This window comes from Pseudoliparis swirei, chromosome 13, assembly GCF_029220125.1.
Source record: "Pseudoliparis swirei isolate HS2019 ecotype Mariana Trench chromosome 13, NWPU_hadal_v1, whole genome shotgun sequence".
Taxonomy (NCBI): Eukaryota; Metazoa; Chordata; class Actinopteri; order Perciformes; family Liparidae; genus Pseudoliparis; species Pseudoliparis swirei.
This window is the reverse complement of record NC_079400.1, coordinates 21019059-21080006: the sequence shown is the minus strand read 5'-3', so window position 1 is coordinate 21080006 and position 60948 is coordinate 21019059. Positions and strand designations below refer to the sequence as shown.

The following is a 60948-nucleotide window of genomic DNA, read 5'->3' as shown; positions in this document are numbered from 1 at the left end:
CTACCGACCGGTGGCCCTCACCTCGGTGGTCATGAAATGCTTTGAGAGGCTGATAAAGGACTACATCTGCGCCTTCCTCCTTCCTCCATGGACCCGCTGCAGTTTGCTTATCGCCCAAACAGATCCACGGATGATGCTGTCTCCCAGGTACTGCACACCACACTCTCTCATCTGGACAGCCAGAGGGGGGCTATGTGAGACTGCTGTTCATTGATTATAGTTCAGCTTTCAACACCATAGTCCCCTCCAGACTGGCCGGCAAGCTGATTGAGCTGGGACTGAACACCCCCTGTGTGCTTGGATCCTGGACTTCCTGACCGCCAGGCCACAGGTGGTCAGGGTGGGCAGACACACCTCCAACCCCCTCACCCTGAACACAGGATCCCCCCAGGGTTGCGCCCTCAGCCCCCTACTGTACTCCCTGTACACACATGACTGTGTGGCCAGGTTCAGCTCCAACACCATCATCAAGTTGCGGATGACACAGTGGTGGTGGGCCTGATCTCCGACAACGACGAGAAGGCCTACCTGGAGGAAGTTGCTGATCTGTCACTCTGGTGCCAGGACAACAGTCTCATCATGAATGTCACCAAAACTAAGGAGCTGATTGTGGACTTTAGGAGGGTACAACAACAGAGGACGTACTCACCACTGGGGATTAACGGGACTACTGTGGAGAAGGTGAGCAGGTATAAATACCTGGGAGTCCACATCACCGAGGATCTGACATGGTCAACGAACACAGACACTCTGGTGAGAAAGGCAAGGCAGCGCCTCTACCACCTCAGGCAGCTGAGGAAATTTAAAGTTTCCCAGAGGATCCTTCAGTCCTTCTACTCTGGAGCTGTAGAGAGCGCCCTGACAGGAAGCATCACAGCCTGGTTTGGCAACTGCTCCGCTCAGGACAGGAAGGCTCTGCAGAGAGTAGTGCGTTCGGCTGAACGCACTATTGAACTACACTCCCACCCTGCAGGACTTGTACACCAGGAGGTGCAGAACCAGAGCCGGCAGGATCATGAAGGATCCTCACCACCCCAACAACAGACTGTTTCAGCTGCTGCGGTCAGGCAGGCGCCCGTAGTCACGCTGCAAGAACAGAGAGACTGAGACGGAGTTTCTTTCCTCAGGCCATCAGGACTGTGAACTCCGACCTCACCAGGACCCCCACATAGACCCACACAACTGCCCCTCTTAGGCACACACACACACACACTTAGTGTAAATATTGTACTGTAAATATTGTGTTGTTTTTTATTGTAAATAGTGTGTACTTGTTGCCCTTGCACATTCCTGCTGAGCATTGCCACTTTCATTTCACTGCACACCCTGTGTGTGTATGTGACAAATAAAGACATCTTGAATCTTGAATCAACACGTCCTGGGTCTCCAGCTGAGTGGTGTCGGCTCCCAGGGAAGAGGAGGAGATGGAGGAGGAGCTGGAGAAGGAGGAGCTGCAGGAGGAGAAGGATATGTATGAGCAGGAGGAGCAGAATGAGAAGGAGGAGGATAAGAAGGAGGAGGAGGAGGAGGAGGATAGGTCGGAAGAGGAAGAGAAGGATAGTTATGAGTAGGAGGAGCAGAAGGAGATGAAGGAGGAGAAGGATAGGAAAGAGGAGAAGGAGATGGAAGAGGAGGAACTGGAGGAGATGCTGGGTTCTCCAGAACCTCCTTGAGGCCAACCGAAGGTCCTCCTCCATGGCCTCCCCAAACTCCTCCTATGCCTGAGTTTTTGCATACGCGACCACCGCAGCTGCTTCAGGAGACCACAAACTAGGCCCAGGGGTCTCCTGAAGCAGCTGCGGTGGTGAGAAGTTCATCCGGAGGTGGGAGTTGAAGTTCTCCCGGACCGGGTCCTCCTGGACCGGGTCCTCCACCAGACGTTCCCACTCCATGTTTGGTCTTGCCAGGTCTTTCTAGCCGACTCCCATCTGATCCAACTCACCACCAGGTCACATGATACCATCACAAAGTCCATCATTGATCTCCGGCCTCAGGTGTTCTGGTACCAGGTCCACTGATGAGCCCCCTTGGGTTGGAACATGGTGTTGGTTCTGGACAAGCCGTGGCTAGCACAGAAGTCCAGTACCAGAAAACTGCTCGGTTCAGATCAGAAGCCGTTCCTCCCAATCACCCTCCAGGTTCCTCTGTCGTTGCCCAGGTGAGCGTTGAAGTGTCCCAGTAGAGCTGTGGAGTCGGCAGGCGGTCCCTCTCCAGGACCCCTCCTACCGAGTCCAAGAAGGCCGGATACCCTGAATGCTGTTTGGTGCATAAGCACAAACCACAGTCAGAGCCTTGCTCCCCAACCCGGAGGCTCAGGGAGGCGACCCTCTGGTTCTCCGGGGAAAACACAGCAGCGCTCAGCCGGGGGCTGGTGAGTATCCCCACTCCTAGAGCTCGTCTATGCTGCCGGAGATCGGCTCGCCCAGGCCTCCCGCCCGGCCCGCCACCCGGTCGACATAGCACCCGCCCCCGATGCTGGTCCACAGGGTGGTGGGTCCACAGGGTGGCTGCTCAATGTTACTTCTTCGGGCTGAGCCTGACCGGACCCCAGAGGCGGCGTCTGCCACCAGACGCTCGCCGGCGAGCTCCCCTCCTGGGTCTGGCTCCGGGAGGGTGCCCCGGTTCCCCTTGTCTGGGCGAGGTAGCTGAAGTCCGTGGGATGCTACATCAGGGTTTTTGAACCGCTCTTAGTCTGGACTCTCACCAGAGACCTGTTTGCCTTGGAGACCCGACCAGGGGCCGATGCCCCCAACAACTCAGCTCCCGGGATCACGGAGCCTCTCAAACTCCTCCACCAAGTTAAGGTGGCGATTCTTCTCCATCAAATCTTTTCCAAGTACCTGCCAGTAAGTTTAAAGTTCCAGAAGATTATTTCTAGAGAATTATACAAAACAATTGGATCTATAAAGTAAAGTGTCATGTGACTAGATGAACAATAGATGTCATGTGACCAGATGAACAATAGATGTCATGTGACCAGATGAACAATAGATGTGATGTGACCAGAAGAACAATAGATGTCATGTGACCAGATGAACAATAGATGGCATGTGACCAGATGAACAAGAGATGTCATGAGACCAGATGAACAATAGATGTCATGTGACCAGATGAACAATAGATGTCATGAGACCAGATGAACAATAGATGTGATGTGACCAGATGAACAATAGATGTCATGTGACCAGATGAACAATAGATGTCATGTGACTAGATGAACAATAGATGTCATGTGACCAGATGATCAATAGATGTCATGTGTACAGAAGGAATCATTACAGAGTAACAACACATTCAATGAATATGACAGAGTGTATGAATAGTTGGTAGTCGGCATGGACCACGATCCAGACCTCCATGATCCATCAGGTGGAGCTAGAGAGGAGGAGTGGGCGGGGCTTCAGCAGCGCCATGACATCAGACCCAGCAGGTCCAATGGACCCTATGAGACGTGAAGTCACAAGGACTATGGGGAGGAAGCAGAGTTAATAATGTGTGATGGAGAGATGAAGATTCATCCATAAGGAGAGAGAGAAGAGGAGATAGGAGCTCAGTGTATCCTAAACATCCATAAGGAGAGAGAAGAGAGGTGCTCAGTGTATCCTAAACATCCATAAGGAGAGAGGAGAGAGGTGCTCAGTGTATCCTAAATGTCCATAAGGAGAGAGGAGAGGAGAGAGGTGCTCAGTGTATCCTAAGCGTCCATAAGGAGAGAGGAGAGAGGTGCTCAGTGTCTCCTCAACGTCCATAAGGAGAGAGGAGCTCAGTGTATCCTAAACGTCCATAAGGAGAGAGGAGAGAGGTGCTCAGTGTATCCTAAACATCCATAAGGAGATAGGAGAGAGGTGCTCAGTGTATCCTAAATGTCCATAAGGAGAGAGGAGAGAGTTGCTCAGTGTATCCTAAACATCCATAAGGAGAGAGGAGAGGAGAGAGGTGCTCAGTGTATCCTAAGCGTCCATAAGGAGAGAGGAGCTCAGTGTATCCTAAATGTCCATAAGGAGAGAGGAGAGAGGAGCTCAGTGTATCCTAAACGTCCATAAGGAGAGAGGAGAGGAGAGAGGTGCTCAGTGTATCCTAAGCGTCCATAAGAAGAGAGGAGAGGAGACAGGTGCTCAGTGTATCCTAAACATCCATAAGGAGAGAGGAGAGGAGAGAGGAGCTCAGTGTATCCTAAATGTCCATAAGGAGAGAGGAGAGGAGAGGGGCTCAGTGTATCCTAAATGTCCATAAGGAGAGAGGAGAGGAGAGAGGAGCTCAGTGTATCCTAAACGTCCATAAGGAGAGAGGAGAGGAGAGAGGAGCTCAGTGTATCCTAAGTGTCCCCCAGCAGCCTCTCAGCCGAGAGCAGCATCTCTATGGCTGTGTCTACTACCGGACACTTGAGCACTTGGAGCTTGTCTTTCAGGCTTAGGGCGCCACACTGACAAAACCAGCAGAATTCAGTGCACTGAAAGGACCCGCATGGCGCCCTGCAAACGGGCAAAACATGCAGTGTAAACGATGGACACTACTCGCCCTAAACGGGCGCCATCTTGGCTACGTAGCGGAAGAGGAGGAGCCCTTTCGCCAGCTTTTCATTTTATTTCTAAAACAATGGCGGACGAGATGGCGACGGGAGCACAAGCGGGAGACCACGATTGTGGAGGTATCGCAGTTTCCACATGGGGTGGAGAAAGGTAAACAAGGGACACAAAGAGGGCAAGAAGTGCATTCATTTTGTCAGTTTAAGTTTCGCGGGTATCGCAAGCAGATTTGCGTACGTCACTCCCGGCTTAATTTCACGGGTGCCGTGAACAGATTTGCGTCTGTCACTTCCGCCAAGTGGTTAACGTAAGTGTTCCATTTGATACAGCACTTATCAGACGGAGTGCACGGCAGATGTCAGTGCACTGTATTGCAGTGTACTTCGTAAAGTGTCCGGTAGTAGACACAGCCTAGGTCTGGACCAGGTGAACCTGGTTCAGCCCTAACTATAAGCTCTGTCAAAGAGGAAAGTCTTCAGTCTCCATGAGGTTATGGTGTCTGCCTCCAGGACTGAAGGTGGAGCTGGTTCATAAAAGAGGAGGAGCTTGATACCTGAAGGCTCTGGCTCCATCCTACTTTTAAACTCTGGGAACCACAAGTAGCCCCGCATTTAGTGAGGCAGCTCTCTAGTGGGGTAACATGGTACTACAAGCTCTCTAGTGGGGTAATATGGTACTACAAGCTCTCTAGTGGGGCAATATGGTACTACAAGCTCTCTTGTGGGGTAATATGGTACTACAAGCTCTCTAGTGGGGTAATATGGTACTACAAGCTCTCTTGTGGGGTAATATGGTACTACAAGCTCTCTAGTGGGGTAATATGGTACTACAAGCTTTCTAGTGGGGTAATATGGTACTACAAGCTCTCTAGTGGGGCAATATGGTACTACAAGCTCTCTAGTGGGGCAACATGGTACTACAAGCTCTCTAGTGGGGTAACATGGTACTACAAGCTCTCTAGTGGGGCAATATGGTACTACAAGGTCTCTCGTGGGGCAACATGGTACTACAAGCTCTCTAGTGGGGCAATATGGTACTACAAGCTCCTTAATACATGATGGAGCATCACCAATTAAGGCTTTGTAGGTTAATCATTTTAAAAGTGATTCTTGATTTTACGGGGAGCCAGTGCAGAGCAGCTAGTGCAGGAGTGATGTGATCTCTGTTCTTAGTTTAGTGAGAACACGAGCTGCAGCATTCTGGATCAACTGGACTCTATTACTGACTCTACCACTACTGACTGTATTACTGACTCTACCACTGACACTACTACTGACTCTACAACTGATTCTATTACTGCCTCTACCACCACTGACTCTACTTCTAACTCTACTACCACTGACTCTACCACCGACTCTAGCACTGACTCTACCACGACTAACTCTACTACAACTGACTCTAATACTGCTAACTCTCTTACTACTGACTCTACTACTACTGACTCTACAACCTCTACTACTGACTCTACTACTGACTACTACTAACTCTACTACTATTGCATGTAGGATGTGCATGTGGTGGTTGATGATGATTGCCTTAGTGCTGCATTGATCTCATTATTAGAAGTGATTGACTTGTCAGAGAGCTCAGAAACCGACTCACTGCTTTAACCCTCGACCTTGTTCTAGCATCTGGCATTAACATAGAACATGAAATAGTCTCTCTGCAGAACCCTCTGTTATCAGACCATACCTCAGAGAACACTGACGCCACTTCATGTCCCGTCATTTGTACTCTGTGTTTATGAATGATGGTCAGGAGATAATATGTCTCTTATTTAATACTGTGGTCATGTACCTCACATTCCACACAGATTCACGTTCTACCATTGTTTACCCTTTTGTTTAGAGTTTCACAACCTGATGATGATCTCTCACACTCTTCTCTACTCTTCCTCAGTCTCATCTGTCTGTTTAAGAGTTTCCTTCCAAAACCACACACCAGTCAAATTCATTAATAAGTGTAAAGGCTTCAGTAAAAAGATCAGGGCTCAGGCCGACATTAGAGTGTATGTTGTTTATCTAATGACACCAAACACACACCAATACACAGTAAGCAGGACTAGAGTCACAACTTTAGATTGTTACATTACTAGAAAAACAGAATACACACACATTATATATATATGTAGCGGCGTTCCATCGGTGTAGTTTTCATTAAGCCACTTAAGAGCTGCAGACACAGTGAGTTCCCTTGCATGAGCATGACAGGAGACCGTTCATCTTCTTTTCTTTGGATTTTATTTTGAACAGAAAAAAACGCTGACAAAGTACAAAATGAATAAACGTTCAAAACGATCACACGGTCATTTGGTAAAAAAAGATTTGCTCTCTTGTCTAATGCGGCTCTTTCCTTACACCTGCTGCCGTCATGACGTCATTAAATCACCTGACTCGAGCATCAGTCATTAACATAAACATCTTTCAATATATTTCACCTATAGTTCCTACACCGTGAGCATATTTCTGAATATTAAATTATAAACAATTCTGAAATTTCAATTTACTAAAAACACACTTGTGGCTCTTACAATATATATCGCTAAAATGAAAAAGGCCAAAGCTGGCTCACATGTAGCCGCATCAAGCCGGACCACAGCAGTCAGCCGACACTCAGCCATAACAGGGCCGAGTTCACATGTAGATTTAAAAACATTACAAAGAATTATGCATTTTAAATAAAGATATATTCTTAGTTTTTTGTTTCCTCCATCATAGACAAACAATATGTTGTCATTGTTATTTAAAAGATTCATCAGCTGTTGAACAAACACTTTGCCCTCCATCTCATTCAGAAACAAATTTCATTTGAAACATTTACATTTATTTCAAATGTTCTCTCCTGTGTGGACTCTCATGTGTATCTTGACACCTCCCTGTTGTGTGAATCTTTTCCCACAAACATCACAAATGAATGGTTTCTCTCCTGTGTGGACTCTCATGTGTCTCTTCAGATCTCCCCGTTCTGTAAATCTGCTCCCACAAATATCACAACTGAATGGTTTCTCTCCTGTGTGGATTATCATGTGTCTCTTCAGATGTCCCCGTTCTGTAAATATTTTCCCACAAACATCACAACTGAATGGTTTCTCTCCTGTGTGGACTCTCATATGTGACTTCACGCACCCCTGTTGTGTAAATCTTTTCCCACAAACATCACAACTAAATGGTTTCTCTCTTGTGTGGACTCTCATGTGTGTCTTCACACGTCCCTGTATTGTAAATCTTTTCCCACAAACATCACAACTGAATGGTTTCTCTCCTGTGTGGACTCTCTTGTGTGTCTTCACACTTCCCTGTCGTGTAAATCTTTTCTCACAAATATCACAACTGAATGGTTTCTCTCCTGTGTGGACTATCATGTGTCTCTTCAGAGCTCCCCGTTCTGTAAATCTTTTCCCACAAACATCACAACTGAATGGTTTCTCTCCTGTGTGGACTATCATGTGTCTCTTCAGAGCTCCCCGTTCTGTAAATCTTTTCCCACAAACATCACAACTGAATGGTTTCTCTACTGTACGACCTCTTGCCTGTGATTCTTTCTTTGGCTTCTCTCTAAAACATTTCTTTTGATCCAAATAGTTGGAGGATATTTTTCCAAAATGACACCTCATGTGTTTCTGCAGAAACCCCTTGTGGTAAAACCGTTTACTACACTTGAAGAAGCTGAAGGATTCCCTGGTCTCCTTCCAGATATCATCCCCGTCTTCACTTTCAGGTCCAGAATCTGACAACGGTTCTTGCCAATCACCATGAATGACTTCAGTGTCAGAAGATCCTGAAGCCTTTTCATCAGCATTTGGATGTGAAAGACGAAGTGGATTTAGGTTCCTGGCTGGTCCTGATCCCACACAGTCCTCTCCATCAGTTTCTGTTTGTATCGGTGTAGCTGAGCTGCCGACAGGAGGCTCCGCCTCTCTGTCGTCCTCCGTCTGGCTTTGATGAAGCTGTGAGGTCTGAGGTTCGTCATCTTCACTCTTCAAAGTAACAACAATGGATGAGAACGTGGTGATATCGGCCTCCTGCAGCACAATGAGCTGATCTCCCTCTAGATGGGTCCAGAGATCCTGCAGGTCTTTCACGTGGAGGGGCTCCGGCTCCTCTTTTACGTGGAGGAGCTCCGGCTCCTCTTTTATGTGGAGGGGCTCCGGCTCCTCTTTTACGTGGAGGAGCTCCGGCTCCTCTTTCATGTGGAGGGGCTCCGGCTCCTCTTTCATGTGGAGGGGCTCCGGCTCCTCTTTTATGTGAAGGAGCTCCGGGTCCACCGGGTCCTGGTCCTCAGGGGGGACATCTGCAAGGAGCACATGATGAACAACGGTGACTACAGACTGATATCAACTTTCATTACTGGAGACATTCAAGGAATTTGGAATCTGGCGGCAGGTGAAAGGAATGAACCAAGCAGGAGAGGCTGGGGGCAGGTGAAGGGAATGAACCAATCAGGAGAGGCTGGGGGAAGGTGAAGGGAATGAACCAATCAGGAGAGGCTGGGGCAGGTGAAGAGAATGAACCAATTAGGAGTGACTGGGGCAGGTGAAGGGACTGAACCGACCAGGAGAGGCTAGAGGCAGGTGAAGGAATGAACCAATCAAGAGAGTCTGGGGGCAGGTGAAGGGAATGAACCAATCAGGAGAGGATGGGTAAGGTGAAGGGAATGAACCAATCTCTGGGTAAACGGACACAACATTAACAAGGTGTTACAGGCTCAGCTAAAATGGCTTTAATTTAAAGTGAAGTAACAACACAAGTTATTCAAACTAAATTACATCACGTCATTTAGCTGATGCTTTTATCCAGAGAGACTTACAATCAGTGAATTCAACTATGAGTCCTGACTACTGAGTGAGTCAGTGTAGCTGCGAAATCTATGTTCTGTATTTTAAGTGTTGAGGAGTCCACTAAAATAAAAAGAACCGCTGGTCCTGACTGCTGGGTGAGTCAGTGTAGATTAGAAATCCATGTTCTGTATTTTAAGTGTCGAGGAGACCGCTTAAATAAACAGAACCACTGGTCCAGACTACTGAGTGAGTCAGTGTAGTAGCGAAAACCACTGTACACCGAGTGTCGAGGAGTCCGCTCAGTACATTCAATTCAATTCAATTCAGTTTATTTGTATAGCCCAATTTTACAAATTACAAATTTGTCTCGGAGTGCTTTACAATCTGTACACATAGACATCCCTGCCCCAAAACCTCACATCGGACCAGGAAAAACTCCCAAATAACCCTTCAGGGGAAAAAGGAAGAAACCTGGAGGAGAGCAACAGAGGAGGATCCCTCTCCAGGATGGACAGATGCAATAGATGTCATGTGACCAGAAGGACAGATTAGAGTTAAAATACATTCAATGAATATGACAGAGTGTATGAATAATTCATAGTAGGCATATTCCACGATGGAGACCTCCACGATCCATCAGGCAGATGGCGGTGGGGAGGAGGAGTGGGCGGAGTCTCAACAGTAGGCGGAGTCTCAACAGGACAGTAGGCGTAGTCAGGAGCAGGAATTCCACGACCCAGACCTCAATGATCCATCAGGCAGATAGGATCTATGCCGTCTCATAGGGTCCGATGACCCCATGAGACGTGAAGTCAAAAGGACTCCGGGGAGAAAGCAGAGTTAGTAACGTGTGATTGAGAGATGAAAATTCATTCTTAAGGAGAGAAAAAAAAGAGGAGATAGGTACTCAGTGCATCCTAAAACGTCCCCCGGCAGCTATAAGCCTATAGCAGCATATCAAGGGGCTGGACCAGGTGAACCTGATTCAGCCCTAACTATAAGCTCTGTCAAAGAGGAAGGTCTTAAGTCTACTCTTAAACGAGGTGACTGTGTCTGCCTCCCGGACTGAAATTGGAAGCTGGTTCCATAAAAGAGGAGCTTGATAACTAAAGGCTCTGGCTCCCATTCTACTTTTTAAGACTCTAGGAACTACAAGTAGTCCCGCATTTAGTGAGCGTAGCTCTCTAGTGGGGCAATATGGTACTACAAGCTCCTTAAGATATGATGGAGCATCACCAATCAAGGCTTTGTAGGTTAAGAGAAGAATTTTAAAAGTGATTCTTGATTTTACTGGGAGCCAGTGCAGAGCAGCTAGTGCAGGAGTGATGTGATCTCTTTTCTCGTCTGTGTTAAAAGAGGCAGTGTGGTGATGAATTAGGGTGAGTCCGTGTTAAAACGTTGATAATTCCGTTTAATGCGTTGTACGCCACTGGATGTAGTCACCTAGTGATAGGGGAAATTAGAGAATACAGTTCATCTAGTGTGTATTCTGCGAGATGCGATGGATACAGGGAGAGATTTTTTGTTTTCAATAAACTGTGTGGGGGGTTTGCTGTAGCTCGTGGCGATTTTAACGAGACCTGAACACCGAGCGTATCGGGACACGTAAGTGCCCTGAGAATTCCTCGGAAGAAGGTACTCGGCCAGACTACGTCTCTGTGGGGCATTGAAGAGGGGTAAAACGGGAAATTCATTGACGAAGGTACTAAGAAGTGAAGGAGAAATAAAACAATATTTGTGAACTGGTGTTATCAAATCCTAGCGGACGAGCGCAGTATCCTTATGATACAGTAGAAGCTTCTCGCCTGAGTTCATAGTATTGGTTATTGCAGCTTTTCTCCTAGCTTCAAAGGATACGTGTAAAAATCAAATTTTTGCTTGTTTGGAAGACAACTGGAGAGCGGATCATTCTGTGTGTGTGTGTGGGTGTATGTGTGTGTGTGACTTGCTGTGACCTTGGGGTGCTCGCACTCCTCTCGAGAAAAAGGGAAAAACTATTTTTTAACAAACAAGATATTGATACATATATGACGGTAAAACCAACATAATTGATAAAGTATATAGAGTTTAAAATCTTGAGCTCAAGTAGTAGGTACATAAAAAGATATACTGCAATATAAGTAACGCATGATAAAGATTAGAGAGTGTGTGAGAAAAGCTCCTGTTATGTTGAAGCTGTGAAACGTGTGTTTTTCTTTAAATCCCAGCTGTGCTTGATGAACTGCGTGCTTATTGAAATGAAGTTGTCGTGAGTTATGGCCATTAACTCACGTTCACCCTGACCTGTGTATGTTGCTTTAACGTGTTATAGCTTGATAGATAAATAACTGAATATATGACTTTAGGGGACCCCAAACTCAGATTAGTGACCTGGTTTAAGATAAAGACTAAAGACGTTTCACAGACCCCTGACGAGGGTCTGCGGCGGTTTGGCGGTTGACAACAAGAGGCCTCATAAACAACAGGTGTGCAGACGACCTTTTGTCTTAAGACTGTCTGTGATTGGAGAAACTAAATGTTGTTGTCAACAGTTAAATAAGCCTCTACCCATAGTTTAGAAATAGCTTATAAAATAAACGGGGACCGATTGATTAGAATTGTATCATATAAAAGACAGAACTGTGTCACAAGCTGCAGACAGGAACCTTGGGGAAGCCAAGAGAGTGTGTGTGAGGGTGTGTGTGTGTGTGTGTGTGTGTGCGTCTGAGTCTGAGCGCGCTCTTGGAGCGTGTGTCATTTGTTGTGAACTTGGATGTGTTGCTTTAACTATTTCGAGAAAAAGGGAAAGCGATGATTAACAAGGGGGAGATTTATAAAACTGGGAACGCTACCTACATTATTAATACATTAAAACGATGTGAATCTGAAGCTGAAGAGATGGAATTAAAAGGAATAAAAGTTCTGCTGGGGAACTATTCAATATCATTATATATAAACCAATGAGCATTTTGTGAATGTTCTGTTGATGCGCTACACGATAAACATAATACACACGCACTTCTTAGCTGATAAGACAGGAGCGAAGGGACAGATAGCATTAAGGCACGAGGGCTAGCCTTCAGCTAACCCCCCAAGGACGAGGCAGGACATAGGGAAAGATCAGACAAGAGTGCCTCAAGGTACAGGATAGAAGGGAGACACAGTGGTCAGGGGTGGTACTGCACCCACAATACGAGATAGGGCCTCTAGAGGTAGGGAGACTCATACCCCAGTGGGCAGATAGGCTACTGCAGGGAAGTAACCCATGGACACCATCGTGTTGCCAAAGTTAGGTATATAAAATAAAGATTAATGTACACACACATACTTCATTAACCAACCAAGGCCATAAAGTGGAAGAGAGTAGGTGAGAAAGCATTAGACAAAATAAATAGAGCAGTTACGTGCAGGAAAAGCTAGAAAAATTGAAAATAATGAAACTAAAAACTGAAAAAGTGCTCAGCTGCACACTCTGCTGCACGCCCCCACAAAAGCGCTGCCTTCACAGGACGGAGAGCGGCCCCTCCCCTACCCACTTCGCTGCGTGCGCCGCACTCACAAGTCAGAGAGCAGCCCCGCCTCCATCCAAACTTGAGCTCTCCGCCGTGCGCGCTGTCGCTGTGCGCACCACAGTTACAGTACAGGAGAGCCAGAACAGTGACTGAAGACATCGTTTGACGATAATTATTAATTGGGAGAGTGCACGGCCATATGTTTCTTTTTTTACAATTTTTTTTAGGGACATGAATTGTTAGTTAAAAGATATTTTTATTATCATTTTTTCCTGACTCTCTTAATGATTTGACCCTTTTCAATCATAACTGCAGTTTTTGTTCAGCCACAAGGCACCTCCCTAAGCAGTTAAGTTATGGAGACAACTAAGAAAATGGTTGATGTTTCTAAGCTAATGACGATGCCACCACTGGATGGTGAGGGAGGAGCAGCCTATTTAGGTAGAATCAGAGAGTTGTGCAACAACAAACTAGGGGAAGATTTTCTTGAGGATAGCATGACTGAACTGTTATTCCGGATGTCAATTGAATCATATGTGACTGTGACCATAAAGACTGAGCTGAAAGAGACAGTAGGACTAATGGACATTGTAAGAGCCAAATGCATGATTTCATTTGTAATAATAATTTAGTTTTAAAAGATTTAAAAAGGTAACTGAATATAAATCCTTTTCATTATGATTTGAAAGAATGTTTAGTTTAACATATATAATTTAGTCTTGTATTTGAAAGCTTCATAATTTGTCTGAATGTGAGCTTCCAATCAGATGATGTCACGTCAGTATAACAGCTGTGTTGGACTGTCAGTTGTGTGAGTTCAGAGTTGTTGGAAGCGACATAGTTTTTTGACCGTGTGACCGTGTACTATACGATTTTTAAGTAAACATAATTTTGTATGAAACTACTTGTGTCACTCGCGTGTCAATTAATAGCTTTTTAAAGACTGATCTCAATAGTGTGGTACAGAAGAACCAGAACTAGACGGAGTGCCACTACAATTTAGTCAAAAAATTTAGCTTAGCCGAGTTTCGCTGGATTACCTGGACAGGTGGGGAACGCAGCCAGCTGCCGCTCGAGTGGAGCGGGCTGGAGGCTCGCGGTGGAACGGGTGATCCATGGAGGCTACGAGAGCGCAGCCAGTCTGCCGCTCGTGTAAACGGACTGGAAGCTAACGTCGGACCTGTGAATCCATTGAAGTATTCTACGAGATCAGGTATCGAAAAACTCCTTTTTATCTTTGAGTATTATGAAGATACGAAGATATACGGAGGATTGGAGGGAAACGAACATTAATCTGTAACTGCTCAATGCTGAAAATAGCAACGTGATGCACCGTTGTGAGAACCTACAGTGATACGCCTATATTCAGTCAATGCGGAGGTTTTGGCGATTTTTGAGAAGCTGTTTTTGCACTCGTTTGTAAAAAGAAAAGTTCCGTGAAAGAAAAGAGCTTTTGAACGGAGGCATACAGCTTGAGCACGCACTCGGCAACGTGTACGATGGCTGATGGGGAAGAGAGAGGTGTGGAGGATGTGACGGCGCAGGGAAGATCACGTAAGCCAACGGAGAAGGCATTAGAAAACCAGTTGCAGAAATACATTGCATTGAGGAGACGCAAATTAGGAACTCTGACGAGCAAAATAAGGCAGTTGGAGATACTAATGAGTGATGCTGGAAACATCCAAAATGTGCAAGATGCGATGGAAAAACGATTTTGCAGAGTTGGTAGGAGAGTTCAGAAGTCTCAACAGTGAAGTTGCAAATCTTTTAGATGAGGATGAACGAACATTTGACCAGGATAATTGGTTTGAAATGAAAATGGCACCAATCAGAGAATTTATGAAAGAAACTAAAAGATGGATAGCAGTTGTGCATGAATCAACACCAGTGCTGCCAATGGAAAATGTACAGCAAAAAGAATTTGATATAGTGGATAACCTGCAAGAAGCTGTTAGACCACATGACAGTATTTCCCAGGCAGGAGATAGAAATGCAGAACGTGGTAGCCTATGTGGAACACAAGTAAGTCATGCAACATGCGCATCACGTGTTTCATCAACACGGGTTCTACAGGAAGCACAACATGCAGCCCTGCTAGAGCGTGCTGCAGCACTGAAGAAAAAGCAAGAGCTTGAATTTGAATCTGCAAGAATCCAAGCTGAAAAAGAAGAATTAGAGATGAAAACAGCATTAGCTGAAAGTCAAGCAAAATTAAAGGTTCTTAAAGAATATGAAAGATCTGAGGATGGTTATAGTTACCATATGCCAGTGCAACAATTACAATTTAGGAAAGTGGAGAAGGAAAGGGTTAGCATAAGGATACCGCAACAAGCTAACACAAACGTTCACATTCAACCATCAATGCTGCACTCGCAACCACCACCGTCTCAGTCAGCCACAAGTCATCAGTCTAACACTCAAGTGGACAGAAGTGATGACATTCTAAAGGTCATGCAAAGGCAGAATGTAATCACAGAGCTACTTGTAAAACAACAACAGCTGTCTCAGCTACCAACAAAGGACATCCCTGTGTTCAAGGGCGATGCGCTACAGTTCAAGTCTTTCATCAGAGCGTTCGAACATGCGATAGAACAGAAGACTGACAATGAGCAGGATAAATTGTACTTCTTAGAACAGTATACAGCCGGTGAACCCCAAGAGCTTGTCTGCAGCTGCACTCATGTCACAAAGCAAAGGCTACCTTGAAGCAAAGCGGCTACTTCATAAGCACTACGGGGACGAATTACGGATTGCCAGCGCGTATATTGATAAAGCACTAAAATGGCCGCAAGTGAGGTCCGAGGATGAAAAGGCACTGAGTGCTTACGCAATGTTCCTAATCGGATGCCTCAACACCATGATGGACATTGAATACTTAGAGGAGATGGACAACCCTACCAATCTACGGACAATGTTGTCCAAATTGCCGTACAAAATGAGAGAATGTTGGGCTGTAGCTTTCGATATCAAAGCGAAGTGGCAGAAGAGCAAAGTTTGCTGACTTGGTGAAATACATTGACCGTCAAGCTAAAATAGCATCAGATCCACTCTTTGGTAATATACTAGACAGCCGCCCATCTACCAGTGGAAAAACAGAACAGAACGAGAGGTATCCCCCAAAGAAAGAAATACGTGGAAGCAGCTTCACCAATGTTTCAGCAGAAAGCAAAGGGCCTCAAGAAACGCATGCTGAGCCAGCGATCTTAAGCAAAACCACAAGCGCCTTCGATAAACCGTGTCTATACTGCCAGCAGCCTCACACTCTTGCTGCATGCAGTACAATCAAAGCTCAGCCACACAAAGAACGAGTGGACTTCTTGAAGTCAAAGGGCTTGTGTTTCGGATGTTTAATGCCTGGCCATCTCAGCAAATTCTGCAATAGAAGAAGTGAATGTAAAGAATGTAAGTTGAAGCATCCGGACATTCTGCACATAATCAAAGAAGAAGCTGCTCATGGAAGCCAAGTGTCGTGTGCTCAGGTTTCTGTCCAACAAGAGTCTTGTAGCCTCACAGGGGCTGGAGAAGCTGAATGTGTGTTGTCAATAGTACCGGTGAAAATTAAATCAAAGAAGAGTAACAAGTGTGTAGAAACATACGCCTTCTTAGACCCGGGAAGCACAGCAACCTTCTGTACGGAAGACCTACAACGAAAACTGAATGTTAAAGGAAAACCGACACGAATACTTCTCAGCACGATGGGACAAGACAAACCTGAAGAACCAAAGCTCATGAACAGTTTAGCTATCTCAGACCTTGAAGTGTGCGGATGGGAAGACACCAGCTTCATTGACCTGCCGAAGGTGTTCACACACAGAAACATATCCGTGCACACTGGAAACATACCTAAGCAGTCAGACATCCAGAAGTGGCCTTACCTCAGAGAAGTGAGTTTGCCAGAGATACAAGCTGACATAGGCCTACTTATTGGAGCCAACTGTTCGAGAGCAATGGAGCCATGGCACGTCATCAACAGTCAAGATGGAGGGCCGTATGCTGTCAAGACGGCCATTGGCTGGGTGGTGAACGGGCCCATAAGAAAAGAACTGAAAGACGAAGAGAGTGAGTCACCTCATCTTTCAGTGAATAGGATCTCCGTGATGGAAATAGAGAAACTTCTAGTCGAACAGTACAACACTGATTTCACAGAGCGGAAGTACGATGACAAAGAAGAGATGTCCCAGGAGGACAAGCATTGTTTGCATTCTGTGCAGAAGACGGCAACATTCGAGAGTGGTCATTACTGTGTTGGATTGCCACTCAGGAGCAGAGGTCAAAATGCCCAACAACCGATGCGTTGCTGAACAGCGCATAACCTGTCTGCGAAGAAAGCTACAGAAGAATCCTGCAGATCAAGCCAGCAGAGGCCTGAAGGCAAAGAACTTGGTCCAAGGGAGAACCTGGACCAACGGGCCACGCGTTTTGTTGAACAGTGAAAGTGACTGGCCAGAGCAGCCAGACAGAAAAGAAGAAAGCCTTCCAAACGATCCGGAAGTCAAGAACAAAGTCAGTCAACGCAATCCAAGCCAAAAGAAGAAAAAGAAAAGAAAAGAAAAGAAGAAAACAGCATGCCTCCAGGCATATTCAGCAAAGACACATACACAAGAAGAAGATGGAAACGAGTCCAATATCTTGTGGATTTATTCTGGACCAGATGGAAACATGAGTATCTTCCACTTTTACAGGCGCGCCAGAAATGGCGGAAGCCTAGAAGAAACTTCATGACCGGAGACGTCGTGCTACGAGTGGATAGTTCCTCTCCACGCAACTCATGGGGAAGGTTGTGGAAACATTGCCAGACTCAAACGGAACAATGAGAAGAGTAAAGATAAAGACTAAAACCAGCACGCTGGAAAGGCCAGTCAACAAGCTGTGCCTATTGGAAGAGGCCATATGTGAAGAGAGAAGATACTAGTTTAATAGTTATGGACAGTTGAAGTATTGTGGCTCTTGTTTGTTGTTATAATGTTTAAGTATAATTGCTTAGTCCTCCCGTCTAACCAATTAGGGGCCGGGTAATGTAAGAGCCAAATGCATGATTTCATTTGTAATAATAATTTAGTTTTAAAAGATTTAAAAAGGTAACTGAATATAAATCCTTTTCATTATGATTTGAAAGAATGTTTAGTTTAACATATATAATTTAGTCTTGTATTTGAAAGCTTCATAATTTGTCTGAATGTGAGCTTCCAATCAGATGACGTCACGTCAGTATAACAGCTGTGTTGGACTGTCAGTCGTGTGAGTTCAGAGTTGTTGGAAGCGACATAGTTTTTTGACCGTGTGACCGTGTACTATACGATTTTTAAGTAAACATAATTTTGTATGAAACTACTTGTGTCACTCGCGTGTCAATTAATAGCTTTTTAAAGACTGATCTCAATAGTGTGGTACAGAAGAACCAGAACTAGACGGAGTGCCACTACAGACATGAACTTCTATAACTGGGAAGATCAGGTCAGACGCCATATAGATAAAAATAAACAGAGCAGGGAAAAGATGAACCTGACCAAAGCAGAAGCAAATGTCACAAACCACAGTGCAGCAGACAGCAGCACAACCACCTGGACCTTAAGTCCCGTGTAGTCTGTATCCAGCCCCTCCTCCAAATCCATAAGCACTGATCTATCAACAGCCACAGCAAGCCACGTTTGCACCGCTTCAAGCTTAGTTCCCCCAAACCTTATGTCCCGCAACAGGCGGGTCAGCAGCCCATAAATGGGGCCCAACAACAGAGAGAGAATATGCATAAAAGAAGCCCGTTCAGTAGTAAGAGGGGTAACAACTGGGGCAACAGAGGCTTTAGACGATTATTAATAACTGTTTTAATTATAGTCAGGCTGGAAATTGGGCTAATATTTGTCCTTATCCACCACAGGGTTAGCAGTCTCAGTCAGGACCGCTTCAGTACTCCCATAATGTCTAACCCCGCCATAACAAGCACCCAACACACAGCCACAAGGCAACAGTGATCCACGGCACCAGGCCCGGACCAGAGACACAAAATTAGGCGTGCCCAGATCCAACAGCTGACAGCGAACTGTATCCACTGAACAGAAATGTGCCACGCCCACTAGTCAGCCAATGATTCAACTGGAGACTAAAGAGACACTGAACAGGAAGCAAAGGGTCCGGTGGGACAGGGTAGATGATGATGACATCACACCTCTGCATGACAACAGCCAGCAGTGGAGACTTTGGTTCAAAGTCCTGCATCCCTACTCGCCACCAGGGGACCAAAGACATTGTGCCCTTAACTGCACCTTGATACAAGATGAGATCTGAGATCCTGAGGGAAGGCCTGCAACACGAGAGGTTCGTGAAGACCCAGCTGTGGAGGCTCGGAGATCTATGCAGAGAAGCAAGGAGTAGCAGTGGCTGTTGAATGAACACCAGAGCTGCAGATTGTATGCAGTCGTTGACACCGCAGCTCCATATCAGTGTTTATCCAGAGTGAAGGCAAAAAGAAGAACAATGGTGAAAGCAGAGGTTGAGGCTACGGACTGGGTGCACACACTAAATAAACACTGGCATTACTCCACATTTGAGAACATGTACAGAACTGCACACACATCGGAGGTCCAGTTAATATTAGAGACACATGCTTAGACACATGCTTAGCCGCACACATAGTAGAGAGAACACTGATCATGGGGACACTGACAACATGCTTAACTTATTTCAAGACACTTTTAGGACTGAAGGGTGAACTGATGTGTGACTGATTCCGATAGCTCCCGTAGAGATAGAGTTAAAACCGCGTACGATTCCAATTTAATCGTCACCAGCATCCCTTAAGGATGGAACAGACTGTGGATTTTTTTTTAAACCATAGAATGGCTGTTATAGGCAGGTGTACTGGAGGGGACGAGGGCTCCCTGGAATACATTAATTAATTAATTAATTTCCTAAACCTTGAAAATGGGCCTTGATTTGGGGCCAATAAATAAATTTGTAACCCGTTCTTTACTAATTATGCCGACTTATTATGACATTCCTAACCCAAGCACAATGCTTAGAGTTCAGATAAGACATGGTTCTCCTGCATTGATTTGACAGACACATGCATTTTTTATTTTATTTCTCTGTTTTCTTCTAGAGGTTGACTGCTTATTAGTATTATTATTATTGAAAAGGATGGATTTAGGAATTCCATCCTATTTCAAAAGGGGGAAGGGAGCGACTTAACATGTGTTTTAGACAGTGAGAGAGAGAGAGGAAGATAAAAGGACAGAAAGAAAAGGTTGTTTTTGACCTAGAAGCTGGCTCGACAATCTATGTTGACGCCAGAGTACGCAGAGGAGGGCCAGACGAGTACAGACCAATAGATCAGATAGCAGTAGGTTTAGAATCAGAATGTGGACTGTCTAAACTATGTGCATTTCAACAACTTGACATGACCGACAGGAATGCAAGGACAGCTAATGACTTATTAGAACAAGATGGCACTTGATGTGTCGTGAGCAAAAGATGGAGCAGACTCCAGCTTTGGCCAAAGTTGTTGCCCCTTTATTCCAGATAACAGCCCCGAACCCTCCCGAACCCTCAGCCCGATACGCTACCAGAAGAGACCTCAGAAAGGTCCCCCATGGGATCTGTTAGCCAAAGAAATACGAAGCTATTTCCAGGGAGCGGCAGGTATGCAGGAAGCACTGTTTCAACAGGTGGAAGGAGCCACGGAGGAGAGGCACATGGGACCAGACCCACAGAAGGAGGAGGTCCATCCAAGGAAGGATGACGAGCCACGGCAGACTGGACCCTACCTGATGGGACTGGCCACACCCACCGCAGTGGAGAGAAACCACACTGGAACCACATCACACACTGCACCAAGGCAGAAGCACCTGAAGGAAGGCCAGAGGAGAGGAGACCATCACGGCAAAGCCCTGCCGGCCACAGAGGAGAGGAGAAGCAAGGCGTGGCCAATCCACACCAGAACACCAGCAGCCGGCTGAGGGAGCTGGAGGGGGATGACCTTCACACTCACAGAAAGGAGGGAAACAATATGGAGAGCCCAGCTGAAAGAACAATGCCCGTCTCATGGAACCCCCAAGAAGAAGACGTGGTCCCTAGCAATAGGAGGTAACAGCCATTATCGGATTAAAGGTCAGATTGACCTACGATGATGTCGGGTTGCCTTAAGTGACATTAGTAGAGAGTAACCCTTATAAAAGGGCATTTCTGTTTACTTATGTGATGTGATAATAATGGAAAACAAGATATAAGCAATAACGCCCCAAAGGACCCGACCCCAAAGAAGACCTGCAGCAGCTCATGCATTCATCCACCAGGTGCTAGTAACCTGATGCATGAGCGGTTCCTGCTGTACGCAAAGTACATGAACCAGAAGAGTCACAGGAGCAACAACATTTTCTGTTTTGTGGAAGACTTGGGTCTCCCAAGGGGGGAATGTGCTGGTTAAAATGTTTCAAATTGTGTGCTTCCACAACATATATACATAGGGTGTATTAAACTTTTACATTGTGTTATATTAGGCTTAAATTACATCTACAAAGATGATTGAGAGGGCACACACAGCTCTCTCCCTCAGACAAGGGTCAACAACGCCAGACAGAGACAGACCCAGCGGCCTTGTGCTGCTCCAGTCTTAACCAGTAGAGAGGAGACTGCAGAGAGGACCAGGAGGCTCAGACACAATAACGATAAGAGAAGTAACGAGGGGGGAGACGTCAGCAAGAAACCTCACATTCCTTAAAGTAACCGGCGTGGACTGGGACAGGGGTCACACTGAGTGACGAGAACTAATGGAGAGGATGGGGACGATGGTGAGCAGATAAGTATCAACGGCGACGGATCCGAGGAAGAAACCGAATTGGACGCTCCCTTCCTGTGCACATAACTTGCTACAGTTTGACCATCTCCCATATAGTGTACACAAGCACACACTTAAAGAGGTGGGAGACTGTTATGATAGGGAGTTTTTTCATACTGTGTTTGTATTAGCATACTATGTGCTCAGAGGAATATCCAGTAGAAAGGAGAGGGTTACAAATACCTGGAGACAACGGTTCTCTAGTACGAGGAATATAAAGATCCTGGATATAAGAGGGTTCAGCTTAGCTTCTTATGACATCTATCAAGTTTTTGGATATCACACTACACTTATTTCTACTTATAATGTTCAGATCTCCACCCTGTCACTGATCGAGCCAGTTCTTCTAGATTTATATTAAAATTGAGTTACATAATGAATTATGTAAAAATTAATCTGATTTATTGAAAGGACCGTAATGTCTAGGTTCCGGCAAAGCATCAGAAGAGACGGCACTTGCCTGTGAGGAGAGAGAGCTATTGTGTCTGCAGCTCAAGGGCAGCTACACGCCTGACAGTATTCAACATTCACACTTGTTATCAATATTTACACATACCAAGAGGCACGGCCAACAGACAGCCCCCACCCGGGGGTAAGAGTGAATTCTCATGTGAAGACAAGAGTCAAGGAGATCTCATGGGGGGTGGGATATGCACCTGTGACGGGATCTGGGTATAAAAGATTGAATCTTAATGTGAGGAGAGAGTGTGGTTCTTGGGCCTCGACTTGCATGTTGAGGAGAGCTCCCCGTGTGATTGCAATCGCTGGTGAGCGTTTGTACTTTGCTTTTGATCAGTGAATAAACGTCTCCCTAAAGGAGAGAACTACAGCAGACTGTGGATCGTATTATTGTAGAAGCTCTTCCAGGCTGCCTATTCTGAATTACGGAATGAGTAATACCATGAGTAATACCAAAAGTAATACCATGAGTAATACCATAAGTAATATCATGAGTAATACCATGAGTAATATCATGAGTAATATCATGAGAAATACCATGAGTAATACCATGAGTAATACCATGAGTAATACCATGAGTAATACCATGAGTAATACCATAAGTTCCAAGATGGCGGCACAAGCGCTTTACCTGTCTTTGTCCTGTAATTGAGTGTTGTTTTTCCTGTGTTTTATGGTCTGAGAGCCCTAAATACTACACTGTCTGATTTCGCTAGAGTTATAAGCATCGTGAAATGAGCAAAAAACATAGAAATTACGTCAATTTTGCATCGTGAGTTTTCCGTGTGAGCCTTTGTTGCCCGACTCGGCTCCGCTCACCCACCCGGACGCTCACCTGCCTGACTGCTGGCTGCCTCCCGTGCCTGCTGCTGGGTCTATCGCTTTGTTTCGACCTGCGTTTCCCCTGCACTGCTACCTGCTCCTGGTGTGCCTGCTGCCTGCTTCAGCCGGCCTGCCTGCTGCGCTGCCTCCGGTGCTGCTGCTGGGTCTATCGCTTCGTTTCGACCTGCGTTTCCGCCAGCCTGTGAGCTGTCTGCTGCTACCTGCACTGCTACCTGCTCCTGGTGTGCCTGCTGCGCCTGCTGCCTGCTTCAGCCGGTCTGCCTGCTGCGCTGCCTCTGTAGCGATCCTGTGTTTCAGGTGTGTCGAAAAGCCGTATTTTAGTTTTGGGAACTGAACTTCAGCACTGACAATGAAAGTCTTGCTTCTAGCACTGCTTCTCTGGAACTTTGAGCAAAGCGGCACTCGTTGGGGGAGTGTACCGAGGAAGGTGCACTCTCCAGTGATAATGCCCTGCGCGGGTACCAGCGCGTTTCCCTATGAATCCATCGGGCAGAAGCCGAGACACTTTCAGGCGGACTTTTCTGATTCAGTGAAGTTGGTCCGTCTTCTCTGCCTTTCTGTGCTGAAAAGATGTTTTAAATGCTCTGACGTCTCACTCGTTGATTTTGTTAACTTGAAAAAATCAAGTGAGGAGGTGCCTGGCAATTTGACAAAGCAGAGATTCTTGATTGTTCTGTTATTATTGATTTCAGGAAATGTCCAGCCTAATCCTGGCCCTGTTGATATTACACAATGTAATAGCAAGGAAGCTTCATGTTTTAACACTCCTGATGATTTTAAAGCAAGGGCTGGTCTAGGTTTTATTCATTTGAATGTACGCAGCTTAATTGCCAAACTTGATATTATCCGCATTTGGGCAAGCTCAACTGATGCAGATGTTATTGTTATATCTGAATCTTGGTTGAGTAAATCTGTTTTGGACAAGGATGTCAATATTGATGGGTATACTGTTTATAGAACTGATCGACCTAATAGGGGAGGTGGAATTGCTATTTTTATAAAAAGTAAGTTTCATGTAAATGTGCTACTCTCTAAATCAGTGAGCAAACAATTTGAAATGTTGGCTCTTGATCTCGAGGTATCTAAAAGGCTTCATATTACTGTTGTTGGTTGCTATAGGACACCATCAGCAGTCAGTGAAGCTCTTCCCTCTTTAATGCAACTCATATCAGGATTACATTTTAATGAAATTGTTTTGATTGGTGACTTCAATTGGAACTGGTTAAAACCAGTGTGATCATTTTAGGGCACAATGTGATTCACTAAATCTTTTCCAGATTGTTGACATGCCCACTAGACCGAATCTTAAATGTCCTGAAAAATCTTCTTTGATCGATCTTATTATAACTAATGTCCCCCATAAATATTCTCCTGCCAGTATTTTCGCAAATGACATTAGCGATCATTGTGTTATTGCCACAGTTAGATGTACAAAAATTCCCAAAACTAAGCCACGTATCATCATAAAGCGAAATATGAATCATTTTGTGGAACAAGGGTTTCTTCATGATCTCTTTTTCTCTGACTGGGAACGAATTAACTTCATTGGTGATGTTGAAAGTGCATGGAAATTCTTTTATGATGATTTTATTGGAATTATTGACAAGCATGCTCCTTTCAAAAAGTGCAGGATAAAAGGCCGTCATACTCCATGGTTCAGTTCAGATTTATCCAAGATGCTACATGAGCGGAATGTGGCTTGGGCCAAGGCAAGGGGTTCTGGTCTGGAGTCAGATTGGCTGCTTTTTAGGCAACTGCGCAATGCTTGTACAGTTGCAATTAAAAAAGCTAAAGCTGAGCATTTTTTAAGTGAAACGTCAAACAACCTCAACAATCCAAGACTGTTTTGGAGGACAATAAAATCTTTATCTGGAAGTAGAAATGGTATTGAGCTTCCCACTTGCATTGTCAAGGACTCTAATGACATCTCTGACAAAGCCATAATGCTGGACTGTTTTAATGAGCACTTCATTGCCTCTGGTTCCCTGTTTGACACTCTAAACCATCCACATGAGAAATCCTCTGCTTGTTTGGGTCGCCAGGAAACTGTTGGTGAGTCTTTCAGTTTTAAGCCTGTTACTGAAGTGCACAAAGCCCTTAAACTTTTAGACACAAGAAAACCGGCAGGTCCGGATAACCTAGAACCATATTTTTTAAAGTTAGCTACTGATTTTATTGCACCCCCTTTAACATATGTTTTTAATCTTTCCTTACTTTCAAACGAAATTCCCCTTATATGGAAGTCTGCCTTTGTTCTCCCCCTGTTAAAAGGAGGAGACCCCACACTTTTAAATAATTACAGGCCTATCTCCAAACTGTCTGTTTTAGCTAAGACACTAGAATCCCTTGTGAGTGAGCAACTTAAGGAGTTTTTAATCATAAACAATATTTTATCTGTCTATCAATCAGGTTTTAGAAAAAAACATAGTACAACCACAGCAGCGTTAAAGGTAGTAAATGATTTTATTGAATCTTTGGACAATAAACAACACTGTGCAGCCCTTTTTATTGATTTGTCCAAGGCTTTCGACACTGTCGATCATGCAGTAATCACGTTGCATGTCTTGTTTAGATGTATGTGCTTTTGTGCTGAGGTGTTTTTTCTGCTCCCACACTGTACCCCTCTAGGGGCATATTCTGGGGGTTGTTTTTTATTTTCTCCTCTCTTCCCTCGTGTTATGCTGTAATCTTCCTGGATCTGCCTGTAATTTCCCGCTTGCGGGATCAATAAAGTATACATCTATCTAATGAAGCAGAGACTTCTTACTATTGGACTGTCAAAACATACTGTCTGTTGGTTTGAAAATTATTTATCAAACCGATCACAGTGTGTACAGGCTGAAGGCATCACCTCGAGTTCTCTTGATATAATAAAATGTGTGCCACAGGGTTCAGTCCTTGGACCACTTTTATTCACAATTTATATTCACAGTATCGGTCAAAATGTGTCAAATGCCAATTTTCACTTTTATGCAGACGATACTGTCATTTACTGCTCTGCTCCTACACAGCATCAGGCTCTCTTACACTTACAAACAGCCTTCGATACTGTGCAACACTCTTTTAATGAGTTGAAATTATTGTTGAATCCTGATAAAACGAAGTTGATGATGTTTACAAACTCAAAAACAAAGCCATTAAACCTTCCAGCTATGATTTCATTTCAGGGCAATGTGATTGAGTCTGTATCATCATATAAATACCTGGGATTCTTGATTGATGACTCTTTTAAACCTCACATTCAGCAACTTGTGAAGAAGTTGAAAGTGAGGCTGGGTTTCTATTTCCGAAATAAGTCTTGCTTTTCTTTTAATGCTAAAAAGAGACTTGTTGCTGCTACTTTTATGCCTGTGATTGATTATGGTGATGTCTTAAATATGCATGCATCTTCTCAATGTCTCCACTCCTTAGATACTGTCTACCATGGAGCATTGAGGTTCATCACTAATCTTAAGGCTCTGACTCACCATTGCTCCCTGTATGCGAGGGTTGGTTGGACTCCTCTGTCCATCCGTAGACAAAATCATTGGCATGTCCTTATTTATAAGGCTATTCTCCACGTACTTCCATCGTATCTTTGGACGCTAATTCAGCTGAAAACCCTGGAAGCTACCATCTTCGCTCTGTGACCTCTGCTCAAGGCCTCCTCTTGCTCTCCGTCCCTCACGTCCGTTTGGAAATGGGGAAAAGAGGTTTTAAGTTTGCTGCTCCTGCGGCTTGAATTTGCTGCAGACAGACCTGGGTCTCCGGAGCCGGTCTCCTTAGGTGTTTTTAAAAATAGATTGAAAATATTGGAGGGAAATTCATCTAGCTGTAGATGTTTTATATGACGGAGGTATGTGCTCCTGTGTGAGCTGGGTTGTGTTGGCTTGAGTCTTAGTTTTGGTTTTATTCATGCTGTGATTTTGTTTTTCGTTTTATATATTGTCTGTCACTGTTTTATGTTGTATTGTATGGAACTTTGTGTGACGTGCTGCTGCTGCCGTCTTGGCCAGGACACTCTTGTAAAGGAGATTTTTTAATCTCAATGAGGCATTTCCTGGTTAAATAAATTTAAAATAAAAAAATTAAAATTAAATAAAAATAAGTAATATCATGAGTAATGCCATGAGTAATACCATAAGTAATACCATGAGTAATATCAGAAGTAATACCATGAGTAATACCATGAGTAATACCATAAGTAATACCATAAGTAATATCATGAGTAATACCATGAGTAATACCATAAGTAATATCATGAGTAACACCATAAGTAATACCATGAGTAATACCATAAGTAATATCATGAGTGATGCCATGAGTAATACCATGAGTAATACCATAAGTAACACCATGAGTAATACCATAAGTAATATCATGAGTAATACCATAAGTAATATCATGAGTAATACCATGAGTAATATCATGAGTAATACCATGAGTAATATCATGAGTAATACCATAAGTAATATCATGAGTAACACCATGAGTAATACCATGAGTAATACCATAAGTAATATCATGAGTAATATCATGAGTAATACCATAAGTAATATCATGAGTAATACCATGAGTAATACCATAAGTAATACCATAAGTAATATCATGAGTAATATCATGAGTAATACCATGAGTAATACCATAAGTAATATCATGAGTAATACCATAAGTAATACTGTGAGTAACACCATCTTCAGAGGTGTTGGCTAACTACAGACCGATCTCTAACCTGCCATTCCTCTCCAAGATCCTCGAGAAAGTGGTCGCAAATCAGTTGTGTGACTTTCTACATAAAAATATTTTATTTGAGGAGTTTCAGTCAGGATTTAGAAGACACCACAGCACCGAGACAGCACTGGTGAAAAGTAATACCATAAGTAACACCATGAGTAACACCATGAGTAATAACACGAGTAACACCACGAGTAACACCATAAGTAATACCATGTGTAACACCATGAGTAATACCATGAGTAATACAATAAGTAATACCATGAGTAATACTATGAGTAATGTGGATAAAAGATACATTTATGCTATGCTATGTTTGAATACATGTTATATTTAGCTCATTGCAGAATTGTAACCGTCCAGAAGAAGGTTAAATACTTCGGGCCGACTCGCCTGCACAATGGAGAAGTACTGACGGTTTCGAAAGACCGCTCTCTGTTCCACTTCCGTTTTTTACACTTAAGCCGCTCATGACAGGAAGTGGACTCATGATCGCCGCTCTCGAACAGGCGTACTGTTCTTACAAATGACCCACGAAGAAGGAATCGTGGACGTGAGCCAGTGTGGGTGGAGATACCCAGTGCTCCAACCAGGCCGCTCTGTTTTAAACTTAGCTCCGCCTGCAGCTTTGATTTTAACCAATAGGCTCCCTTCAGGAGAACCTATGAAACCCGCTGCGCACTATTGATTAAGCGCCTTTTTTCCTTAGTTTCGTCTGCTACCCACGAGCTGACGTTGAATTAAGCCCGTGTCGAACAACCTTTCAGTTACTGAATAAACTCTATTGCTTGAATTGAGCTTAACGCCTCGAACTCAGTCTGCTTTAGGATATTTATCGCTCAACAGTAATACCATGAGTAATACTATGAGTAACACCATAAGTAATACCATGAGTAACACCATGAGTAATACAATAAGTAATACCATGAATAATACCATAAGTAATACAATAAGTAATACCATGAGTAATACAATAAGTAATACCATGAGTAATACCATGAGTAACACCATGAGTAATACCATAAGTAATACCATGAGTAATAGGGATCCACCGATCTGATCGGCGCCGATCCATATCGGCCGATATTCCCATTATCGGTTTTGATCGGCGTTCTCAAAACGGCCGATCACATGATGTAACATCTGCGAGAACTCTCAGAGACGTTTCAATCGCCGCGCACCGCAACGGAGACGATGCGCCCGGCGAGGGCCGCAGAGTGAGAGGTCCACGAGGGGATCCTCACCACCGAGCGGCGTCCCCGTCCCCCGAGTTGAATCTCTGGGTCAACTCAGCCGACTCTCACACGTCTGAGCCCCTATAGACTGATGTTCACGGTAAACGCATTCGATCGGGAGCGCGCGAGGGTTTTGATAATGTTAGCGGAATGATTTAAGTGACAAGATCCGGTTTTGCAAAGTTAGCGGAAAGAACCACGTGAAACAACATCCGTTTATCAAAATAAGATGTCGACAAATCATACACAAACATATAAAAGTAAACAATGAACTGATTTTGTGTCTTTATAGATCGTTTCTGAGATTTAGCTTAAATTATGCTAACATTAAAACATTTTTACTGTACCAAGGAAGAGTTTATCAAAATAAGTCAGACTTTTGTATGTTAAAAAAAGTCCTGTAAATAGATTTCCCCAAGAGTTCCAGGAAATGAATGATGCAGATGTGTTCCATACATAACTGAAATCCCCTACAATAGCAATCAAACAATTTTAATGTATCAATTAGGACATTTTTCAAAGTAAAAGTCCTAAATGTTTAAAGAAATCGGTAATTTCTTTAATGTTTGAGTTGCTTTATATATGTATTTCCTCATAGTCCTAGGCAATAATGCAACACAATAAATAGAATGCTTCAATCGACACCGTGATCGGTGATCGGTATTGTCGGATCGGCAGAAACTGATTTCAGTGATCGGTGATCGGCAGATACTGATTTCAGTGATCGGCACCAAAAATCTGATCGGTGCATCTCTAATGAGTAATACCATAAGTAATACCATGAGTAATACTATGAGTAACACCATGAGTAATACTATGAGTAATACCATGAGTAATACCATGAGTAATACCAGAAGTAACACCATGAGTAACACCATGAGTAACACCATGAGTAATACCATGAGTAACAGAAGTATTCCCTAACCCTACCCTTCCTGGTAGCTCTCTTGCATCCTCGCTCATGGCTCCTCAGAGATCCCTCCTCGCATCAGAAATCAGAGCTTTGGGACGGAGGTCAATATGGCGACACAGAACAACTTCCGCTTGAAGTGAGGAAATGACTAAATAAGAGACGTGGGATGGACCCCGTGGTTGGAATATGTGGAAGATCAAATGTTTTGTGCTGTGTGCTGCCACAAAAAATATAGGAAAGTGTGTTATACTTGTGCATAGTTTTATATTAGGCTTAAATTAAAACTACAAAGATGACTTATAGCACACATCTCTCTCCCAGACATGAGTTACAAGAAAGCCAGACGTAGAGAGACACAGCGACCGTGTGCTGTTCCAGTATTAACCGGTAGAAAGGAGACTGTAGAGCGAGGGCCGGGATGCTCTGACATAATAATAAGAGACGGGGAGACGTCAGCAAGAAGCTCCACATGTCAGAGAGAACAAAGCTACTCAACGGTCTCATTCTCTCACCTCATACAGGACCTACACTCTCAAATACATCTGAATTTCTCAAAAACTGTACAGTAAATTCTCACCAAAATAACCATGACATAGCAGAGGTCCTCCTGAATAACAAGCTAGTGTCGGAGCGTGGAAATAACGAAGAGGGAAGTATTCCCTTTGGCCGCAACTTGTGGCCGTTTATTTCAATCCACAAAACCATCAGCAACATTCCCAGCAGTTTTACTAGAGTGATGCAACCGCTCCCATAAACAATCAGCCTGCGGGTGGAAGGCCGTTGTTGGATGGAGCATCACACACAGGCTTCTTGCCACTGCACTGGGGCTCTGAACCTGGCGACCCAGGTCCGAACAAAAGCCCAAACCACCTCATCCACCGATTTAGATGACAACGGAACAGCTTCTGGCCAGCGAGTGGCGCTGTCTCCCATTGTGAGGAGGTGTGTGAACCCACGGGATGGGGGCAACGGTCCTACTAAGTCCACATTTACCTGATCAAACCTCTTCTCTGGTACCAAGAACTGAGCCAAAGAGGCCTCTGTGTGACGGTGGACCGTGGCGCGCTGCCACTCAACACAAGTCCCGGCCCACCTTCGTACATCCGTGCTAGACGAACTTCTCTGCCACCAACGTCTTGCCTGGGTGTCACACAGGGGCCCAACGGGACCTCCTCCAACCTCAGCCCCGTTACTGACTTCCTCAATTCCCGAACGTCCGGGTCCGTAACCTGATCCCCAGCCATCTTGTTATGGTCCAATCCTAACTGGACAGGTCTGCCACCAGGTTTTCCTTGACTGATGCATCTCAGATCTGTCGTGAACTCCAAGATGGCGAGTGGACCATGGTTTGTCTCTCTTCCCCATGGTACCTGCTGCACAGCATCAGGAACAGAAGGACTCCTTGGTCCAACCCGTAACTCATCTGGTTAAGTGAACGCCGGGAACACGAAGGAGGTGTTCATGTTCCCGGCGCTCGTCGTTCAGTCCACAGGCAGAATCACCTCATTTCTGAGAATGATTTACCAGGCCCGCGTCACACAGGTTCTTATCTACACACAGGGTCGTTCAACCCCCAGAGGTCCTTGTGAACCCTCTGAGCTCTGACTGATTACCTTTGGCCGACATATTTTGGATAATTTTACATTATGCAGTAGTTGAGATTACACGACAACAGCAGCACTCAAGCCCATAGAATCTCTGTATAAGAGAGCACTCAGAGTCTTTGACAAGCAACCGCAAACCCATCATCACTGCCACATCCTGAACAAACATACGCTTTGAAGTTTTAACAACCGCATCAGCCTTAAAGAAGCCAGCATCATTTACAAAGCCCAAATGGTCTGAACGAGTCCATCAAACAGACCCGAAGGAGACCTGGACTAGAGTCACCAGAGCCTCCGACACACAGGGGCACCACCTCTGGTCAGACGGCTCACCCTCTGGACTAATACTAGGAAATACACAGTAACATCACTGGACTAATACTAGTAAATACACAGTAACCATCACTGGACTAATACTAGTAAATACACAGGAACCATCACTGTACTAATACTAGTAAATACACAGTAACCATCACTGTACTAATACTAGTAAATACACAGTAACCATCACTGTACTCATACTAGTAAATACACAGTAACCATCACTGTACTAATACTAGTAAATACACAGTAACCATCACTGTACTAATACTAGTAAATACACAGCAACCATCACTCAGGGTTCTTACACATTTTGACCAATGGATTTCCAGTACTTTAAATCAAATGTCCATGACCAAACTGAAATCTCAGTATAAACATGAACAATTTAGAAAATGTTGCGTATTGAGAGCGTACGCCGGCTTATATTTTGACCATCTTTCTTTAAAAAATATATTAATTATTTCAACTCGGCATAAATGAACATGCAATAACAAATTTCCATGACTTTTCCAAAACTTTGATTTAAGTTTTTTCCATGACTTTTCCAGGCCTGGAAATTACCATTTTAAAATTCCATGACTTTTCCAGGTTTTCCATGACCGTACAAACCCTGATCACTGTACTAATACTAGTAAATATACAATAATCATCACTGTACTAATACTAGTAAATATACAGTAATCATCACTGTACTAGTAAATACACAGTATTCATCACTGTACTAATACTAGTAATTAAACAGTAACCATCACTGTACTAATACTAGTAAATACACAGTATTCATCACTGTACTAATACTAGTCAAGATCTTGATCACTTTACATCAGTTGGATCACTTTACAGTCGGCTTCCTCCTCCAGAAGTTGCTCTGGCCGCCATTTTGAAGACCGTCCCAAAAGATGTCCACCTGCAGATCCCGTAACCAGTTTGCCTCGAGCACCGTGAGGTGTTTAAAGTTCCTCCCTGATGAATGAGATCAGAGGAGAGCTGGAAACGAACCACATCCACCACAAGTCCCGCTAACTCCAGTCCACGAGCTGGAAACGGACTCCATGTGACTTGAAGCCGTCAAACGAGATGAAGCCCGGTGTGCGGTATTAACTGGTTTTTGAATTAACTGGTTTTGGTACGCGTGCATGAGGCAGATGTGCCGTAGGAGTGGCCTCGAGTTGCCTCTCAGGACCCGTCTCGACTAACTAGGAAATGCACATTTCCATCGCTTAGCCTCTCTGTCACGTTCTTTTTATGTAACGCTAATGTTTTAAAGACTAAACACGGATGACTTTGCTGTAAAATGTGATACCTGTTCGGGAGGCTGTAGTTGAGACGCCGAGGACACGGAGCGAGGACAAAGTAGGTGACTCTGCTGGTGCCTGTTCAATATACGACTAACTTCAATAAATACTTGACAAAATGCTCTTGTTGTCAGTCTGATATTTATGTTATACGTCGTTATCTGACGTCAAGTCGATGTGAGACCAGTTTACTCTTCATACAGTGTGTAATGAAGCATGTAGCCGTTGTTTACACCAGCTCGCCCACCGCTGTCAACTGGGAAACTGTGATCGACTCAGATTAAGTTGTGATACCACAACAAGACTTTGTGCTGTCTTCACATCTCTTATGTTTTATATTCGAGACTACGGATCAACATATATCCTCGTAACTATACTCTACCCTGTGCAGCACTCACTGTCCAGATTAAACATGACTGTTACCTGTTGTTACGATAAGGACACACATAACTACACACAGGAGTGAGCGTGTCTTTTGACACATGACGGGGGAGCAGCTTGCTCCAGCCTTCATTTAGGATTTCGACGGCATTAACGAAACGTTTTCCACCTTCATAACTAACATATCACTTGTTCACTGGTGATAAAAAAATATCTAAACCGACAATACAAAAATAATATAAACACGGATTTCTCAAAGAATCGAACAGCCGACTTGTGCACCTGCTGTTCTGTTCGTTGCTTGTGAACTACCATTGAGCTATAGGGTATTTCACCCGATAACCCGATTTACATTACAATGTACTTTACAATAACAAAAACTGACTTTGAGCAAATTAAGTAAGTAATATAGTAACTTTGGAAGACATTAATATTTATATAATATATTCTAACACCGACTGCCTTTTCTTCTAACATCATAGACCCACCTAACTCAAATACGTGATTGCATAGGCAACAGCCGCTTTGTGCATTAAAGTTGATGCGATAATAGGAAACGCAGTTACTGATTATCACCCTGAGTGATTTATCTATTCATCTCAAACTTAAACTGACTGTAATCAACCCATATTCCTCTATAGCTCAATGGTAGTTGGGATGCAAGTTAGGAGGCCCTGTGGTCGCAGATGATCGCAGGTTCGATTCTTGGCGTTAATCTTAATCCATTTTTTAATTTTTTGTATCGCCAGTGAACAAGTGATATGTTCGTCATGAAGGTGGAAAACGTTTCGTTAATGCCGTCGAAATCCTAAATGAAGGCTGGAGCAAGCTGCTCCCCCGTCATGTGTCAAAAGACACGCTCACTCCTGTGTGTAGTTATGTGTGTCCTTATCGTAACAACAGGTAACAGTCATGTTTAATCTGGACAGTGAGTGCTGCACATGGTAGAGTATAGTTACGAGGATATATGTTGATCCGTCGTCTCGAATATAAAACATAAGAGATGTGAAGACAGCACAAAGTCTGTTGTGGTATCACAACTTAATCTGAGTCGATCACAGTTTCCCAGCTGACAGCGGTGGGCGAGCTGGGTGTAAACAACGGGCTACATGCTTCATTACACACTGTATTAAGAGTAAACTGGTCTCACATCGACTTGACGTCAGATAACGACGTATAACATAAATATCACTGACAACAAGAGCATTTTGTCAAGTATTTATTGAAGTTAGTCGTATATTGAACAGGCACCAGCAGAGTCACCTACTTTGTCCTCGCTCCGTGTCCTCGGCGTCTCAACTACAGCCTCCCGAACAGGCATCACATTTTACAGCAAAGTCATCCGTGTTTAGTCTTTAAAACATTAGCGTTACATAAAAAGAACGTGACAGAGAGGCTAAGCGATGGAAATGTGCATTTCCTAGTTAGTCAGACGGGTCCTGAGAGGCAACTCGAGGCCACTCCTACGGCACATCTGCCTCATGCACGCGTACCAAAACCAGTTAATTCAAAAACCAGTTAATACCGCACACCGGGAACCATCGTGAAGCAGCACCAACCTGATGTGTGTAGCTCATGTTCTCCGAGACGAGACGCGGTGTCCTCATAAGCTGCTGTTAATGTGTCCATCAGCACAAAAGCCTCTTCAACGACCGCGTCGACTTGCTGCTTCACCAACAGTCTCAGCATTTCTCCTGGAGACACGGAGACAACACAGAGGCTCGCTGGAGAGGAGCCAGAGTCCACCTGCGCACTACGCATGCGCGGGGGTGCGTGTCCGACGTGAGTCCGCCTGCTCTGACGTCACCAACACGTGATCAACGAGAAGCTCGAGCTGGATGTCACCGTTTCTTTGGCTTGCTGCTTATTCCTTAAGGAAACTGAAATCTGTCCGACTTTATTTAATTAATTGTAAGGTATTCTCAAAACTGGGGCACTACGCAGATGGTGGAGAAACAGGCTTCCGGACACGCATGGATTAAGTTATCAACATTTAATGGCAGGAAAAGTGAATCAAACATTCAAAGCGCTCTTTCCTCGTGTCCCGGCTCGGGAGCTCAGCCTTTCCCCTCGGGGCTTACCTGTGAAAAGAGAAAGTTCCCTCTACAAACACGCAGTCATATACTCTTCCTGTTTTCGGTCAAACAGTCACTTCCGGTTTCAGTCGCTTTCACAATAAGATTCCCGTCAATTAAAGTCACCTTCACAATAAAAGTCTCTTGTTATTGTAAGTCATTTCACGGATTTCAACCGGCTTCGTCAATCTATAATACTAACATACAGTCACTCTCATGCAACATACATTAATTCTTGCCATTTACATTTGCATAGAGTAAATATTACCCCTATGCTTCATAATACATTAATAACAATATCAATATTCTCCTTAATATTGTCTATTATAATATCTTTCTATATGTATTAATTTAAAACATAAGACCTCTGCAGATGTTATCAAAATAAACTATTACAACTTAACATAATCCATACTTTGTCCCATCAAGTAAAGAATGTAAACACATTCCTCCTGATTATTACTGAATGGATCAGTAGGAACCAACGGGCTTGGGTCAGAGGAGGACCGTGTTAAGAGACACACATCTGGTTTTTATACTGAACAAGAAATCTTGATTTTAAATAATGTCAGTTTAATTTGACAGGTTCAAAGCAATTTTACATTGAAACGTGTTTGTGTGCCTTTTCTACTCGTTACAGTCTGTTGCAGTTACCTGTTGTCACCACCAGGGGTCAGCAGTGAGTAACTCTTCATGTCTCTCTCTCTCTCTCTCTCTCTCTCTCTCTCTCTCTCTCTCTCTCTCTCTCTCTCTCTCTCTCTCTCTCTCTCTCTCTCTCTCTCTCTCTCTCTCTCTCTCTCTCTCTCTCTCTCTCTCTCTCTCTCTCTCTCTCTGTCTCTCTCTCTCTCTCTCTCTCTCTCCCTCCCTCTCTCTCTCTGTTCTGGTTCTGGTTCTCCGTGACCCCCATCCCGCCAAAGGGTCCAGCAACACGTCCTGGGTCTCCAGCTGAGTGGTGTCGGCTCCCAGGGAAGAGGAGGAGATGGAGGAGGAGCTGCAGGAGGAGAAGGATATGTATGAGCAGGAGGAGCAGAATGAGAAGGAGGAGGAGAAGAAGGAGGAGGAGGAGCAGAAGGAGGAGAGGAAGGAGGAGAAGGGGGAGGAGGCGAAGGATAGGTAAGAGTAGGAGAAGGAGAAGAAGAAGGAGGAGAGGGATAGGAAGGAGGAGGATAGGAGGAGGAGAAGGATAGGAAGGAGGAGCTGGAGGAGGAGGATAAGAAGGAGAAGAAGGATAGGAAGGAGGAGAAGGGTGCGACGCCCCCCCAAGTCTACAGGCCCCGCCCCCTCTAGAGGACATGCTCCCCAAGTCTACAGGCCCCGCCCCCTCTAGAGGAGATGCTCCCCAAGTCTACAGGCCCGCCCCCTCTAGAGGACATGCTCCCCAAGTTTACAGGCCCCGCCCCCTCTAGAGGACATGCTCCCCAAGTCTACAGGCCCCGCCCCCTCTAGAGGACATGTTGGCTGGATTCAGGAGTTCCTCAGAGTCTCTTTCCACCGTGCTGAGAACAGCTTGGGGTCGGCCCTGCTTTTCCTTCCTAAGCCGTCGGACGGTTCATCCAGAACCTCCTTGAGGCCAACCGAAGGTCCTCCTCCATGGCCTCCCGGAACTCCTCCTATGCCTGAGTTTTTGCATACGCGACCACCGCAGCTGCTTCAGGAGACCCCTGGGCCGACTAGTGGGGCAATATGGTACTACAATCTCCTTAAGATATGATGGAGCATCACCAATCAAGGCTTTGTAGGTTAATCATTTTACTGAGTCTGCCACTACTGACTCTACCACTGACTCTATGACTGACTCTAGCACTTTACATTACATTACATTACATGTCATTTAGCTGACGCTTTTATCCAAAGCGACGTACAATCCTGTTACATACACTGTAGACGCAGCTACAGGGAGCAACTCAGGGTTAAGTGTCTTGCTCAAGGACACATCGACTAGGGTGGGGATTGAACCTCCAACCCCCTGATTGAAAGACGGACCTGCTGCCCACTGACCCATAGTCGCCCTAATACTGCTAACTTTACTACTACTGACTCTCCCACCGACTCTACCACCGACTCTACTACTGACTCTACTACTATTGACTCTACTACTACTACTACTACCGACTCTACTACTACTGACTATACTACTACTGACTCTCCTACTACTGACTCTACCACTACTGACTCTCCTACTACTGATTCTACCACTACCGACTCTACTACTACTGACTCTACTACTGACTCTACGACTACTGACTACTATGAACTCTACTACTGACTCTACTACTTCTAACTCTACTACTACTGCATGTAGGATGTGCATGTGGTGGTTGATGATGATTGCCTTAGTGCTGCATTGATCTCATTATTAGAAGTGATTGACTTGTCAGAGAGCTCAGAAACCGACTCACTGCTTTAACCCTCGACCTTGTTCTAGCATCTGGCATTAACATAGAACATGAAATAGTCTCTCTGCAGAACCCTCTGTTATCAGACCATACCTCAGAGAACACTGACTCCACTTCATGTCCCGTCATTTGTACTCTGTGTTTATGAATGACTGTCAGGAGATAATGTCTCTTATTTAATACTGTGGTCATGTACCTCACATTCCACACAGATTCACGTTCTACCATTGTTTACCCTTTTGTTAAGAGTTTCACAACCTGATGATGATCTCTCTCACACTCTTCTCTACTCTTCCTCTTCCTCACTCTCATCTGTCTGTTGAAGAGTTTCCTTCCAAAACCACACACCAGTCAAATTCATTAATAAGTGTAAAGGCTTCAGTAAAAAGATCAGGGCTCAGGCCGACATCAGAGTGTATGTTGTTTATCTATAATGTATGTAATGAATCCATACTTTGTCCCATCAAATAAAGAATGTAAACACATTCCTCCTGATTATTACTGAATGGATCAGTAGGAACCAACGGTCTTGGGTCAGAGGAGGACCGTGTTAAGAGACACACATCTGGTTTTTATACTGAACAAGAAATCTTGATTTTAAATAATTTCAGTTTAATTTGACAGGTTCAAAGCTATTTTACATTGAAACGTGTTTGTGTGCCTTTTCTACTCGTTACAGTCTGGTGCAGTTACCTGTTGTCACCACCAGGGGTCAGGGGTCAGCAGTCAGTGTCAGTGTCAGTGTCAGTGTCAGTGTCAGTGTCAGTGTCAGTCTCTCTGTCTCTCTCTCTCTCTCTCTCTCTCTCTCTCTCTCTCTCTCTCTCTCTCTCTCTCTCTCTCTCTCAGCGTGAGAGGACGTGTGGTTGTGGAGCAGAGGAGAGTTGTTTGGTTTAAAGGTGGTTTTTCCACGCTAAAGAGTGACTGGGTTAACAGGTATGTTTGCTGTGAGTGTATGTGGGTTCACCCGACTGTCTGTGTGAGTGTGTGAGTTCACGGAGGTTTTTGTTTGTGTGTCTGTGTGCGCGTTAGCGGCGTGCGGCTAGTGGGGAGCTAACCGGCGGGCTAGCGGGGAGCTAGCTGGGAGCTAGTCATGGAGGACATGAGCTTCCTCACGCGCGCTCACGGGATTAGAGTGGCGCCGAGTTTCCCGTGCTCGGAGGAGGAGGTGGGGCTGGCAGTGGGCGACGTGGTCGTGACGACTGCGTGCGGTCCGCTGCCCGTATGAACGGAGCGGTGGTTCTGTTTTGAGACAGCGTGTCGAAGGTGAACGAGGTGGTGGTGTCGGGGGTGGTCATCAGAGGCATGTATGTGCCGGTGGTGCCGCTGGCCACACCATCGGTTCGGGTCACCGTGGCCAATGTGCCTCCTTTTATAAAAGAGGAGGTAATTTTAAAGGAGCTGGTAAAGCACGGGAAGGTGGTGTCCCGGTTGAAGAAGATCCCCTCAGGGTGGAAGTCCTCCCGGATGAGGCACGTGTGGTCCCACCGGAGGCATCTCTCTATGATCCTAAATAAAAGGGGAGAAGAGCTCTGCTTCCGGGTGTTTATCAGGGTGGCCGGGCACGAGTACCCAATATACATCTCCTCAGGGAACGGGAGGGGCTTCATCTGCGGGCGAGAGGGGCACATAGCCAGGGACTGCCACCGGTGGAGAGCTGCTGAGCAGAACACCAGCAGGGCGGCTCCTCGGGGGCAGAACCAGGGGGGTGCGGAGGGCACGGGGGGTGCACAGCAGGGGGGGAGGGGGAGCAACCAGGGACTGCAGGTACCCAGAGGGGGGAGGAGAGAGAGCAGGCAGAGATGGGGGGTGCCCAGCAGGTTGTGGAGGAGGAAGAGGAGGGGGGCACTGGGCCAGTCCAGCAAGGTGAGGAGGGAGAGGGGGAGATGGTCACAGGCCAGCAGGGTGAGGGTGAGGAGGTAGAAGAGGAGGAGAGGAGAGAGGAGGGAGAGACGGTCACAGGCCAGCAGGGTGAGGAGGGAGAGGGGGAGACGGTCACAGGCAGGCAGAGTGAGGAGGAGAGGAGAGAAGAGGGTGGGGCTGGGGCTGAGATGGCCCAAGAAGGTGAAGAGGAGGACAAGGTGGAGTCAGAGGAAGAGAGGGAGACAGTTGTCAGGGAGGTGAGGCTGTCAGACAGCGAGGTGGACATGGAGGCGGAGGAGGAGAACCTCAGAGTCCCCCGTTTAAAGAGGAAGTGTGGAGGAGGTGATGGAGAGAACCCACAGGCAAAGAAGGTGACGGCGGGAAGAAGGAGGTCCAGGCCAAGGGGGGCGGAGTCAGAGTCCAGCTCGGAGGAAGACTCCAACTCTGCTCCACACTACAGTGTGGAGGAGATAAAATAGTTCCTCCGGAAGACCAAGCAGACGTGGCACGTCAAGGTGGAGGACCACTTCCCATGCAGGGATAAGTTCTGTCCGCCACTTTCCTGACGATGAGGACGAGAGAGGAGCTTCACGCCACAAGAGTTCTACAGGCTCAAAAAGATCCTGTGCGACCTCCGAAAGGTGCTGCTGGTGGAGGACGAGGAGAGGAGGGCGAGAGGAGAGGTTGAGGGAAGAGGAGGAGCCTGAGCCTCAGCACTGGGAGGAGCTTCAGCCTCAAGACGGAGGGCAGGAGGCACTTCCTGTCCTCAGTGGACTTTAGTTTAGTGTCCAGCATGAGCATCATGGACGTTCTCTTTTTTTTCAGGATTGGTGCTGCATTTATGTTGGTGTTGAAAATAATTTGGTTTATTGTGGTTCAAAGTTTTTTGAATAAAGGTTTTCTAAAAATCAAATCAATCAAAAAATCTCTCTCTCTCTCTGAGTGGGCGGAGACGACTGCATGAGGTCCGCTGCCCGTATGAACGGAGCGGTGGTTCTGTTCTTAGACAGCGTGGAGAAGGTGAACGCGGTCGTGGTGTCGGGGGTGGTCATCAGGGGCATGCATGGTTAGGGTCACCGCCTCCGGGTGTTCATCAGGGTGGCCGGGAGGTGCAGAGGGCACGGGGGGGTGCACAGCAGGGGGGAGGGGGAGCAACCAGGGACTGCAGGTTCCCAGAGGGGGGAGGGGAGGGAGCAGGCAGGAACTGGGGGCTCCCAGCAGGATGAGGAGAGAGAACAGGCAGAGACGGGGGTGCCCAGGAAGAGGAGGGGGGCACTGGTCCAGTCCAGCACGGTGAGGGTGAGGAGTTAGAGGAGGAGAGGAGAGAAGAGGCTGGTGCAGACCAGGAGGGTGAGGAGGAAGAAGAAGAAGAAGAAGAGGTAGAAAAGGGTGAGTCAGAGGAAGAGAGGGGGGCAGGTGCCAGAGAGGTGGTGCTGTCGGACAGTGAGGTGGACATGGAGGGGGAGGAGCCTCAGAGTCCCCCGGCTAAAGAGGAAGAGGAGGGAGGAAGGAGAAAACCTGCAGGCGAAGAAGGTGACGGCGGGCAGACGGAGGTCGAGGAGGAGAGGGGCGGAGCCAGAGTCCAGATCGGAGGAGGAAGACTCCACTCCTCTTCCTCACTACAGTGTGGAGGAGTTGAAAGACGAAGCAGGTGTGGCATGTCCAGGTGAAGGACTACTTCTGCCAGGACAAGTTCTTCCTCTCCGCCACCTTCCTCACGATGAAGACGAGAGAGGAGCCTTCACTCCGCAGGAGGTCTACAGGATGAAGAAGATCCTGAGACCTCAGGAAGGTGCTGCTGGTGGAGGAGGAGAAGAGGGCAAGAGGCGAGGTCGACTGAGGGCAGGAACACCTCCTGGCCTCAGGGGAGCAGCTTTGTTTTTGTTATTAAAGAACTTGAGCATCATGAACAATTTTCTTTTTCAGGATTGGTGCTGCAGTCAAAGAGATGTGTGTTGATTGTAATTTGTTTATTTGTGGTGCAAAGTTTGAAATAAAGGTTTAAAAAAAAAAAAAAAAAGATCTCTCTCTCTCTCTCTCAGCAAGGATGTGAGACTGGGAGCAGAGGTGAATTGTTTTGTCGTATCTTCTCGCCAGCCGGAGGATGATGATGGAATTGATGATGAAGAAAGGATCACTCGAGAGACACTGCACTTTAAGAGTATTTAGTTTATTCTCAAAGGTACAGGTCAGAAACAGACGTCCGGACCGTCTGGAGATTCTCAGGATGCCGAATTGAGAGAAGTCTAATATTCATGTCTTCAGCTTCTCATAATATACCCAACAGGCAGGAGAAACTCATTGATCCGGCCCCCGGGGTCCAATCAACAGATAGGCAGAATCGCCTCTCAGGCAGGTTTTTGTTTACACACCAGGTTGTTGTTTTGGACTTTCAGATGTTCGAACCCCAACTCAGGCATGTCATTTGATTCTTGAACCTTGAGTGCTGACTTGTAGGTTTCATATAGACTGATATTATACAGTAGATGAAAATATACTCCAGTTTGTTTTAACGGTGGTCTTCCTCGTTAAAGTAGGGTGACCAGACGTCCTCTTTTCCCCGGACATGTCCTCTTTTTGAGACCTAAAAAATGCGCCCGGTAGGGATTTCAAGGACGTCCGGGATTTTGCTTCGTCGGATATTTGTGTTTCTCTGGGTCTTTTACCCCTTACACGTTTTGGAAATGGTATCTCCCTTACACCTCCTGGCCTCAGGGGAGCAGCTTTGTTTTTGTTTTTAAAGAACCTGAGCATCATGAACAATTTTCTTTTTCAGGATTGGTGCTGCAGTAAAAGAGATGTGTGTTGATTGTAATTTGTTTTTTTGTGGTGCAAAGTTTGAAATAAAGGTTAAAAAAATAAATTAAAAAATCTCTCTCTCTCAGCGTGAGAGGATGTGAGACTGGGAGCAGAGGTGAACTGCTTGTTTGAACGGTGGTCTTCCTCGTTAAAGTAGGGTGACCAGACACCATCTTTCCCCCGGACATGTCCTCTTTTTGAGAAATGCGTCCGGCAGGGATTCCAAAGACGTCCGGGATTTTGCTTCGTCGGATATTTGTGTTTCTCTCGGTCTTTTACCCCTTACAAGTTTTGGAAATGGTATCTCCCTTACGTTCCACCTTCTTGCGCGAGCTCTGACTGTAGAGAGAACAGTCATTGGTCGACCGATCTCAGTGTTGCCAGATACACAAAAATTATCCTCCTTTTAGGAATGTGTATCACAAAACAGGCAGAACAAGAGAGATGTTTAATCGCTCATTTATTTTACTACTTTTGTGTCTTTGCGTGTGTAGATTTATCCTAAAGTTACCATTACGTAATGCTTCATTTGCATATTCAAATATAAGATTTTCTGAAAATGTGTAACCACACTAAGTATTGTCTTAATGTCAGTCATGATTTTAAGACATTAAAGGGAAATTTAAAGAAAACTCATTGCTAAACTTCATTTCCCTCTCAGCATCAATATGATGGATAACGTTTCTCACCTCTTCAGCTCAGGGTGGCAGCCTGGGCGATGTACGGGGAAATACTATTGTCAGAATTGTTATTGTATTGTGTTAGTACCTTGCCCCCACCAGCCGTATTTTCTTGTTATTATCATTTTAAACGTGTTGTGTTTACTTCAAACTCACTTGCTTTCACCTGAAGTAGCTGCAGTGCGATACTTGTGTTCGCCAGTAGGGGGCAGTAGCGGGTTCTCCCATGACTGGCGCCATAATTCTTGTCTTAAACAAGCGAGTTAGACCAGCAGATCACAGACAGCGACGCAGCTGCTCAGGTGAGTCTGTCTTGGTGTTTACAGATGAGAAGCGTACACAAGCGCCATATATATATAAATATATACATATATATATATATACATACATATACATATATATATCCATACATATATATATTAGGGCTGTGAAACGATTAACATTTTTAATCAAATTAATCACAGGTTTCTGTGGATTAATCATGATTAATCACATATTACCGATATTCTCGGTATATTTTTGTGAGAACATAAAGATTTATGACAAAAGACGTATCATTTATACATTCTTTTTTGTATTCATTAAAAAAAAACAATGGTACTGCAACTCAGCAGTTATTTATCAGTTTAGGAATATTAATATAACCTCATTCTAAACAGAATGTTTAAACAGAACATGTTTCTCTTTTTTGTCAACCATTAACACATGACACAATCTAAAGGCCCGCCTAGCTAGTCTTTCTTTAGCAGCTGGTGAGGCAAACTAACTTGTTCACATTCTCTGACAGTAAAGATGACCGCTTCTTTTGCACAATGTGTCCTGCGACTGAGAACCGTCGTTCACATGGAACCGTGGAAGAAGGAGTGGCTAGGTATTTGCGAGCTAGTGAGGCCAACTGCTCATGGGCTCCTGAATGAGATGAGCACCACTCCAAGGCCCAGTCCTCCAGACCAACGCTGGGCTCTGCTCTGTGAGGCTGCTGCACCTCTTCATCTGAGTCACAATCTGAGCCCATTACCAGAAGGCTCATGTTCTTCTTGGTGGCCCATCTTCAGCAGCTTGTGGCCTCCTGGCCCTGGGTGACTGTTCCTGCAGCAATCTCTCAAGTGTGGTCCACCTCTCTGGTCTGTCACTCTTGGGTAGGCTCTTCAGGTCTTTAAAACGTGGATCCAGCACTGTTGCAATCTTGAGCAGTCATTCTTCATTGTTGGTATTTTCTTGGCGGGAGGCTAGGTCTGTCTTGAATGCCGTCTTAAATTTCACCACATATGCAGGGTCATCTTCGGTGACTTCCATTACATGACGCAGGTGGCAGAGTGCAGGCAGAACCACAGAGCAGGAGACATAGGCCTCCCCACCCAGAATTCCAGTTACATACCTTCAGTGGAAACACACACAAACACACACACACAGAGGAAGATGGAGGTGAGAGAGATAATTAAGTTATTAAAACAGGTACACAAATATAATTTGAATTTAATCAGTCCAACTTAATGTTAGAATAGTCACGTTATCATGGATGTCTTACTTGCAGGGCTCTAGAAGAGACTCCAGTCTCTGCAGTCGGTCCCATTCCTGTTGTGTCAGCGTCACTAGTTTGTGGTTCTGCTGGTCCAGGGCTGCTGTCACTGCATCCGTATTGCGGATCAGACATTTCACCATGTCCAGCGTTGAGTTCCAGCGTGTCGGGACGTCTTGGATCCGTGGCGGCTGCGCCTGCATGCGGTTATCTTGCTTTGCGTTGAGCTCCGCCGTGTTTGCTGGGCTGTGCTTGAAGTGGCCGACAATTTTGCGACACTTGGACAACGCATTCACAAACCCGCTGTCAGCGAGGCTCACGGTGATGCTTCTCTGCTAAATGTGAGCGATGCACGGCGTGTGCTCATATGACAGTCGTCTAGCTGCGGCTACCATATTGCGAGCACTGTCTGTCCCTATCGTGGTCGTTTTCTGATCAATTGCCCAGTTGCTTGCAATAGTTTTGAACTGTTTCGCACATGCCTCTGCAAAGTGGCGCTCTTCGGTTTTCATGCACGTCAGTGCAAACGACTTTAATTTCCATTTGTCGGATATTAGATGTGCAGTTACACCCAGATAAATATCATTACTCACAGAGGTCCAGTGATCCCCTGTCAGTGCCACATGTTCCGTAGCAGCCAAGTCTTTTTCCTTTTTGTTCTTTTCAGCTTCATACAGCTCGTGGATTTTAGTCATGATAGCGCGTCTTTGCGGTGCTTTGATGCTCGGGTCCCCCGTTGCCACTCGCAAAACTTCGGTGAACCCCTCATCCTCAACAATATTAATTGGTCGACAGCTTTTTGCAATCCATTCTGCAACTCTGCTCGTTAGCTTGTCAGGCAGACTTAGTGAGGGGCCGACGTTGTTCAGTGAGGGTGGCTTGGCGCATTCCACTCACCTCACCGACAAACGCATGCTTCGCGTTGAGATGGTACTTAAGGCTGGTTGTGCTATGGTGAAACGACAGCGTCTTGCCGCAGAATGTACATATCACTTTTGATTTATTTAATGTTCCATCTTTGAATTTTTGGAACACGAACTTCCCATCCAGAAGGTCCCCAGGCTCATCGGAATTATACATGTTGCTTGCTTGGATAGCAGTTAACGTCTGACTGCATTAGAACCGGGAATAGTTCAGATTGAATCGGTATATTGGAAGCTCATTCTGCGCATGCGTTAAATGCGGTAAAAAAATTAACTAATTAATCCTGTAATTTAATCATAATGCGTTAACGCGTTATTTTTCACAGCACTAATATATACAGGACTGTCTCAGAAAATTAGAATATTGTGATAATGTTCTTTATTTTCTGTAATGCAATTAAAAAAACAAAAATGTCATGCATTCTGGATTCATTACAAATCAACTGAAATATTGCAAGCCTTTTATTCTTTTAATATTGCTAATTATGGCTTACAGCTTAAGAAAACTCTAAAATCCTATCTCATAAAATTTTAATATTTCCTCAGACCAAGTAAAAAAAAAGATTTATAACAGCTGAGTGTTTGTCAAGGCTCAGGAAACCCTTGCAGGTGTTTCGAGTTAATTAGACAATTCAAGTGATTTGTTTAATACCCTACTAGTCTACTTTTTCATGATATTCTAATATTTAGAGATAGGATATTTGAGTTTTCTTAAGCTGTAAGCCATAATCAGCAATATTAAAAGAATAAAAGGCTTGCAATATTTCAGTTGATTTGTAATGAATCCAGAATGCATGACATTTTTGTTTTTTGAATTGCATTACAGAAAATAAAGAACTTCATCACAATATTCTAATTTTCTGAGACAGTCCTGTATATACACATATATATACATACATATATACATAGATATATATATATATATACATACATATATACATCTAGATATATATACATATATATATATTAGGGCTGTCAATCGATTAAAAAAAATTAACTAATTAATCGCACATTTTGAAATTGCGATTAATTAATCGCGATTAATCGTGCTTAAAAGTTTTTTCCTTCTTTTTAAAGACAAAACTTCACACAGAGCTGTGTTTTCAAAGAGGCTCCTACATATACAGTGCCAGCGAGGTATTTAATATCGTGGATGATAAATTGTTTCTTCAGTGAAACATCAGATTAGTAAAAAAAAAAAAGTATATTGAGACCCATTGGTCCTGTCATCTTTAACATAGCAGAACCAGTGGCCTTGGGAACTGACTGACATTCAAATATGTCACGTTAACCCTCTGGAGGCTGGGGGCATTTTATACATTTTACAAAATAAATTAAATTCACCGTTTAAAGTATTTTGCATGTGACACACCCCCACGTGTTATACATCAAACATTCCAGAACAATCTCAGCTCTGAAATGAGCCTCATTGTCCTCGCGTTGTGTTCTCTGGTTCTCTGACTGACAGGCTGCTAAATGAGCCTAACCTGTGAGGTGGGAGGTCCTTTGTGATTTACTGAGTGTTCATTGGTTGTTTTTCCTCGAAATGTTGACAGACAAACGGATTGACCAATCACGTTGAAGGTTTCGTGTGACGAGTTCTTTCCGCTCCGCGTCACCCGACGTCGCCCCTTCGTTCCTCTGTGTATCAGAGGGGGAGACGGGAGGAAGGAGGAGCAGGAGGAAACCCGACTGATTCATCCACGAGTTTAAACTGATTTCTGCTCCTTATTTTCGCGGAGAAATAATTGTTTTAAAAACGGAAACAGTGTCAAACCGTACTGCCACGGTTTTTTTTTTTAAATAAAAAAAATAATAAAAAAATTGCGTTAATTGCGTTAAAATATTTTAGTGCGTTAACGCGGCCAAATTAATCGCATAGATTAACGCGTTAACGCTGACAGCCCTAATATATATACATACATATATACACATATATATATACATATATACATACATATAGATATATACATACATATATATATTTATATACTGTGGTGGACACTAGAGGGAGGTATCTCACCTCAGAATGGACACTGAAGGGGTGGTGATTAGGTAAATGGTTGCACCTGTGGGGGGGGGTATTTAAGGGAGTGATGGTACCTGGGTATGGCCTGTTGGTTTGAAGTTGGAAGTAAAAACCAGAGACTCCATACTCCCGACTGTTCGTCTTTATTTTACGCACTTCCACAGTGGTGACCCTGATGTGATGTTTAATTATTGAACATGGCAGATGAGAATGGCCAAGAAGCGGCCGTCGCTCCCGCTGTGTTTGCGGCTACAGTGAAGTTACCTGAGTTTTGGCAGCATGATCCGGCCCCGTGGTTTCAACATGTTGAGGCGCAATTTCACCTCCGCGGAATCACGATGGATGACACCAAATACTACCACGTAGTCGCAGCGTTGGATTCCTCCACCACTCGCCGAGTGATGGGATTCCTCAGGGAGCCACCGGCAGTCGGGAAATACAACGGTCTCAAAGGGCAGCTGTTACGCTTGTTCCAGCTGTCCGACGCAGAGCGTGCAGAGCGCCTATTGTCCCTCAATGGATTGGGGGACAGTAAACCTACAGAACTAATGGAAAACATGTTAGCACTGCTCGGTTCAGGTGACGCCACGTTTCTTTTTGTCCAGCTTTTCCTGCGTCAACTCCCGACACCAGTGCGCACGGCTCTGGCCAGCTCGCCTCTCGTGCGCACCAAGGATTACCGGGGACTGGCAGAGGAAGCGGACAGGATACTGCTGGCCTCCCGCCAGTACGTTGTCGCTGCGGTGTCTGATCGGGTGTATGACCGCAGGGATCAGACACAGAGGGATGATGGGCTATGTTTTTACCATCGCCGTTTTGGCACCAAGGCGAAGCGTTGCATTCCACCCTGCTGTTTTGGGAGCCAGGGAAACGCGAGAGCCGGCGCTCGTTAGCGGCTATGAGGGCTGGCGTCACCAATGAGCTGCTGTTTATTGAGGACACGTCTTCTGGGAGGCTCCTCCTGGTGGATTCGGGCGCCCAGAGGAGCATCCTGCCTGCGTCTGCCGTGGACGCATTGGGGAACGGGCATGGACCACCGCTGGATGCGGCTAATGGTACTGCCATCCGTACGTTTGGTACCAGGTATGTGACAATGTGTTTCCATGGACATCAGTTTGGCTGGGATTTTATTATAGCTTCTGTGTCAGTGCCTATACTGGGTGCTGATTTTTTGTGTGCTAACCGACTGTTAGTGGACGTTGCAAACCGTCAGCTGATTGACTCTGTGTCTTTTGACACATACCCGTGCACACTGGGGGGGCCCGGGCGGCCGCCTGCCTTTGCCAATATGCTCGCCACAGGGGATGTGTACCAGCGCCTCCTCGCCAAATTCCCTGCTCTAACGGTCCCCGCTTTCTCTGCCTCGGTTGCTAAGCATGGAGTGGAACATTATATAACAACTGTGGGGCCACCGGTTTATGCACGAGCACGCCGCCTGGATGCTGCTAAACTGGCAATAGCCAGGGAGGAATTCGCCACGATGGAACGGCTCGGCATTGTGCGCCGATCCAACAGTCCTTGGGCCTCCCCTCTGCATATGGTCCCCAAGGCGGACGGGAAGTGGCGGCCGTGTGGTGATTTCCGTCGCCTGAACAATATTACCACCCATGATCGGTACCCAGTTCCACATATACAAGATTTCTCTGTCCACCTGGCGGGGACCACCATCTTTTCTAAGGTAGATTTGGTGCGTGGTTACCATCAGGTGCCGGTCCATCCACCAGACATGCCCAAAACAGCAGTCATTACACCCTTTGGGCTGTTTGAGTTTCTGCGTATGCCATTCGGGCTTAAAGGGGCAGCTCAGACATTCCAGCGATTGATGGACACGGTGCTGCGAGGAATGTCATTTCTGTTCGTGTATTTGGATGACATCCTGGTAGCAAGTACATCGGCAGAGGAGCATTTGGGGCATCTCCAACAGCTTTTTAAGCGGCTCAATGAGCATGGACTGATAGTGAACCCAGCTAAGTGTCATTTTGGACTGCCCGGCATCGATTTCCTGGGTCATCATGTCTCCCCCCTGGGGGCTATTCCACTACCCACCAAGGTGGAGGCCATCACTCTTTTCCCCCGCCCCCTCACCATCAAGCCCCTGCAGGAATATCTGGGCATGATTAATTTCTATAATCGGTTTATAGCACACGCTGCTCACCTCATGCACCCCTTGTACGAGGCATTGAAGGGCAAAAAGGACAACGAGGAGGTAGACTGGTCCCCGGAGCGGGTCCAGGCATTTGAAGAGGCTAAGGCTGCTCTCGCCAAAGCTGCCATGCTGGCCCACCCGTCCCCTGCTGCTCCTATCGCCCTCACCACCGATGCCTCTGATTATGCAGTGGGGGCAGTGTGTGAACAGTGGGTGGCTGGCGCCTGGCAGCCTCTCTCTTTTTTTAGTAGGAAGCTTCGGGACAATGAGAGGAAATACAGCACCTTTGATAGAGAGTTGTTGGCCCTTTTCCTCGCTGTACGCCATTTCAGGTTCCTACTGGAGGGACGAAAGTTCACCGCTTTTGTGGACCACAAACCTTTGACTTTTGCCATGGCCAAGACCACAGAGCCGTGGTCGGGTCGACAGCAGCGTCAACTTTCCGCCATATCGGAATTCACTACAGACATTCAACACGTGGCCGGCAAAGATAACCGAGTGGCGGACTGCCTCTCCCGGGTGCACATCAGTCCCGTGCACCTGGGTATAGACTATGCTGCCATGGCTGCCGACCAGCTCACCGACTCGGAGCTTCAGGCGTTCAGGACGGTTGCGACAGGATTGCGACTGGAGGATGTGGCGTTTCACGACAGCGGGGCCACGCTCCTCTGTGATGTTTCCATGGGTCAGCCCCGCCCCATGGTACCGACAGACTGGCGCCATCGGGTATTTGACGCCATTCATACCCTTTCACACCCGGGGGTAAGGGCGTCAGTGAAGCTGGTGGGGGCCAAGTTCGTCTGGCCGGGCCTTCGGAAGGACGTTAAAGGATGGGCGGCCTCCTGTGTGGCGTGCCAGCGGGCCAAGGTGCATCGTCACACTAAGGCCCCCCTGGAACCGTTTCTCATTCCAGAAAGGCGGTTTGACCATGTTCACGTGGACCTGGTGGGCCCACTTCCCCCGTCCCAGGGATTCACTCACCTCCTCACTATGGTGGACAGAACCACCAGGTGGCCAGAGGTGGTTCCCCTGTCATCTACGGCGACTACAGAGGTGGCCAGGGGGTTAATCTCCGGTTGGGTGACCCGGTTTGGCACACCATTGGATCTCACTTCGGACAGGGGATCCCAGTTCACTTCTGAGCTGTGGAGCACTGTAGCTGAGAGACTTGGGGTGAAATTACATCGTACCACAGCGTATAACCCCAAGGCCAACGGAATGTGTGAACGTTTTCACCGCTCCATGAAGGCTGCTCTCCGGGCCACTCTAACGGACAGCAACTGGATCGACCGTCTGCCGTGGGTCATGCTGGGCCTGCGTTCCGCTCCGAAAGAAGATCTGCAGTCCTCTTCAGCGGAGCTGGTTTTTGGTCAACCGCTGAGGGTCCCTGGGGAGTTTCTTCCTGCTTCCTCGGCCCCTGGGTACACTACTACTCACCGGTTTGCCTTCCAGGACGCAGCAAGTGCATTTGCCCCGGTTCCCACACACCACTGCCTTCCCCAGTCCTACATTCCGAAGGACCTGATGGCTGCCGGCTATGTGTTCATCCGGCACGATGCCCACCGTTCTCCACTGCAGGCTCCTTATGACGGGCCCTTCCGGGTTCTCGAGGCGGGCCCCAAGAACTTTGTGGTGGATATAGGGGGGAAGAAAGAACGGATTGCGATTGATCGTCTTAAACCTGCTCATGTGGTCCCAGATGAGCCAGTTGAGCTGGCTCAACCCCCACGCCGGGGCCGGCCACCCAAATCTGCCCCTGTCCCATGCCCTCCATCCTTTGTTCCACCAGCAAAGTCTCATCGTCGGCGGGGACGTCCCCCTGCCCCTACCCCTGCTCCTTCCACGCTCCCTGTGACTGTTAAATACAGTAGCTATGGCCGCTTAGTCAGGCCTCCTAAAAAAGACTAAAGACACTGGGGGTACTGTGAGGGGGGTTTGTATGGGTTTAATGTGACTGAATGTCAATTCTGAGTGTTCGGGGGGGGCCTGTGTGGTGGACACTAGAGGGAGGTATCTCACCTCAGAATGGACACTGAAGGGGTGGTGATTAGGTAAATGGTTGCACCTGTGGGGGGGGGGTATTTAAGGGAGTGATGGTACCTGGGTATGGCCTGTTGGTTTGAAGTTGGAAGTAAAAACCAGAGACTCCATACTCCCGACTGTTCGTCTTTATTTTACGCACTTCCACAATACATATATACAGGCACGTGCACAGATAGACCCCTAGTGGTGCTCAAGCACCAGCCCTTTTGCCCTGGATGAGAAAAGTGCCCTTTTTGCTGGAGACAAATTTTTTTCATTCATCCGTATTAAAGAATACAAGTTACTCTCTCTGTCATCAAGTCCCCCCAAATGTGTTTTAATATCCGACGGGGCATTTATTTGAGTTATTGTGAGAATTTCGCCCGACCTGCTCTGCGGCGCTCACGAGCCCCCCCCTCCTCCCCCCGCCGCGCTCCTCCCTCCTCCTCCTCCACTTCCTCCTCCGCGCAGTGCTCCTCGCGCCACGAAACTGGTGCACCTCCTTCTCCTCTGACCCGCAGCACCAGACAAACAGGTCATGACGCTGTTTGTCCCCTGACGTTGTTTTGTGATAAATCAACCACAACATTAGCGCTGCTGAAAACATGACGTCACAACTGGTCCGATGTTTCCTAAAAAAACAAATAAACAAAAACTCACGAAATCCGTGATTTCAAAGCCGCGTCCAGCTGTTTACTGACGCAGGGCTCTCAAGTTTTGAAGACAGGCAAGCGTGACATTTCCATCTGCACCCGATGCTCACCTGTGCGCGCAGCCCGCGCCGGCATCGAGCCGAGAAGAGTTGTTGACCGGGGGGGGGGGGGGGGGGGGGTATTGAGCACCCCTGCATTCAAGCATTAAATAATTAAATAGCCGAGAGTTTTTTTCAGCGTGAGAAATACGATGTGTGGCGGGAGTGCGTGAGTTAAGACCGAAATGCGTGAGTCTCACGCTCAATGCGTGAGACTTGAGAGCCCTGCTGACATTAGTTATGTTGAGAGAATAGAGAGAGGGAGAGAGAGAAGAGAGTGAAGAGAGAAAAGAGAGAGAGAGAGGAGAGAGAGGAGAGAGAAGAGAGAGAGGAAAGCGAGTTCTTATTCCGTTCTATTTAACAGGGGCTAGTCTAGGATTTGCGTGGCCAGACTGAAAACAAAATCATAAGGCCTCTGGTATTGTTCAGAGGGCCGGGCCAAATGTGGAGGTGGGCCGTATTCGGCCCGCGGGCCTTAGTTTGAGGACCACTGCTCTTGGCTGTTGATGTTTATCAATATCGCTCATTTTGAAAATGACGTCAGAGGGCAATACGGATCCGTATCAGACTAGCGAGGAGGGCAATATGTGGCTGGGATGACGACCCATTAGCCAATCAGAACGCTTGTACTGTTGTTGCTATATAATAATTCATCTTTATTCATAAAGAATATGTAAGCTAGCGGTCTGATGCTGCCCAGAGGAAACGCAGGTCGAGGATGTATTGCATCATCAGTGTATTGCTGCTAATGCTTCAACTGTCAGAATTTTTTTTTGGCATTGGGTGCCCTTTTTTTTGGTTTGAGCACCTGCCCCCCGAATTGTCTGTGCACGTGCCTGCATATATATATATACATATTAATGTTATGTTCGCTCTCTTGGGCGGGGCTATGTTCTGATAGTTATTAAGTGTGTACTAGTTAAAGAGAAGACAGTTAATTAAGGCTAGCGCCGTTTAGCTAGTGGATGCTAATTGCGCGCTAGAGTTTTAGCACCATTGTAGCATCAGTAACCTGCCTGAGAATTACAATGTTCCATGAAACATTTACCCCTGGGTTGATTAATGTGTACGGTCCCTGTACAAATAAATAAATAAATGAATGATTAGATAGTTACATGTTGTGTCCCATGACAGATATAAACAGTTGTGTTTGATGATGTTTTAGGTCGTCTGGTCACAATTAATGTTGTTATTGCCTTAAACAAGTTAGACCAGCAGATCACAGACGCAGCTGCTCAGGTGAGGCTGTCTTGGTGTGTTGACAAAGCACAACAACAACATCTGGAATGCTGAATGGACATTGTCTTCCTTCAGTGTGTAACATCAGCAATGAAACATCGAGAGAGGAGGAAGCTGATTGGCTGAGAAGAGTTCCAAGACGGACGGAGAGAGCAAGCAGGAAGTCCACGAGGAAAGACCCAGCCCTCCGTGGTGGTCCAGTCTGGCTGCAGAGGATCCAGTAGCCGCTGTGGTTGCTTCTGGAAACATTGTGTTCACACACTGAGATGCCACACGGTGGGTTTCTCCTCCCAACAGAACCAATACAACAAGGAACCAAAGAGCTCCAACTGCACATGTGCAGAACACTGCTCTATTCATGTTGAGATGTTAACATCGGGAGAACTCCTGGTGGGGAAACTTCCTAGTGGGGAAACTTAAAAATGGGGCAACTTCCTGGTGGGAAAGGCTCCTAGTGGGGAAACTTCTGGGTGGGGAAAACTCCTGGTAGAAGGAGGAAGAGGAGAAGTCTGTGATGGATTTGGATCTGTCCACGGTGGACTACTACTACTGACTCTTTTACTACTGACTCTACTACTACTGACTCTACTACTACTGACTCTTTTACTACTGACTCTACTACTACTGACTCTACCACGACTGACTCTATAACTACTGACTCTACTACCGACTCCACTACTACTGACTATTACTACTCACTCAAATCTGTCTGAATCGATGGTTCCAGTTACAATAAGATGATTTATATAAATAGTAAAGCAAACCCAATTACAGTTGACTCTCATGATGAAATACATGAAACATGTCCCATGAGACAGAGATCCAGCATCCACACTCAGTGTCTACTGTCACCCAGAATATATTTAATTCATAATATTGTTTACAGGCAAGCAAACTTTTAAAAAAAATCCCAACAGCCTTTTGTTGAGGGACCCATTGAGACGCTAAGTTCAAAACAACGTCGTCCCTGCAGAACTTTGCTGTGGAGCACGTCCACGTCAACCAACCACAGACTGACAACAACCACACAGAAGGAGGGAGACTTCATTCTGCATCACTCCTCTAAATCTCCAGAGATAATCGTCGGTTGCTGCTTCGTGCTCTGAATGTCGTAAAGAAAACGGTTGGAACCAGAGTTATCAACTCACCAAAGAGCATGTTGAGCAGCTCGGAGCGCGTCGTGCCGTCAGTCTCTGGGCAGTAGTTGTTACCGTGAGATACAGCGCGTTGCCAAGAGACACGACTCAACTTGATGTTGTGTTCAGTATCAAAACTAGTTGTGTGTCTCTGAACATGGTCTTACTTCTGGATCCGGTGTGTGGCACTCAGACCCGAGCCCGGTGGTTCCTTGAGTCACCGGCCGAGGAGGTGGAGTGGCAGCCATCTTTGACTCGAGCCTATCAATACATCCTAAATGAAACTACAACTCATTTGAAAGACTTGTTCTTAGTCCTTCACATCCAACCTGGAAAACATTACAAACAATTATATCTGTTATTGTGTACTGGGCCCCGCGTCCTTATCTGCATTTAAATCAAAATTAATAAGCAGAACTAGAATCAACACTTTTACAAACTATATTAGATTGTAACAGGACTAGAAATACAGAATAGACACACACACATAATTTGGCTGCATCAAGCCGGACCGCAGCAGTCAGCCGACACTCAGCCGTAAAAACATTTTACATTAATTTCAAATGTTCTCTCCTGTGTGGATTCTCATGTGTGTCTTCACACTTCCCTGTTCTGTAAATCTTTTCCCACAAACATCACAACTGAATGGTTTCTCTCCTGTGTGGACTCTCATGTGTCTCTTCAGATGTCCCTGTTCTGTAAATCTTGTCCCACAAACATCACAACTGAATGGTTTCTCTCCTGTGTGGACTCTCATGTGTGCCTTTAAATGTCCCTGTACTGCAAATCTTTTCCCACAAACATCACAACTGAATGGTTTCTCTCCTGTGTGGACTCTCATGTGTGTCTTCACACTTCCATGTACTGTAAATTTTTTCCCACAAACATCACAACTGAATGGTTTCTCTCCTGTGTGGACTCTCATGTGTGTCTTCACACTTCCCTGTGCTGTAAATCTTTTCCCACAAACATCACAACTGAATGGTTTCTCTCCTTTGTGAACTCTCATGTGTATATTTACACTTCCCTGTGCTGTAAATCTTTTCCCACAAACTTCACAACTGAATGGTTTCTCTCTTGTGTGTACTCTCATGTGTGTCTTCAGCGAGCCCTGTTGTGTAAATCCTTGCTCACAAACATCACAACTGAATGGTCTCTCTCCTGTGTGTACTAACATGTGAATCTTCAGAGATCCCTGGGTTGTACATTTCATCCCACAAACATCACAACTGAATGGTTTCTCTCCTGTTAGACCTCTTGGCCGTGATTCTTTCTTTGGCTTCTCTCTAAAACATTTCTTTCTAACCAAATAGCTGGAGGATATTTTTCCAAAATGACACCTCATGTGTTTCTGCAGAAACCCCTTGTGGTAACACCGTTTACTACACTTGAAGAAGCTGAAGGATTCCCTGGTCTCCTTCCAGATATCATCCCCGTCTTCACTTTCAGGTCCAGAATCTGACAACGGTTCTTGCCAATCACCATGAATGACTTCAGTATCAGAAGATCCTGAAGCCTTTTCATCAACAGCATTTGGATGTGAAAGACTAAGTGGATTTAGGTTCCAGGCTGGTCCTGATCCCCCACAGTCCTCTCCATCAGTTTCTGTTTCTATCGGTGTAGCTGAGCTGCCGGCAGGAGGCTCCGCCTCTCTGTCGTCCTCCGTCTGGCTTTGATGAAGCTGTGAGGTCTGAGGTTCGTCATCTTCACTCTTCAAAGTAACAACAATGGATGAGAACTTCGCGATATCGGCCTCCTGCAGCACAATGAGCTGATCTCCCTCTAGACGGGTCCAGAGATCCTGCAGGTCTTTTATGTGGAGGGGCTCCGGCTCCTCTTTCATGTGGAGAGGCTCCGGCTCCTCTTTTACGTGGAGGGGCTCCGGCTCCTCTTTTATGTGGAGGGGCTCCGGCTCCTCTTTCATGTGGAGGGGCTCCGGGTCCTCCGGGCCCTGGTCCAGGCCCTCAGGGGGGACATCTGCAGGGAGCACATGATGAACAACGGTGACTTCAGACTGATATCAACTTTCATTACTGGAGCCATTCAAGGAATTTGGAATCTGGCGGCAGGTGAAAGGAATGAACCAAGCAGGAGAGGCTGGGGGCAGGTAAAGGGAATGAACCAATCAAGAGAGGCTAGAGGCAGGTAAAGGGAATGAACCAATCAAGAGAGTCTGGGGGAAGATGAAGGGAATGAACCAATCAAGAGAGGATGGAAAAGGTGAAGGGAATGAACCAATCAAGAGCGTATGGGGGCAGGTGAAGGGAATGAACCAATCAGGAGAGCCTGGGGGAAGGTGAAGCGAATGAACCAATCAGGAGAGGATGGAAAAGGTGAAGGGAATGAACTAGGGCTGCAACAACGAATCGATAAAATCGATAAAAATCGATTATTAAAATAGTTGGCAACGAATTTCATTATCGATTCATTGTGTCGTGCGATTATTACGGCGCTCAATAAGTCACGGAGTATAAACAAAGTTGTTTTGAGCACAGAGCGGCGCAGGAGAAACCAGAGTGGAGGGAGAGACGGAATGCTGCGTTGTGAGAGCCAATCAGCGCTGAGCTGCTCCTCTGTTGATGAATCTAATTGGCTGCTGCTGCTCACGTGGCGCTGGATGCGGTAGTCATTCACGGAGTCAAAGTCATTCATGGAGCTGAGTGTGCCTCCGGGTGACGTTATGAACCCAGACACCAGGGCGCTACATGTCACGACGTGTGTAGCATTTCCACAAGAGTATAACGTAGAAAACGTGGTTATTTATTCCGTGGCGGATGGCTGAAAATATTTTTCCATGGAGAAAGGCAACGGAGATAAGCCACGCCCCCTCACCGTATTAGGCGTTTAACCCATAAATAGCCAACTCAGGAGAGTAAACCGCTGTCAGTCTGTTTGTGACGGGTTCATCCACATGCTGACCAGTGAACAGGTTCATCCACATGCTGACCAGTGGATCTCCAGGACCTTTCCATGACTTTAAACCACATTTCCATGATTAAACATTTAATGAAAACTTTGTGTATACATGAACAAGTGAGAAGATGTAGTATTTAAAATAACAATGAGAATTCCAAAGCATACCGTATATATACCGTGTAAATTAACATTTGAATAAAACAAATTTGCATTACTTTTCCAAATATTTTGGGATTTTAGTTTTTTCAATTACTTTTCTAGGCCTGCTAATAGCCATTTAAAAATTCCATGACTTTTCCAGGTTTTCCATGACCGTACGGACCCTGTTTTGAATAAAGGGTTGAAAATTAAAGTTTTTTTATCCGATTAATCGATTAATCGATAAAATAATCAACAGATTAATCGATTATCAAAATAATCGTTAGTTGCAGCCCAAAAATGAACCAATCTCTGGGGAAACGGACACAACATTAACAGGGTGTTACAGGCTCAGCTAAAATGGCTTTGATTTAAAGTGAAGTAACAACACAAGTTATTCAAACTATATTCCATCACATGTCATTTAGCTGACGCTTTTATCCAGAGAGACTTACAATCAGTGAATTCAACCACGAGTATAAACTCAGAACAAATAGAACCAAGAAAGTAACATTTCACCATAAGTAATACCATGAATAACACCATGAGTAATACCAGAAGTAACACCATGAGTAATACAATAAGTAATACCATGAGTAATACCAGAAGTAACACCATGGGTAGTAGCATAAGTAATACCATGAGTAATACCATGAGTAATCCCATAAGTAACACCATGAGTAATACCAGAAGTAACACCATAAGTAATACCATGAGTAATACCATGAGTAACACCATGAGTAACACCATAAGTAACACCATGAGTAATACCAGAAGTAACACCATAAGTAATACCATGAGTAATAGGGTTGGGTACCGGAAACCGGTGCCAATGTGGTACCGATTCCAATACAACCGGTATTACCCGGCCGAAACGCAACGCACATTCCAGTGCCTGAGCCGATTGAAATTGAAAAAAACTATTGTTGTGAACTTCTGTGGTGGCTCCGCCCTGTCAGCAGGTTACGAGCCTCTCATATTTAAGTTTGACAGCGGAGGCTGCGCCGTGTGTGACTAGTGAGGCCGTGTGGAGCACACCAGCGTCAGGCTGGACGCGATGGGGAGACCGTCACCGGTCCCCTGAACACGGGGAGACCGATTATGACGAGCAGCATGAACTCAGATTAGTACCGTATCGTTGATTGCAAGTCTTGCATTCATAAAAGTAGCCCAAGAAATAATAAATTAGCCATTGTAACCATGCTTAAGCTAGCTCATAGCTAGCTACGAGCTACGAGCGTGACAGTCTGCTAGCAGATGTGTTGATGTACAGCGATCCCGGCTGTATACCCGGTGTTACCGGGAATATAATGACAGAGGAATGAAGACCGTGGGGCGTCACTTTGTTTCAGTGTAACTCTCGCTGTCAGAAGCAAAACTTTATTTGTCACGTGTCATCTTCAGTACCTCTGATTGGTTGTTCTCTTTGCCCATCAACACAGTGACAGGATTAACCCTATAAAGTCTGCACATGACAATACATATCACATCATATAATGGAGAACATATATTGTGTATATTAACAGTCTGATATCCGTTGTGTGTCGGTGCTCCATGATAACGGCTTCTACAGGGAATATGGCCGAAGAGGTTTTTAATGTCCTCATTGTGCGTTTAAAAAAGAAAGTATCGGTTCAGGCACCGTTTAGGCACCGGTATCGTTTTAAAAGTACCGGTTTAGCACCGGTATCGGGAAAAACCCAAACGATACCCATCCCTAATGAGCTATACCATAAGTAACACCATGAGTAAATCCAGAAGTAACACCATGAGTAATACCAGAAGTAACACCATGGGTAGTACCATAAGTAATACCATGAGTAACACCATGAGTAACACCATGAGTAATACCATGAGTAATACCATAAGTAACACCATAAGTAATACCAGAAGTAACACCATGGGTAGTACCATAAGTAACACCATGATTAATACCATGAGTAATACCAGAAGTAACACCATGGGTAGTACCATAAGTAATACCATGAGTAATACCAGAAGTAACACCATGGGTAATACAATAAGTAATACCATGAGTAATACAATAAATAACACCATGAGTAATACAATAAGTAACACCATGAGTAACACCATGGGTAATACAATAAGTAATACCAGAAGTAACACCATGGGTAGTACCATAAGTAATACCATGAGTAACACCATAAGTAACACCATGAGTAATACAATAAGTAACACCATGAGTAATACCATGAATAATACAATAAGTAACACCATGAGTAATACCATAAGTAACACCATGAGTAATACAAAAAGTAACACCATGAGTAATACAATAAGTAACACCATAAGTAACACCATGAGTAATACAATAAGTAACACCATGAGTAATACAATAAGTAACACCATGAGTAATACAAAAAGTAACACCATGAGTAACACCATAAGTAACACCATGAGTAATACAATAAGTAACACCATGAGTAATACCATAAGTAACACCATGAGTAATACCAGAAGTAACACCATGAGTAATACCATAAGTAATACCATGAGTAACACCATGAGTAATACCATAAGTAACACCATGAGTAATACCATAAGTAACACCATGAGTAACACCATAAGTAACACCATGAGTAATATCATAAGTAACACCATGGGTAATACCAGGAGTAACACCATGAGTAACACCATGAGTAATACCAGAAGTAACACCATGAGTAATACCATAAGTAACACCATGAGTAACACCATGAGTAATACCATGAGTAATACCATAAGTAACACCATAAGTAACACCATGAGTAATACCATAAGTAACACCATGAGTAACACCATAAGTAATACCATGAGTAATACCAGAAGTAACACCATGAGTAATACCATGAGTAATACCAGAAGTAACACCATGAGTAACACCATCAGTAATACCATGAGTAATACCAGAAGTAACACCATAAGTAA

General features: G+C 45.5%; 2 protein-coding genes across 4 annotated transcripts in view; both read right to left on the bottom strand.

Moving 5' to 3' along the window:
* Nucleotides 1-6743: 6743 nt before the first annotated feature.
* Nucleotides 6744-35864, bottom strand: LOC130203764 (gastrula zinc finger protein XlCGF57.1-like). Of its 3 annotated transcripts, XM_056430173.1 has the most exons (3): nt 34951-35864; nt 32538-32678; nt 6744-8816 (listed from the first exon to the last, which is right to left on the bottom strand). In XM_056430173.1, the coding sequence occupies exon 3, from the start codon at nt 8740-8742 to the stop codon at nt 7354-7356; it is 1389 nt and encodes a 462-aa protein (XP_056286148.1). In that variant the 5' UTR covers nt 8743-8816; nt 32538-32678; nt 34951-35864; the 3' UTR covers nt 6744-7353. The 3 variants fall into 3 exon arrangements, with proteins under 3 accessions (XP_056286148.1, XP_056286147.1, XP_056286149.1); XM_056430172.1 differs by lacking the exon at nt 32538-32678; XM_056430174.1 differs by lacking the exons at nt 32538-32678; nt 34951-35864 and adding an exon at nt 30781-31309.
* An 18687-nt stretch (nt 35865-54551) lies between these two features.
* The window catches only part of LOC130203765 (gastrula zinc finger protein XlCGF57.1-like), a 14205-nt gene continuing 7808 nt past the window's right edge, over nt 54552-60948 (bottom strand). Inside the window, exon 2 of the mRNA XM_056430175.1 lies at nt 54552-56943. Coding sequence (XP_056286150.1) covers nt 55526-56943 — 1418 coding nt within the window. The 3' untranslated portion in view covers nt 54552-55525. The remainder of the gene's footprint in view (nt 56944-60948) is intronic.

Coding starts and splice junctions, on each gene's coding strand:
- LOC130203764 (XM_056430172.1), bottom strand. CDS start 35,152: ATGCGTAGTGCGCAGGTGGACTCTGGCTCCTCTCCAGCGAGCCTCTGT. Junction 8,817..34,950: donor ACATGAGCTACACACATCAG/GTTGGTGCTGCT, acceptor TGCTCCTTGCAG/ATGTCCCCCCTGAGGACCAG.